General features: G+C 45.3%; 2 long non-coding RNA genes across 5 annotated transcripts; one reads left to right on the top strand and one right to left on the bottom strand.

Moving 5' to 3' along the window:
- Positions 1-15,164: 15,164 nt before the first annotated feature.
- On the bottom strand, positions 15,165-24,244 carry LOC144365628 (uncharacterized). 4 transcript variants are annotated; one of them, XR_013424302.1, is made up of 4 exons: positions 23,265-23,692; positions 21,100-21,296; positions 17,534-17,803; positions 15,165-16,497 (listed from the first exon to the last, which is right to left on the bottom strand). It is a non-coding gene; the product is annotated as an uncharacterized LOC144365628 (long non-coding RNA). The 4 variants fall into 4 exon arrangements; XR_013424303.1 differs by lacking the exon at positions 17,534-17,803 and having other exon boundaries at positions 21,077-21,296; positions 23,265-23,673; XR_013424301.1 differs by lacking the exon at positions 17,534-17,803 and having other exon boundaries at positions 23,265-23,660.
- A 1,908-nt stretch (positions 24,245-26,152) lies between these two features.
- On the top strand, positions 26,153-52,277 carry LOC120883682 (uncharacterized). The gene is made up of 2 exons (XR_013424307.1): positions 26,153-26,492; positions 50,371-52,277. It is a non-coding gene; the product is annotated as an uncharacterized LOC120883682 (long non-coding RNA).
- The last annotated feature ends 19,234 nt before the right edge of the window (positions 52,278-71,511 follow it).

Genomic DNA, 71,511 nt, shown 5'->3' with positions numbered 1-71,511 from the left:
ATTGCGGGACTTGTCAGCCTTGAGCCTGACACCAGAGCAAGATCCACCTGGTGCCAGGTAGGGGTTCTGAGTCTCCTGTGCCCCCTAGTTCCATGGCTGTGCCTCAGCACCTCCTGTGATCTTTGCTCAACTCTAAGTTGGCTTATTGAGGTAGTGAGATCACTGTGCTTGGAGTTAGGAGTGGGGGATCCCAGCTTTTAATCTCAATTTCCTCATCTGCAAAATGGGGTGGTGAAGGATCTGGCCCAGAGAATTTCCCCTCAGTCTGATGATGGGGCCAGGCTTCATTCTGGCCTGCCTCAAAGTTCCACCATCCACTGCTGTCTCTGTGGCAGACCACAGAGCCTAGGGTTGTCTGAGGATGACTACTCTCATTTTTGGGGGGATACTAAAGGCCCCAATCTGAAGGATGATTATAGCTAATACTGATGCTATGTGATTTCTAGCTATGTATGTGCTGTATAGTTATATATGACTTCCCATATTTCTTTTTTTTAAAGAGAGAGAGGAGAGAGAGAAGAGAGAGAGAGAGAATTTTTAATATTTATTTTTCAGTTTTCGGTGGACATAACATCTTTATTTTATTTTTATGTGGTGCTAAGGATCGAACCCAGTACCCCGCGTATGCCAGGCGAGTGTGCTACCGCTTGAGCCACATCCCCAACCCTTCCCATATTTCTTATTTAATGTTCACAACACACTTTCAAGGCAGGTCCTATGAATGTCATTTTCATTTTATTAGATTAAGAGTACAAAGGTGCAGAGAGGGAGAGAGAGGAGGACAGTCTGTCCAGCTCTTAGCTGCAGAACCCACGTGTATGACTGTGTGGCTCTTCTCTTCTCTTGGCCCAGAGTTTCCTAAATGTCCTGTCTGAGCCTGGGATACTTGTCATGAAACACTTTTTACCAATGTCCTGGAACACAGCTTTAGACCCCTGGACAGGAGGAGCTCTACCATTAATTAGATGCTTGTCTCAGCATGAGACAGGCCCCACTGAATTAGAGAGATGGGGGTGGAGAGAGAGGGGGAGAGAGAGACACACATACACAGAAGGAAATAGAGACAGACAGACACAGAGAGGAAGAGAGGCACTGAGAGACACTGAAAGAGACGGAGGCGGGTGGAGAAAGAAAGAGATGGAGAGACAGAGTGACTGAGAGACACATGCAGAAAGGCGAGGGCAGCCTCTTAGGAGAATTGGCTCAGTTTTTTATTAGTAAACTGGAGCTTTGGAAAGATAGATGCAGGTGTCAGTAAGGGCCACCACCTCATCGGGGGCCAGCCGCCCCCCTCTCTGCATGAGTGTTTTGAGTCACAAGCTGAGGATGGCAGTGTCCTGCCTAGAGGCAGATCTATCTGAGTGGGAGACAAATCCCTGCCTCTTGCTTGGGGACAAGCTTCAGGGCTTTTGGCCTAAGGGAAGTAGGAGGACTCAGGCCAGGTTCTGAGAAGGGAGGGGGCCCAGGCTGCCCAGTTGGCAGTCCCAGACTGAGTGTAAACACACTTATCCCTCCAGCTTATTCCCAGACCACTCAGCTGCCTGGCCCCAGCCTAGACAGACCAGCCCCGGCCCCAGTGCTGCCCCATCTTGTATGGAAGCCCTGTAGCTCAGGAGCAGCACCGTGGAGGGAGGCCTTGCAGGTGGAAATTTTCAGTACCCCCACCCCTGTCCAGAGCATTTGTCTTCAAAGGTTCTTTTATTTTCTTTTTTTCCCCTGTCCATTCCTGTTGAGTCCTAGTGAGAGCCACATGGTGAGCAAGAGGAAGCAACCTTCCCCGGCTTGGACCTAATTTGAGAGGTGCTGAAATGGGCCACCTGTCCCCAGACTTCCCTCCTACGCAGCCTGTCACAAAGCCTGACTGCTAGGAGAAGATCCGAGAATGTTAGGGATTGAAGAGACATAACAAGCCCACCTTCCAGCTGTAGCCTCCACCTCTGCTCCTCCTTGGGGCAAAGAGGACCGACCCAGGGGGCTGACCCAGTGTGATCTGCTGCCAACAAACCTAAGCACTGGAGAGTGGGGTCAGCAGTGATGGCTCTGGAACCAGGGTGCCTGACTCTGAATCCTGGCTCTGCCACTGAAAATCTGAGAAACCTGCACCTCAGTTTCCTCCTCTCTAATGATAGTACCATTCCTGGAAGGGAATCCATGCCTAAACACCACTGGTGTAAAAACAGCTGCATGGCTGGGGTTTTGCTCAGTGGTGGAGTACTTGCCTAGCATTTGACCCCCAGCATCACTGAAAACAGAAGAAAACTCCCAAACAGCATCAGCACCACCACAAACAATATGAAAACAGCACCCAGAGTTAAACTGCTTTTTCCCTCTTCCTCAATGTGGGATGCTCGAAGTCTTTAATATGCTAATGATTAATGATGAGGATAGTGGTGGTGGGGAGGGGTGTGTGTGTGTGTGTGTGTGTGTGTGTGTGTGTGTGTGTGTGTGTCTCCACAAAGGCTGGTGGAATTGTTTCCCAGGATTATTTATTCATAGAAACCTCTTTCCCTGGAGCATCTAATGGAATTCGAAGACTTCAGATCAAATTCTGGGGAAAATGCTAATTCAAGCCCCTCAATTTTGCAATGTAAAGGGAAGTAGAGGCACCCCCACCATCCGTGGGTCCTTCTGGGGCACAATATCAGGAGGCTTGTGCTCCAGTTGAGTCGGAATGGGAGCCCTAGGATTGCCGCCAGAAACCTCAGCAGCTGGGTCTTTCCAGGAATGTCAAAGGGCCCTGCCAGGCCTGGGGTGTGCTCCCCTGGTAAAGATGACTCTGTTGTGGACACGGGGGTGGGGGCGCCACGGCAGTCAAAGACGGGTTTCTGGCAGCCAGTTTAAGTGGATATTAAGGGAGAATCAGGTAGTTCAGGGTGGAAGAAGATAACCTTGAAGGTTAGCTAGTCTTCTTTTACTGCCAGAAGCTGGGAAGACTAGCAGAGTGGACATTAAGATGTCAGGGCTGGAAGCTCTATGGGCATCATTGTGTTCAGAGATTTGCATTAGTTGTATACCTTCTTTAAATGAAAACTAAAATAGAATTCCAACAGATGAATAAGGAAGCAGCAAATGTTCTAGTTGACCTACGCCCAGGGAGGCCAGAACTGGTGTCCCCTCACCCTCACTGCAGACAAGAGAGGGCAGTCTGAGCTGCGCTCAGCTGCTCCCCTTTCCACCCACCTGCTCACTGTGCTGGCTTCTGTGCTTGGGGGTGCAAGTGGGGCTGGGGCTACTGAGGCTCAAGGACTCAGCTCTGGAAGCCAAAGCAGAGGGGCTGGCTGGATCCCTGGTCCTGAGATCATCTTGGTTCCTTCCCAGCATTTATGTAGTAGAAACTTCTGTGCTTGAGGAGAGAATTGACAGCAAGCTCAGCATCATGCACCCATTCCTGGCCCCCATCTGGCATCTGGAAGCTAGACTTTGTCCCTCCCAGGTCTGTGTAGTGACCCCAATCTCTAGGGAAGATGGTGACTCTTTACCAACCAACCTCTCTTATAACCAACCCTCTTCTGCCTTCTTCAGAAAGACCCCCGTCCTCTGGCCACCATCATTCCAATTATACTTCTGAGCACTGCCAACCCCCTCTCCTGGCAACTTTGACCTGGCTAGAGTCTTGCTAAGTTCCTAAGGCCAGTGGGGAGGACCCCTTTCTCCTCCCTGTATAGCTGGCTCTCTAAGGCCACTGTGCCCTCCTTAGCTTATTTCTGGGTCACCCAAGGCTATAGTTCTGGACTGGCTTGTGCCAATGCTAACTCATGTTGTTTAATTCAGAACTCTTCTGACCCAGGAAGGTGGAACTGGTGGGGAAGATGCAGTCATCCTATGTCTGTTTCCAGCGGAAATTACATTCTGTTATTGCGGGGTCAGAGATCACTTAGGCTTCTTTGGTAGCCCTTTCTTGTCTTCATTTAACTTGCTTGTTTGTGTGTTCTCTGTGACTACCTAGGAAAGCCAACCCCTTTTGACCTGGCCTGACCTCTCCATCTACACCAGGTCCCAGGGCCCTGGAGAGGGTGGCTGGGTGTGGTACTGGTCCCAAACTGGGACTGGAAGGGACATAGGAAACATAGGAAACTTGGACTAGAAGGGACACTCTGACCAAGGTGGCAGAAAGGGCAGCTTGGCAGCAGCTAGCTGTTCAGCCAAGAGCTGGTGTCTGGATAGTTATCTGCCTTATGAGATGGGGTTTTTTTTTTTTTTTTTTAATGCCTGTGAGGGGAAAAAAGGAGGGAGGCATGCTGTCGCTGGTTGTTGCTGCCAGGGCCATGTGACCATACAAGAGGATCTGTGGTCAGGCCATACCCAAGAATATTCCCCATATGGGAAGGAGGAGCCAATGGAACATGGCACTTGTGGCATGTGGCATTTCACATTCCCCTCTTGTTGCAACCCCAGAGCCCTCAGGAGTTCTTTAGTTGTTCCATGACTCAGGGGTCCCAAAGGCCAATACCTTGGCCCAGGTTGGTTGTGCACCAAGTCCGCATGGAGACCAGAACTATGGTGCACGTGTCGGATCCACTGCTATGGAAGGGACCAAGCCTCTGCCCTGGGGAGCCTGCAGGCTTCAGGGCTCCACAGTCCTGTTTACCATCCCATATGTCCTTTCCAGAGTGCATGCCAGCCACTTGCGGAGGCTGTGGCTCTCACTGGAAAGTCAGGGGCCCGGGCCAGGAAAGTTGATTTTCATCTCCTGAGATGCTTGCATGGGCCCCAGGCCAAGCTCTGCTGAGGGCTGGCGACCAACTGGGAAATGTTCAGTTCCCCTGTCATTGTGGACTCCAGCAGCAGCCTCTGGGGAGGAGACAATCTTCATGGAGGGCAGGACAGGCTAGCCATGCTGATGAGACCAAACAAAAGGGGAGGGGTTACTGGAGAGGGGATGGATGTATGTTTTCAGCAAGTAAAAGTGCTGACTAGTGACTCTGACCTAGGAGGACGAGGAGGCAGCAAAAAGGGGGAGGAAAAGCAGTGGAGATACTGGGGGATCCCGAGGCACAGCTGTCCCTTTCCTGGATGGAGAACACAGCTGGAAAAGGAATTGAGTTTGAAAGGTGACAATAACGGGGCCGCAAAGGCTGACTCCACTTAGTGAGTGAGAGGCCTTGGGATGGGCAGAGAAAACTCTGCTTGCAATTTGGCTCCATCTTTGGTGGACTTTCCCCAGAATGCAAGCTCCTATGGGCAGAGGGTCCTGTCTGTTTTGGTTCTTGCTTTAATCCCAGTGCATGAAATAGAGGCCAGCACTCATCAAATTCTCAGGAAAAGAAAGAAAGTTTGCCTAATAATATAACAGGTATAAAAGGAATAGATTATATTTTAGGGCAACAGCTCTAAGTCCCTTCCACAGCTACTCTGGGGTTCAAAAAATGCTTGACAAGGGATATTTGGGGGGTATTTTGGGTCATTTCATGCAGGGAATAAACTGAGGGAGGCCTGTAGCTGGGAAGAAGACAAGGTGCAGACCGAGGGTAGACAGTGCTGGGGCCGTAAGGCCAGGGACAGGGAATAGAAAGTCAAGTTTAAGTTAGTGGATAGAGGACTAGGGTTGGGAATCAGGGGTCATACTAGTGGGTCTTCAGGAATACTGATGGTTCAAAGTGTCTGTCCTCTGGTAGCAGGTCCTCAGGCCAAGAGTAAGGAACAAGAATAAGAAAAGGGCTCTGGGCTTTTGGGCTGGGTCTCAAAGTGGGATACCAAGACCGAGGCTCAGGATGGGCCCAAGGCAGGGGAGACAGCCACTGGGCCTGGGCATGGGTTGGAGGCCAGAGGGCTGTGAGGGCCAAGGAAGCTGTGACCCAAGGAGAGGGGGACCAAATCCTCTCTTTGGCTTCCTGTTAGGTTTTATGCTGGAACTTGGGACAGGGAGAGGTGGAGACTGAGAGACATTAGTGGTGGGAACAGGAGAGCCTCTGACACTGGGAAGCCAACACTGTCCTAATACTGGCCCACCAGGAGGAGGCATGGAGTGGACAGGCCCAGAATAAAGACATTAGCTGTGTGGATGAGAAAGACTGAGGAGGGCAATTGTGGAGGTCATGGGCAAAGAGAGGGCCTTTGTGTAATGTCAGAAGCAAGCTCTCTTTCCTGCAGGCCGGACTTGGGTTTTTGTGCTCAGCTTGGAAACAGGGCACAGTATTTCCGGGGAGGAACAGTCCCTTCTGTGTGGCGGAGTGTCACCAGTGTCAGAGGATGGCTGGGGAAAGAGATGAAAGCAGAAACTTGAAAGAGATTGGAAAGCAGATGTGGAGTTTTGGTGCTTTCAGGAGTCACTGAGCATGGGGAGGAAGAGGCAGGAGTCGGAGCACATTCTCAGAAAGACAGTAACTCCCAAGGCCTCCAGCATGTTGGCAGAACAGCTGGTCAGAAACCTAGGAGGCATGCTTCTCATGCCACCATACACTGGCCCTCCCAGGGCCCTGGGAATATTGGGGGAGCTAAAATATCCCTGAGAGGTGACTTGAGTTGGGTGAAGAAGAAAACTATATGGAGGGTGAATGTGTTGCCTGACCCTAGTTTTGGGGAGGGCAGTTTTAGAGAAGACCATGGTTTGGGCTGCCAAGGTGCAGTATTGAGGAAGCCAGGCCAGTGTGTGCATTTCCCAGGCGTCTGAGGAGGCCATGGATGAAGTCCACTGTCCCTTTCTCATAGGTGTGGAGAGCCCCAGCCAGCCCAGATTAAGGTGGGCCTTCCCTGGTGCTTCCCTCTGAGGAGCCCAGCATCTGCTTATGCTTACACAGGTTTTGGGCAGTGATAGGTGTCCCAGCTCAGGGGTGACTGGGTGAGTCAGCACCTCCAGGAGGTCAAGAAAGGAGGGGTGGATATGGAGGATCAATTTGCAAATCCCAGATCTTGGAACCCTCACTACAAGAACCTGAGAGATAAGAGCGTTTTGTTATTCAATCCAGAAACATTTGTTGGGAACAGAGCTGTGTGGGGGCCTCTGGCTTAGGGACTGCGTGAGCAATGGTGAGCAAGACTGGGTGTGGTCTCTGCCATCATGGATCCTAGTGTCCTGTGGGAGAGAGAGGGACTAGTGAAGTAATTACAGACTGGGACATGTGTTGAAGGATATTCAGAGGTCAGGAAGGGGTTCCTTGGAAAATGACACTGAGTTGAGTTTGGAAGGATGATTAGACTTTGTGTAGGTAAGAGAAGGTGATATGAGGAAGGACTTTTCCCCCCACTGGGGGAATGGCATGGGCAGAGAGGCATGGTGGCAGACAGGAACTGGTGTGTTCAAGGAATCTCCAAGGGGCAGAGAGAGCAGAGCCTTGCCCGAGAGGAACCTGGGGATGCGAGTAGAACGTGCAAGGCCTCACAGGCAAGAGGGAGGCTTTCTTCATCTTCAGAGCAACAGGAAACTCCTGAAGGCTTTTAAGCAATGGTAGTGGCATCTGGGTGATTAATATGATCAAATGTACACCTTGCAAAGTTCTCCTTGGCTGCTCTGTAGAGATCATATTTGAGAATAAGGGTGGGTTTAAGGAGGCCAAAAAGGAGGCTATTGTAAATCATCTAGGCAAGAGGTGAAGACTGCTTAGACCTCTGCAGGTGGAGAGAGGTAAGAATGTGAGAAATGCAGTAGCAAGTGGTTCCTTAGCATTTACCATGTTCCCATCACTGTGGGCTTTACATGGGATGTTTAAACTTCACACTGTCATGGCACTGTTATTCTCATTTCAATATGGGGAAGCAGGCCCAGGGAGGCCTACAAATTGATAGAGTTGGGGTTTAGATTGGGCATCCACACTCTTCACCCTCACATCCTACTCCTTAGTGGGTAGAATGTCTGGAGATAGCAATGAGAGGACTTGGTGTCCCCTTAGATATGAGGGGGTGGTAGCATGGCCAGTCTGGTCTTGGAGAATGTAGTGGTGGCAATAATATCCAAGTCTTGGATACTCCTCTCCTTAAATGGAGGAGATTGAGACCTCTCCTCTTAGTTATGGGCTATACTTAGTAACCTACTCCTATTAAGATATGGTGACTGTGATTGTGTAGGATTCCCATGACTGGGTCATAAAAAGCATTGCAGTCAGCTTGGTTACTGCCCTTGGATGACTCATATGGGGAAGCCAGCTGACATATCATGAGAGGTCCATGTGGCCTCACCTCGTATATGCTAGTGAGGTGAGCCACACTTGAAGTGGATCTCCCGGCCCCAGTCAAGATGAACCCAGCCCTGGTTGACATCTTGACTCACCTTCATATTAGAACCTGAGCCAGGAAACACCCAGCCAAGCTGCTTCTGGATTCTGGACCCTCAAACACTGTGTGAGATGTTGGTAATGTCTATTATCCTCCAGATGCTAAAGTTTAGGGGACTTTGTCACACGGTTAATAGTTAAGTAATACACACAACCAAGGGTAGAGGTTAGGTAGGCATTTGCTGTGACTTGGAATTACATTCTGAGAGTTGACAGCATTTGGATGGTGATTGAGAGTGAGGAAAACATGAGCAAAGAGAAGAGGCCACGCCAGGTTTTGAGTTCTGTTCCTCAGTGGCCCTGGGGAATGGATGAAGTTTGGTGGTTTTCTAAATATTTTCTGCATTGTCTTTGGTCCTGTGGAAGGTGCTCAGGGGAGGGATGGACATACAATAAGCAGTTCCTGCTGCCAGGCTGCCCCTTGGATTCACTTGGAAGAGCCCTCCTGTTTTTAGGTAAAGGCTTAGTATGATTCTTTTGGGGTAAAGATCTGATTGTAAAGTTTAGAAACTACTGATCTAAGGTAGCCCCTATTTTTCCAGATAAGGAACTGGGCTCAGCCAGTCATAGTGACTTGCCCAAGGGCAAGTAGCCTTTGACACAGGTCTCTTGGGCTCTAGCTGTGTGTCCTTGTCACTTGGTCTCTGCCTTCAGCATCTTTGAGTGGTTCCTGGGGGTTGAGAGTTGGGGGACCTAGGCAGAGGTGCATTTTGCTTCTCCCAGTGAGGCATACTTAGGGGATAATGGCACTCCTCCTGGGGCCCATGTGATGTCTTTTCTGGAAAGAGGGTTGGAGGCATGGACTCATTCCTGGCTCTGCCAGGCATGTGGCTTACCAACGTAGTGGACAGTTCTCCAGAGCCTCAGTTTCCTCACGTGTACAGTGGGAATGAGGAGTCATCCTTCCTCCCTGGGCAGCTGAGTGGGTCAAATGAGGTTGTGGAGCCAGAGGACTTGTTGCCAGTAAAGTGCTGTGTGTATGGGGCAGGGCGGTCACTGCCGTGGGGGGAGCTCAGACTCTTCAGCTGCCCCGGGGAACAGTGGGGCTCTCGGGCCCTGGAGACCTGGAAACCCCCTCATGGTATGAACTTCTGCTAGAGCAAATCCGAGCCAGCTGCTCTAACTTTGGTGCTGCCAAACTTTCAATAGCCTGGGACCCCTGCCAGTCAGGATGCTCCCCCTGGGTCTGATTTGCAGTGCAAATTGACTCTTAGCTGTTCCAAATTCTCTTGACTCTCAAGTTTCTATCATTCAGGCCCCTGTTCTGCAAGTGTCCCCCCAGTTTCCATTGTCTCTCTGTCTAATTGAGAATGGTCAGGGAGGGAGGTTGGGAATCACACAGTGTACCTGTTGTGTGCCGGGGAGACTGAGTGAGCCCGGGAAGTAAAGGAATTTGTCCATGATTATGCTGCCCTTTATCCACCCTTTCTCTCTGCTGTGGTTTTTCTGGACTGATACTCTTAGTGCAGCTCTCCACTTAATTGTTTTTCCTTGGTTCCCTGGACTCTCCTGACCCTGTTGCCCCCAGCCATCTGGGCGCTGATGGTTGCCTTCATCCTTATTCTGTCTTTACTGCCATTAGTTGGCTAATTCCCACAATGCACGTGGCCTCCAACCCAGTCTGAGGCTGTGGGTTGTGGTTTCATGATTTCTGCCTCTCTAGCTGGAAGGCCCCCTTCCATGTGTGAGATCTGACTCCAAGTATGGGCAAAGAGCTCTCAGAAGAGGGGCCAGCGAACCCCAGCTGCACCTCACCCTCAGGCCCGCTCTCCTCCCTTCCCCAACCTCCCAACCCCCCCAACCCTCCCGAGCCCCCAGGCTGTTTCTGAGGTTTGGAACCAGTCAAGTTTTCCCCTGACCCTTTATTTTCTTCTCCCACTTCTCTTTACTTGAAGCCATGTGTAAGTGCAAAGCCATTTGAGGTGTTGTGTTTATTTTTTTCCTTGTTCCATGGGAAATTACTCAGAATGTATAAGTATGTGTTTTCCTTAGAAAAGAGATTCCTTTACATTTTGGCTTTGCGGTTCCCAAGGCAAGTAGGCCTGCGGAAACTGAGGCTGCCCAGAGAGTCCCCATCCAGGATTCCTCTTGGCTTCAAGATCACACCCTGTGTCCTCTTGGACCAGCCACCCCTCCAGCCCACTTTGGGCCTCTCAGCTTCTCAAGCTCCAGAAGATTTTAGCCTGGGTAGGCCAAGCAGCCCTCTGCTGGAGTCCCCCATTCCTCATCTCCAGTTCCTCCTTCTCCCTGATTAGGTTAGAAGCTGAGGCCAATTGTAGCTTGAGAACCCTCTCTTTGGCCAGGGCAGGAGGATTGGTCTTCCAGAAAGACTTGAAGGTCTAAGTCTGACCTTGGCTCTGCTTTCAGCTCTGCTTGCGGTTCTGGGTGTGTTAGCAGTGTTGTGCAGGAGACCATCTGAAGGTTAAGGGGGCTCATAAGCACGAGTGGTTAGGACAGCATCTGGCAAGAAAAAAGCATCACAGAACGTTTTCTATGATCCTGAGCATGTTCCTTGCCCCTGACATGTGCTCATTGGAGCCCTTCCTCTTAAGAGTCAGAGGAAGAGAGAGGCAAGAGGGGGGCCCGGTGTGGCTTCTTCTCCCCACCCTTCCTGGGGTGAAAGGATTCTGGGGCTCCCTTTCTTAACTTGGCCCTTTCACCTGGTGCTCCACCCCCTCTTTCTATTTGTGCATGTGTTCCTGGAAGCTTTATTCACAAGAACCGGAAGGAGGAAGCAAACCAAATATCTGCTAACAAACAAACGTGGTCTTTCCATATAAATGGAACATTGTTCAGCCTTGAAAGGTGTGGAGATTTTGACATATTTTTACAACAGAGATGAACCTTGAAATAATTTTGTGGAATGAAATAAACCAGACACAGAAGGAGAAATCCTGCCAGTTTCCCTGCATACCAAGTGTCTGTAGTACTCAGATCCAGAGACAGAACCCCGAGCAGTGGGTATCGGGGGCTTGGAGGGGGCTGTAGGAGCTTGTGGTTTCAAGGGTAGAGAGTTTCAGTTGGGGATGATGGCAGTTCTGAAGATGAGGATGGTGACAATGTTTACACAATGAGGGAATGGACTTAGGCCACCAAATTGTGCACTTAAAATGGGAATAATGGAAAACTTCACGTTCTATATATTATATATATTTAGCCATAAATATTTATATATTGACTTATGTGTTTGTGTATGTGTATATATAATATATATATTTAACCATAATATAAAAGCAGAAATAAATAAAACTATGTCAACAACAATAATAAAGACAACAATTTACATTTCGAGTTATGCTGAGGAGGTACTGAGGAGGTACTCATATGGCAGCATTCACTCCTGTGGGGACACAAAAGTGATTCATTTTCCTGGAGGAAAATGAATGGATAGGAATAGATATATATAAATAACAGTAGAATTCTGGAAAGTTTGCCCTGAGCAGGATGATGGTGTTGGAGCTGGGCTTTGAAAGATGAGTAGGAGTTTTCAGTTCAGGCCAATGGGACAGAACAAGCCAGGACCTGCAGAGTATGACCTTAAGAGACATCAATTCTCCCAGCATGGCTGGACTGTAGGAGGCTGGGCAAGGCACAGGGAGGATTCAGGAAAAGGAAATTGGGGTGTGTTGGGGAGGCCTTGGGGCCCATGCTGAGGGCCATGCTGGAGGTCTGTGGCTGTACTGTGTACCTCCCTTCTCTCTCAGATCCAAGGACCCTGCCATTCTGGTCCTAAAGAAATATATTTTATTTATTTTTTTTAATGGGACAATTCTGGGTGCCAGGCAAGCTTATGGAATGACATATCCGGGACAGCCAAGTGCTCAGTGTCCCTCATGTGGTCATGGGATGTCTGCTTACTGCTTGAAGGTCATCTCTGAGGGTCCTGAGCTTGCAATTCTGCTCCTCCCCGGGTTCCTTAGCACAGCTGCCTCTGTGTTCTCAGAGCTCCTTAGGGTCTTCCTCCTCCAGGATGCCCTCCTGGACTGAACCAACAGCAGGCAACTGAATCCATCCAACTCCCATCACGTTTAGCTCTTGTCCTTATAGGGCAGGAGAGCAGGGTAACGAGGGCTCTACACTTGGAGCTAGAACACCCAGGTGGGCCCAAATCCCAGCTCTACTTCTTAGCAGCTCTGTGAATCTGAATGTTATGACTGAACTCCTATGCCTCAGTGTTCTCATATGTAAAATGGGGAGAATGTATCTGTTAGTCGTTCTGATGACAGTCCCTGCCCGCAGTTGTGCTTCTGTCATTATTTCCTGGGCTCTGGATGGGTTGTGTGTGGAATGGACCCGAGTAAGTAAGTAAGTAAGGGAGAACTCACTGTATGAAGTATCTCTGAACTTCCCTGGGTGCAGACTCGGGATGGGGAGCCTTTTGTTCGAATCAGAGTGTGGCTGGAGGAGTTGCTGCTGGCCTCTGCTTGGCTTCTGGAACCGAGCTTGCCAGTGAACTCCTGAGTGGCCGTTCATTGTTTTCAACTCTTGAGGGAAGCTTTTCCCTGTGCAGCCTTCTTGGGTTATCTCTAAGTTCAGGGAGCAGCCCATTTGTCCCCCAGAAGCATTGTCTCTGCCACTTGCCAGAGCAGGGGTGGCTGCTGTCGAGGCATGTGTGGTCCTCCTGGGTCCCCTGCACTCTGCTTGCTCTTAAGACATTGCATTCATGGTATTAATCAGGTACCACTGAATTGCAGAGTTGCAGGCTGGGGCTCCATCTGGGTGAAGCTGCAGGCTGGACCAGGCAGGGTCCTGGGCCTCCCTCCGTGGGCCAGCTGTGCGGAAGCTCTGATGCCCTTCTCGTTCCTAATTCCACCCTCTGTTTTCACTTGCTCTGCGTCCTGATGAATTCCCTTACCAGGCTAAAAGTTTCCATCTCTGGGCTTGGCCCCAAAATGAAATTCTTTGGAAACTTTCAGCTGAGTTCACTTAGCTATTGTTGAGGGGAGAAGATGGGTGGGGGAAGAGACGGTTTGGGTCCTGCTTCTTTGTGATAACTTCAGATGCAAGCTTGGTGAGACCTGGGCTGCTTAGTTGGGGTGAGGAAGGCAAGGGGTGTCACAGAAGCAAAGGAGGGCTTGGGGAGTCGGGACCTCCTTGGACCCCAGTCCTAGCTAGGATGAGTCCTGTGGCCAAGTTGCTTTATCTCTCTGGAAACTATTTGCTAAGTTCTGAGGTTGGATCCTCTAAATAAATTATTTCTCAGATGTTTGATACACAACCCTGGTGCTTGCTGATTGATGCCTTAATCTCAGGATATGGCTTTTTGTTTGAAATAAGCTCTGCTTCCCTCTGTGTGTGTGGGTAGCCACTGGAAGGTTCTAGCTTCTACAGATGCCTGTTCATCTCTATCAGCCTCCAAATCATAATCAACCACGTGGCCGGACCACAGGAGTCTCAGGCCTGGCCTGATGGAAATTAGGCTGTTGGCCCGGAAGACATGAGCTTTGCTCAGCCCGCCCTTCCTCTCCCGTCTGTTGGTCTGACTTTGTTCTGCGTCAGGGATGAGCTGGTCAGGAGAGGATACAGAATTTAGAGCCTAGATCTGCACATGTTGTTTGGTTTGGGAAATAAAAACAAATTACTTTGTTGATTTTAGTCCAACAAAGTAAGTTTCTAGAAAGTCAGGTTATTGGTCTGGATTTAGTTGATTCTTTCTTTTCTTTTCTTTTTTTTTTAACTCTAATATAAAAAAGTTTAAAAAAATATCCAGCAATTAGAAAAAAAAAGTTTGTAAAATGGTCTGTGAATTAGTTTCTTCTAAGAGTGTCTTCCTGGAGCTCTAAGGTGCAAGTTAGATGGGTTGAATGGCAGGACAGCAAGGGCAGAGGCCAATGCAGGATTTTAGATCACCAGAAAGTTCCATGTCTTTGACATAATTTCTGAGACGTACTTGTGAACTGCATAAAGTGTGCAAGGAGAGGGGAAGATTTCTGACCTTTAAGCAAGAAGATCCCCTAGTATCTCTGGGGTTTCTTATCAGTCCTGCCTGGAGGTAGAGGAATGCATGGAATGACCTTGGAAGGGCATATTAAAGCCAAGGGGAAAATGACCAACCCACTTGGCCTAGTGCAGGGGACCACAGACCCCCAGCAGCAGGAGTGGAGACTTCTGCAGCTTGGCTCTCCCTGGATGGTGGCCATCTCTTGCTCCTATTCCCTCTTCCTCTCCAGCCCTGGATGAGGAATCTGCTGTCCAGATTATTCCAGAGGCCCTTGCCTGGTGCTTTTTATGCCTCCTGGCTGCTGAGCAGATGGGTGCTTTGAGGGTCTGCCTAAATTCTGCTCTTACGCCACATTCCCTGTGTTCGCTGTCTTATTTGGCCCTTAATGAACAAGTTTGGAGGGAAGATTTGAAGATGTGAGGGACAGATCAGGAAGAGAGATGTTCTGGGATGGGAAGTGCCTATGGGGACCTTCCTTTTGGCTGCTCCTGAAACCTTCTGTATTGATGGTCACTGTTAACTGAGCAGCTATTGCTGGTGCGGCCGCTTGCAGCCCTCTGAGGGTGTTATCCACATTCACCAGGTAGGGAGAGGGAAGTTCTTGCCACATATCACACTTTCAGTGATATGTGAAGCAGGGACTGGAATCCAGATTCCTCTGACCTCAAAGACTGTGCTCTTGTCCCGCAGACTAAAATAATTCTTGGTGTCTAGTAGATATGACGAGTCTTTAGTAATTTCCCATAAGTATATAGGCCTACTGTGCACTGAACTGATAGCACTTAGCAAGTGCTTTAACTGCATCCCTGAGTTTGCTCTGCTGTTGCTTTTTATACTTGGGTGCCCAATGCTGAGGATGCCCTAAGATCTGAGGTCCATCTCCCCATGGGGCTGTGGCCTTCAGGGCCTATGCTGCCAGAGCCACAGGTTGACTTCTGCAGGCCTGAGGCATTTTGCCTTAGTGGATCCTTCATAGAAAAATGATATTTTATGACTATGTTGTTATAAAGACAAAATACAGTATTATTAATTTTTATTGTTCTTTTTCTTTTGATTTTGAAAGACTAAAATAGAAACAGTTTTGAGGTCATGTGGGCCCTGGACAATGTGTCTTGTGGAGGACTGGCCCTGTCTGCAGTAAGTGATGGGCAGCTCTGAGCCTGGTTCTGAGAACCCCCTGAACAGCTTCTTCAGTTGGCTGACTTAACGACAAACTCCACTCCTCAGCCTGTAGCTCCAAGGTTTGGGAAAACCAGACATACCCCTTCCCCCTTTTCCAGTCTCTTTACCATCTCTCAAATCCTTCGAAGCCCTGTAGGGAATTGATGTGCCAAAGAAGTACCTTCTGGAGAGGCCCTTCTGAAGTCCCTTTGGTGCCCTCCTCCACCCCTACTCCCAAGCTCTGATCTCATCCTCTTCCCTTCCTCTTTTGGGAATGGCCCACTCCACAGTGCAGTGACCTTGGCTACTCACTTTGCCTCCCAGGAAAGCCTCTTTCTACTCTTAGAAGGAGGGTGGAGGATGCTCTTGGGCTTGGCTCTCCAACTCCTCCTCCTTCCCCATGGGCTTTGTGGGTCCTGGGCCTTGATGGGGAGGGATGCCTTGCCCTCCAAACAGAGCTCTGACATTGTAGGGCCTAGGGTGCCTGTAGAAATGCTGATTCCTTTAATGTATGGCTAAAGACTTCAGAGTTACAAACTCTGAGTTACAAATGTGCACATTTTTTTTTCTGCAGCAAAATAGCCTTTATAACAAGAGGAAGAATACCTTCTAGTTTAGCACTGCAGATTATTACAGAGTTTTGATGCTGGAACATATGGAGCTGGGAGAGCTGTCCCTGGGCTCTGGCCACCCCGCTGCTCCTCCAACCCCACTCCACTGGGAACCTGGAGCTCTTGTGTGTGTATGGGTGGGTGCCCTGGCTGCAGAAGCCCAGTGAGGCTGCCCCTGCAGTCTGGGTGTGCACATGCTCCAGGGATAGTTTTCTCCAGTCTGGTGCAGGGAGGCTGATACCTCTGGGCAGAGGTACGCCCAGGTGCCTGGGGTGTTCAGAAGGAAGCACTGAGCATTGGGCTGGAATATTCTTGTGGTTCAGGAACTCCTCAAGCTGCAGAGAGCCCAGAGTTCAGAGGAAGGCCCCAGTGGGGCCTTTGGAGAATGGCCCAGGGCAGGGACTTCCGTTGTGTGACTTGGAGGGTGATCCTGTCCTCCACTTCCACAGGGATGCTTGCTGTCTGGTTACAAATTTAGATTTGCTGTCTCAGCTTATGCAGGGTTTGCTTATGTCTTAAAAGAAGTGAACTATAAGAAATGTAGCAGTGGTAGCCTTGTAGCTCATGATCGACTCTCCTGTTGAAAAGGAATAGAACATGTTATTGAAACCATTTATGAGTAAATTCAAGTTATACAAGCACACTGAAGAAGAGGCAAATCCCTAAGTGCAATAAGGTAGCTTTCTCCCTAATATTTGACAGCAGTTGGAAAATGTTGGTAATTTCATAACCAAAACCTCGTTGGGACATTTCTTGTGACATACCCACTTAAGTCAAACCTTACAAGGGTATGAATAACTCAACGGGTTTTGCACCAACTCTTTTAACTCTCTAAATGGAGAAAAAAGCTGTGAGTGCTGAGTGGTGAAAGCTGTTGCTTTTTAATCCGGAGAGTGAAATTATTCAAATCAGAGAAACCCCTTTGTTAGTCCTTCCAACACTGCCATCCTCAGTTTAAAGTTTAAGCCTTTCTGCATCTTCCTTCCAGATGGATGCAGGGAGGACGGGAGCACACCATACATCAGGCTCAGCTCCTTGATTCCAGAGGAATTGCTTTCCAGTCTCCTGAACAATTAATCCAGTTGTAATTACTGTGTACCTGCCACATGCCAGACACCTGCTTGGCCCTGAAGTGTGTCGGTCAGTCAGACAAGTGTGGTCCTCACCTTCAGGATGTTTACACAGACTATTTTTTTTTAAGGGTAGGAAAATTCTAAGTCTATTGAAAACCACTTTATTGCTTTAAATCTGAATATAATAAAAACTTCTTTTAGTAGCCATTTCCCATTAATAATTCAGGTCTGTAAGTTTCTCAGAATCTGCTTTCAAAAATGGGTCAATGTCCCTAGAATTAAATGCTTTAAGTGGTCAAGGGGCTGAGACTACCTACAACTCACAGGCATTGGAGCAGACTTGGCCACCAATTCTCCGTGGCCCTTGGAAAGAAGTCCTTTCTGTTCTCTGAGACGCAGTTTCCTAACATGCACAGCAGGAGAGCTGACCTAGATGATTCCTGATCTCCCCTCCCACCCTGACACTCCATGACAAATGTTTTAAAAATAGAAAACAAACAGTATTTTAAGCACAGACCCTGTGTGACTCGTTGGGCTCACCTTGAAGTGTCCTGCCCTAGTGGTAGTCTGGTCTCTTTGGTGGCTGTCTTTGACAGATCAAAGTCTCCTCTCATCCTTGAACTGCTTTGGAAACTGCGGGCAGGATGGGTCCCATCTGTTGGTGGTCTCTGGGACTTTCCAGACCCCTCTGGCTGGAGAACCAAACCTGGGACTCTAGTTCTTACATCTGTTTCAGCACTGGGTGTCCTGGGGGCCAATCCATTCACTAAGGGAATATTTCCCGAGAGTTTGGCAGTGCCAGGCATGGTTCTAGTATCAGCAGGGAAGATAACAGAGTCCCTTATTGCATGGAGTTTACATTCAAATGGGGGGGGGGACATACACACACACACACACACACACGTGCATTTTGATGTTGGTGAATAGTGAGTGGTGTGAGGACTAGTGAGACAGGTTAAGGGGAGGAGCATGAAGCAGAAATACCATTTAAGCTTGCGTGACCAGGGAGGCCTCTCCAAGGATGTTACTGTAATCACAGAACTGAAAGAAGCAGGGGCGTGGGCCAAGATGATATCTGGAGGAAGAAAGGATCATGTAGAGGGCAAAGAAAGAGCAAAGTCCCTGCGGTAGGAGGTGCTGGCTGGGATCCAGGAACAGCAAAGCGGCCAGTGCTTCTGGGAGGAGAGAATGGTGGGAAGAAGGCCAGGGGCCCAGAAGTGAGGTCAGGTGGGGGCACAATGAGCTTGGGTTTTAATTTTGATGGAAAGTCTTGGAGGATTTTAAAGAAGGAGGCAACTATGATGTGACATGAGTTTTAAAAGGATCTTCTGGCTGCTGTGCCTAGAAGACATGAAAGGGAAGCAGAGATAGCAAAGCATGGGCCGGTTAGGCATGGTCCCTACAGAGCATCGGAGATGCCGACGGCTTAGTCCAGGTGCAGGAAGTGAGAAGTGCTTGGATTTGGGATACATGGGTGTAGTACAGACCACGTATTGGTTACCGGAAATGGTCCCTGGCACAGGGCAGATATTCAGAAGAGGAGAGACAGAGGGTGGAGAGCTGTGGGCAAGGGGAAGACATTATCTGGCCCTGTGCCCCCTGCCAGCCCTGCGTCTCCTGCACTGGTTCCGCTTGTCCTGGCTGTGAACATCAGGTACACATCCTGCCCGGGTCCAACTTTGTGTTGTTCAACTGGGGGGCTTCTGTGCCTAAATCCATGATCCTTTCCTCCTTGTAGCAGTGCTCTTCTTTGGGGACCTGCCTCTCCCACCCTGTCCCCTTAATGTCTGCAAGCTTTTCCTCTCTCTTACAACCTCACACCTGCTCAAGATGCTCCCCAGTCATAGTCGGTGGCCACTCCCCCAGGATGAGTGCTGGGCTCCAGCATCTTCCCCAGGATGAGTTCTGGGCTCCTCTGCTCCTGGCACGGTGGGCCTGGCCTTGCCTGATCCTCCTCCCCTCCCCTTCCCTCCAGGCTGCTCTTTGGAGACGCTCCATGGGGCATGCCTCGAATTTTTCATGCCTTTGCAGGGGCTGCTTCAAGAGGAAAAGTGATGCAATACCCAGGCATTGTCGGGGCGTGGCCACCTTTGACCTGCAAGAGTCAGGAGATGGAGACTCCACAGACAAAATCCTCCCCCTTCCTCTATATGATGGAATATTATCAGGAACAAAATTTACAAGTAGGATGTGTGAAGACGTCCTAATTGAACAGGAACCTGGCTGTGCCCCTGAGAGGCTGTGGACAGCTTGACAGTGCTTCCCTGGGCCACATCCCTTGTTCTGCATGTAGGCACTGCTTTCCTTTCCTGTCCCTCGCTCTCTTTGCCTTGAGATTGCACCTCCCAATAAGCCTTAGCACTTAGTGGGTGCCCATTTTCTTAGAAGCTTTCCTGACCACGTGTTTCCTGTAGGCTGTATCCACCAGGCCCTCGTCTTTTGGCCACAGAGGTGGGCATGTGTTCTAAGCCAGGCCATTAGAAGCCCTTGCCTGGTGTCTTTTAAATTCAAACTGAGGGGAAAACAGATATTCCCTCTGTCATTGAACCTGAAGATGTGAGTCTGAGAGCTGCTGGGGGCCATTTCCTAAGGAATGTGGAGGAATCCTATCTGGCGGAAGGGACTGGCCCACGGAGATGAGCAACGGAGGTGGAGATGATCAACGCAGGGGGTTCTGCATCCAGCTGCTCTCGACACCCAGCTGCACCCTGGCCTTCCCAGAGTTTCCTTCTGTGAGGCAATAAATTCCTCCTCTTTCCTGGCTGGTTTGAATTGGATTTCTGTCATTTGCTGTATGAGTCAGGGCCAGCCAGAAAATAGGAGTCACTCTGGGTATGTTACATGGAGAGTTGAGCACAGAGATAGGGGAGCTAAGAAACCAGACGGGAGTGAATGACACAGAAGCTTCTAATGCCCCTACCTAGGACAGGAGGGGCAAAGGAGGCAGTGACATTACTGGCATCCAGGATGGGGCCACCTGGCAGAAGCTGAAACTGTGACTAGCCTGTGTGGTGGGAGCCAGAGGCACGGGGTAGAGGCTCTCATTGAGTTACTTCCTAAAGTGGAAAGGGGCAGAAATAGTTGTCCTTTCCCTCTTCTTGTAGCCTCTCCCTTGCTGCCCATTGTGCAAAGCTGCTCCAAGTCCAGCAGACAAGGGAGCCTGGGAAATGTAGTCTTCTGCAAGGCGGAGCAGGCAGCAAGGAGCTAGAGAGTGGGGAGCAAACAGCAAATGACTGGCACACTGGCCATCTAAGAGTGTTCTTGCCACTGTGTCTGTTTTTGACTGTGAAACCAGGGAGCCAAGCCTGTCAGCTGGAACCCCTGTGTGCCCCTCAATCCCTGTGCTGTAGCTCGAAAGTTCTCCACAGTCCTATTGATCGTTACCGAGAGTCCTGCTTCTTTCTAGCTATGCATTGATTTCCTAGTATGTCTTTTCACGCCTTTGTGCCCACATGGGAAATCCACAGGAAGCTCAGTTCATTAGCTAAGGATTCAGTTGGATCCCGGAGAGAACCAGGTTCAATTTCAGAACCTGAATTTGAATTTCCCCAGCCAATAACCTCCTTCCAGATGACTCTGACAAGGTGCCCTCTGAATTCCAGCTTGGAGGTTGATTGGAGTTATGTGGCCAGGGCAGAGGTGCTAAGCCATGCTGGGTGAATTGGGATTTCTCTCAAGTATTCAAAGGAAATTCAAGTTCTCAGGCCAGCCTTGGGAGACCGAGGACAGGATTTCCCTGTTACCTAAAAGTTAATGCAACACTTTGAAACAAAGGAAAAGCATATTTTTGAATTTAAACTGAGTATGGGCCTAGTTTTGATGCTGTGGCAAAGAAGGGGTGGGGATGGGGGTCATGTGAGGGATTTTTAGACTCCAGAGTGACCGGAATGGCTTATTGGAGGCCATCCAGGCAGTGGGGTTTGAGGTCCAGTAGAGCTCAGCAAAGAAGTTCCTGGGAACCTAGTGGGGACAATTTGGGGTTTTGCAGATCTTCTGAACAGAGGCTGTTTCACATATGTTGGAGGGCAGGCGGCTCTCTATACATCTATATTTTAAAATAAATAAAAGGTTCTCCGAACAAACCACACGGTATTGGACGGACTCACTCTCCCGTTACGAAGCCTGTGCTTTCTGGCTTTGCAGGAGGCTGTGGTGACTGCTCCAGGCTGGGAGTCCAGGTTGCTGGGTCAGCTTCTGGCTCCTGGCTTCAGCTTCACTGAAGCTCCAGCGGACAGGCCGCCTGCAGTGCTGGGCCTCAGTTGTGCCTTTCTGAGGAACCGGCAGAGGGCTGGGGCTATTTATTCTGTGAGAACAGAATAAATTTTCCTTGGGGTTATTATGTTGTATCGTCCACTCTCTCCTTATTTACATGTTGCAGTCCTAACCCCCAGTACTGCAAAATCACATTACAGTGGGGTCATTAGGGATTGGCCCTAATCCAGTATTACTGGTGTCCTTATTAAATGAGGAAATTTGGACACAGAGACACACATAGAAGGAAGACCATGGGAAGACTGTATTTATATGCCAAGGAGAGAGACTAGAACAGAGTCTTGCTTTGTGGCTCTTGGAAGGAACCAGCTTGCCAACACCTTGAGTTTTAGACTTCTAGCCTCAAGAATTGTGAGACAATACATCTCCGTTTTGGAGCCTCTCTGCATGTGGTACTTTGATATAGAAGTCTGAGAAGACAAGCACACTTGGTCTCCTGTCATTTTTCTCCCTGTGGAGGTGTCAGGAGAATCCCTGTTTCCCTTTTCCTCCCGCCCCTTCTTTCCCCACACCCATTCCTGCCTCATCTTAACAAGCTCACGTCAAAGCTCTGTGTTATCTTCATCACCACTCTGGAAGCTCCCATTCCCCTTGGGTATAGAGGAAAATGTTCTTGGTGTCAAGATTCAGTAGAGTGGAGGGATGGCAAGCTTCACGGGTGGGATGGAGGTGAGCCATTGTGAGATGCCACCCCTCAGTAGGGAGGGGTTGAGAGCCCCATTGAGGAGGGAGTCCTTGCTACTCCTTCCTCAGAAATCTGGGAGGAAAATAGGCTTTGCAGGAAGGGCAGTTCTACTTGAAGACAGAGCTGACTCCTGAGATGATTCCCAGGGCCTGGAGGATGGGCTCCCAAATCTGGCTAATCTGATTACCTGGAGAGCTTAATGATTTTTCTACCCCCTTTCATGTTAATGTGCTCTGCAAAATACTCTAGTGAACACCCTTGTATTTATAGGCATTGCTTAAGCAAAATAGGACCAATAAAATTAGAAGCCCCTCAGTACTCCTCTCATTTCATCTTGGGAACTTTAATAATTATACAGATTTCTTAGCCTGGTCACAGAATCTACTAAACTAGAATTTCCAAATGTTGGGCCAGGAAAATGTATTCCCCAAGTTCTCCAGGTGATTCTGAGCAGCCAGAGGGACCGGCACAACTGTGGATAGGGCCAATGGGGCTGCTGAGATTACAGAGTCCCACCCTCTCCCTCAGGACTCAGATCTACCTATCGGGCTACCTGGCCAGTGGCCTGCCCTTTAGGAGAGTGTTGTGTTGCTGTGGGCCTACTGGTGCTGGCCTTGGAGATGAGGTGGGGCCAGAGGGAAATTGGGACTGAGGAAGAAGCTCAGGAGTCAGGGACTTTTAGTGAATAGGAGTGAGTGGGCATTTGCACCAAAAGAAGCCAAAGCGGGGGAGGTCCGAGGCAGTGACCCACTGTGGGAATGGCATGGAGGACAGCCTTGCCCATACCAATTCTCAGACAAACTCCTGATAACTAGACAGTAGCTAGCTCTTTACCTCTTTTCCCATCAGTTGGGTTCAGTCCTATGCTTCCTTCATTAGTTACCATCTTGAACCTTTCTACCTTTAGAAAATGCAGCTGATGCCATCTTTTTAATTTTATTTGATAACATGCTTAGTAGAATTAAGTTCATTGATGTGCTTTGAAACTGCAAAGTGTCTAATACTACCAGTCTGGTCTTCAATGTCAAGATTGAATGTCACCTCTTATCACAACACACGGGACCCCACACCCTTCCCTGAAATCATCTTAGCATACTTCTGCCACCTCTCCAGGATCACAACAATTGGGACCTTTAAGTCATGATTATTTGCTTCTAGGCTGTTAGCCCCATAAGGACAGGATAAATGTTTTACTCAGGGCTGTATCTCCAATGTCTACACTGTGATTCACAAGTGCGTTTTGCATTAATGAATGAAGACTTTGGGCAGAGGTGGCATCGTTCAGTCCCCAGTACCCAGGCTGAAGAGTCTTACCTGGAGTGGGTCTGGGCACAGATCGAGACAGCACAAGAAGGTTCTTTGTGTGGCATCCTGATCTGTAGGAAGCTCTGATTCCGGTTTGTTTCTCCAGACAGCCTGGCTTCCCCCACTTTACCAACTCCTTGCCAGTACCTCCTACATCCCAAGGCCTTTGTGACTTGCAGGCAGCAGGCTTGACTTGCGTGTTCATTTCAGGAGGCAAACGTATAATTCAGGTCATGTCCGGTGCCATTTGGAAGGAAGCTCAGGTTTCCCTAAGTGGAAACAACATGCTCTGAAAGCAATTATGGGTCGGGAAGCATGTTCTGGAGTGAGACCCAGCATTTATAAACAAAGGTTACACTTCCTGCCTGGTGACAGGAAAACACAGCAAGGACAGATCAGCCCTATTTGACCTCAATATTGTCCTAGGCAGGCTTGCATCATCCAGGGGGCAGCGGGCAGCGGGCAGGATTGGCACTGGGATCTGGCAGCATTCTATATGTTAGTTTGGACCTTGGTTTCCAATGGACTCCCCAGAGTTACTCTTTTTGATGCTAGGACCTCAGAAATAGAACATGATGGGACCCTGGTTAGAAGTGATTGAAACAGTGGACAATTATTTCCCTTTCCATTTCTGTATCATGGAGAAGTTGAGCTGCATGACCTGTCAATAGTTGTATGCTAGTTTGAACACCAACTCTTGGGGAGGGTCAGGAAGCCTGATTTGTAGTGTCTGCTGATTTCCATGGCACAAGTACTTCCATTACAGCCACCAGTCTACAACATGATGTCCCTGAATGAAGACTTGGGAAGAAATATACATGCTCACCTGTTGACAGCTGGTCTGATCGCTGCTAGACTCTGCCAAACTTCTTTCACTGTTATCTTATTGTTAATCCTTACCAATATTCCCCTGCCATGTTTCTGGGATAGCATCTCTTTTACATAAATAGACATTCATCTGTACTTGTGTGGATGCATCCATGGCTGGCCAAATGATTGGCTGGTCCCAGTGCAAATTGAAAATGTGGGCCCCTGTTCAGTGGGGAAAAGTGCCATTAAAGGTAATTAAAATAAAGCTCTTTCCTCTCCTCCATGGTTTCTCATGGTGTTTTTACTTTGCCATTTAATGCATTTCCAAGGAAATGAGCATTTAAAAATGAAGTTATTATTATTGGGTTTACTCTTCTTTATATTAGCAATGTCAGTTTTAGTTGCATATAAAAGTGTTTAGCTATGAAATCACCAAAATTACACACTCACATTTCATTTGCTATTTCATGAAAATTGCACAGTTGTCTTTCATACATGACATAGTAGAGATCCTCACAAAACCAAGTCCACTATTTGTATTTCACTTTTTGAGATGCATGTGTTCTACCAACTGCACCTCTGCTTATTGATGACAGGGGGAGGGAAGAAGGGCAAAGCATCCACCCCACTGTCCTCTCTTTCTCTTTTCTTCTGTGTCATCATTTGTTGTGTAAATAAATGGTTGGCTCATGTAGAGAACCCACATAAGGAAGAAAGGATTTGGTAGGCCTCCTTGATTGTTCATAATTTTCAGAAGCCATTTCTTTCCTTCTGTGTTCAAAGGCAGTTCCAGTTTGAGTGAAAATGTAGCCTTTTGGGGTTGTTGGTGCCTATGGTATTCAGTCATGGCTGCACCCCACTCTGTGCTATCTTTGCATCTTGCTAAACTGCCATGCATTGTAGGGGGCATTGCAAGTGCTCTATGCCAATGGAGAGCAAGGATTGGTGGGAGGCATTTTCTCCTCTCTCACACCCACATGTATGCCCATGTACCATTGAATTTTGTTAAAAAAAAACTCAAGGATAGAATTAAGAATTTCAAGATGGCGACAGAAAATATCAGATGCAGGATAGGGCCTGGTGAACTTGAGGCCTCAAGGTCATGGGACCAGGGAGTTTGATTTGGAAAAAACATTTTTTTTTTTCCTGGGCTCCCTTTGGTTGTCCATTGCCTGTGTGCTATTACTCCTTAAATATTTTCCATATACAGCTTGCCTAGGAATTTTTCTTTTTAGGGACCTAGAATCTGAATGCATTCTCATTCCTTTCTCAGTTTCTATCAGGGAAAATGTGCCCCGTTCAGTATAAATTACTGCTATGGCCTGAATGTTGTGTCCCCCTAAGATTGACAGGTTGAAATCCTAACTGCCAAGGTGATGGTATTAAGAGATGGGGCATTTGGGATGTGAAATGGGCTTTTACCAGACACTAAATCTGCTGATATTTTAATCTTGAATTTCCAGTCTCTAGAACCAGGTGCAAAAAAATTTCTGTGATTTATAACTACCCCGTCTATGGTATTTATCATAGAAGCCTCCAAAAGGATTGAGAGAGTAAACTTGGGGAAGAAGACAAATGAGATCCTGCCCTGCAGAAATAAAAAGTTTAGCTGGATCAATCTGGCTGTGTGAACATGAGAAGCAGCATGGATATGGTGGATAACACTATCCACCATAGTGTTAGAAGAATAGAATGTACATTTTAAAAGGAGGGGGAGCTTGGCAAAGTGGGGGCTTAGCCAATGTTTGTTAAGTAAAGGGCTGAAAGAAAGTTACACAAGGAAAGAAGACCTGGGGATTCTGTCTTTGGGAGAGGTCCCAGGAAGTGGTGTAGTTTGAGTTTCACATCCAGGGCTGGGGAGCAGAGGGACTCCTTCCTGCTTGTTGAATGACTGAGGAACAAGGGATGCCTCTGCCGCCTCTAAGCCCAAGGACTCAGGTGAGAACAGAGGAGCTGAGTCCTTTGATTCCCAATCCCCCATCATGGGATCAGAACTGTCTTCTGATCACACCTGCAGGGCCTCTGGGAGACTCCTTCTGCATGAAAGTCCAGTCAGGCTGAGCCTGGGAGCTCTCAGGAGTGGGGAGGGCAGAGTGTGGAACCTCAGAGCTGAGGAGGCAGCAGGCTTGAGGGTGAGGACAGCTCACTGTCAGCCCTGGCTTCCCTTCAAGGTCCCCAGGGCACAAGCTCCCAGCAGTCTCCATCACCACCTGTTCCTGCATCTCACCAGGGAAAGGCAGGAGCTAAATCTCCATGGATTTGGCCGTCTGGGGCACAGAAATGCCACCTGGGTCAAATGCCTGCTCCTTTCCTCCAGCTGGAAGGCTCAACTCCCTTCCTGGAACTCCTGGAGCCTTTTCTCTGTGTCCCTGCCTCTACGACACATGAAGCTGCCAACCTTGTGACTGGGTGGCTTGTTTTCTCCTGGTGAGTAGGGCCTGGGTGATTTATCTCCACGGACCTTCCTCCACTCCCAGCCTTGTACTTATTTAGCCTCGGGCTGCTGGTGCAGGTGTTGCAACATCCCACGGCTAGAAGGTCTATGTCTTGAGCTTCTGACTCAGGTGGTGGGTGGGCCACTGGGCTCTGTGGGGCTCTCCCTGTGGCGGGGTTTCTTTCATTCATCAGGGTGCAGGCGCCAGCATATATCCACAGGTGCAGAGAGGGGAAGCCGGGTGTGAGCTGAACAGGTCAGCTATGTGCTGAGCTGGGCTGGAAGGGGGGTGTTGGAAGGCACATCCTGTCCCCAGCAGATCTCCAGATGGGAAGAGATCCAGTCCTGACAAAGGGGTGGAGGAGAGAGTGCAGGAATAGGAGCCATGCAGAAACCAGAACTGCTATGGGATCCTGCCGTGCAGCCCGCTGAGTTCCCTTTTGGTCATCTGTCAAAGGAGAACAATAATTAGAAAAGAGAGGAGGGAAGCAGAGGACTCGGTGGCCTCCTCTGCTTTCAGCATCTACCTGCTCCTTCCCCGTCCTCTGGACCTGGGTCTCCTCTGTACTCATCCTACCCTCTTCCTCCTTAGGACCCCTAGGAAGCCCTTCAAACCCAGGCGCTCTCCTTTTCTTGCTTCTCTCTGCAGTGAGAACTACAATAACAATTCCCATTTAGCAAGCACTTGCTGTGCCCTGTGCCTTTCTAGGCTCTTTCTATGCATTAGCCTATGGAATTCTCATGTGACCCAAGGAGGGGGCATTTCTATCATCCCCATCCACTCCATGAGGAAATAGAGGCTCAGAGAGATCAAGTCACTTGTCTGGGGTTGCAAATCAGGAGACTGAAGAGCTGGGTCTAAAGGCAGGTTTTCTTATACCAAGGTTGTGGGCTGTTGGCCATCACACTCACTAGTTTCCTGAATACCTTGCTCCTCCATCTCGAATTCTGGACCTGTGGATCCCTGTTGGTGTCTGGCTGGTTAATTTCAAAGCTGTTTAGAGAGAAGGGTCTGGCACTGTTCAATGCTAGCTTTTAGCATTTCAACTGACCTCTTGGACTCGTGGCCTTGCTATAGGGAACTGGTAATGTTGGAATGCTAAACTGGGTGCGAGGCTCCCAGGGCCTGCAGAGATCAGCCCTCTGCAGAACGGCCCTGCCCCTCTTTGCCTGTCATCTGAGTCCATTCCCAAGCAGTGGCTCTGGTGGTGGATGGAGAAGGTGTACAGCTTGCTCTGACCTTGGGGGCCCCAGCACAGATGGAGCTTATTTAACTGGCTCGTTGGATTTGGGGATGGAGCTGAGTGGGACAAAGGGCACCCCTTTGGCTTCCAGACCCATGGGGTCTTGTAGTTCCTTCAGCCATCAGCTTTGGGCCTCCTCTCAGCAAAGTGAGTAAGATTTGGGCTGCTTGTGTCACAGGCTTCCATAGCCAACCCTACAGAATAGACTCCTCCAGCCCGAGAGAGCCAGTGAAGGTCATGACCTCCATGAGATGCTGGCTGGAGACAGTGTTTTTCCACTCACTGGCCATGGGGCAGCAAGGCCATCGACCCACAGCTCTGTCACATGACTGAGGACTTTGTTTTCTCATCTGGGGGACTAGCACTGTAAGATCAGGCATATCTCTCCTCTCCACCATTCCTGGGTTTTCTCATCTGTAATGAGGAGATAATGTATCTGCTCTCTGACTCCCAGAGGGCTGCTGGGAAAATACTTGTGAGAAAAGAAACACATGTTGACAAGTGGAAACTGCTTAAGACATAATGAGCTTCAATGAGGTAGTCCTTGGATATAGAGGCATGAATTAGACTCTGGAATGGCCATTTGAGGGTTTCTACCTAGGCAAGAAAGTTTAATAGAAATGTATAAAAAATTCATAATTGGATTATTATAAACACAGGTAATATCATGACACAGCCAGTAAGAACAATCAGCTCACTCGGATGCCATATTTGATCTACAATACATTTATGTCTCTGTGGTGAAGAATAACCACTATTTTTAAGCCTAAGTAAGGTATTATACCTTGATAAAAGGCAGACTTCTACGTAGATTATAGGAAATAAAGAGTTGGTGCAGCTCTGATCCTGTTGGAAGTTCACAGGTATGTACCACTGTGCCCGGTTAATCCTTTCTTTAAAAAAAGTTCCAACAAATATTTCTTGGATGCTTTCTACTGTCTACCAGACACAAATAAATAAAACAGCATTACTAAGGTAAAACTGGCACGCAGCAAACTGTACATATTTAATGTTTGATGAATTTTGACACATGTACCTACTTATGAAACCATCATCACGATTACGATAATGAACATATCCATCCTATTAAAAAGGTTTCTTTGTGGCCCTTTGTGATCTTTCTTTCTTGCTTCTCTCCTTCACATAACCACTGATCTATCTGCCTGTCTCTCAAGGTTAGTTTGAATTTTCTAGAATTTTATATAAATGGGATAATGCCTCATGTACATTCTTTGGTCTGGCTTCTTCCATTTATATTGTAGAGAGTATCAATAGTTTATTCCTTTTGGTTTCTGAGTATTTTTCCATTAGATGGACCCATCAAAATTGTTTATTTATTCCTCTGCTGAAGGATCTTGGGTTATCTCAAGTTTTTGGCTTTTACAATTAAAGCTGTTTTGAAATTTCTTGCACAAGTCTTTGTGTGGCCATGTGATTTATTTTACTTGGGGGAATACTTCAGCGTGGCATGGTTGAATCACATGGCAGATATAGCGTTCACTTTTTAAGAAACTCCAAACTGCTTTGCCAGTTGTCCTGCTCTCTAATCACACTGGGAGTGTTCCCGTACCTCCACGTCTCTCCAGCACTCAGTAGAGTCAGTCCTTGAAACTTTAGCCATTTTGATAGGTGTTCCATGGTATGTCATTGTGGTTTTGATTTGTCCCTCCCTCCCTAATGATGTTGAATATCTTCTTGTGTACTTTTTAGTCATCCATGTATCTTCTATGGAAAAGTGTGTTTTAGTCAGCTTTTCTTGCTGCTATGACTAAAGGACCCTAGTAGAACAATTGTAGAGGAGGAAAAGTTTATTTGAGGACTCACAGTTTTAGAGGTCTTAGTCTGTAAGTGGCTGGCGGCATTCCTTGGGGCTCAAGGTGAGGCAGGCTCATAGTGGAAGAGTGTGGCAGAGGGAAGCAGCTCACATGATGATCAGGAGGGAGGGAGAGAGAGAGGGAAGGAGAGAGGGAGAGGGAGAGGGAGAGGGAGAGAGAAGGAGAGGGAGAGGGGAGAGGGGAGAAGGGAGAGGGAAGAGGTCTTACTTATCAGATACAAATATATACCCCCAAGCCATGCCCCAATTACCACCTCCTCCAGCCACACCCCACCACTTCATGACCACTCAATTAATCCCTATCAGGGGATTAATTCGAGGATTGGATTAATACTCTCTCAACCCAATCATTTCTCCTCTGAACCTTCTTACATTGTCTCACACATGAGCTTTTGGGGGACACCTCACATTCAAATCATAACAAAGTATCTGTATAAATCTTCCTGTTCTCTTTATTGGGTTATTTTCTTATTATTGCATTTGAGAATTCTCTTTATAAATCTGAATACAAGTCCTTTGTTATGCACATGATTTGCAAATATTGTCTCTTAGTCTGTGCCATGTCTTTTTATTCAGAGTTTAAAGAGCAGACATTTTTAACTTTAATGAATTGTTTGTTCTGTCATGTACTTTTGGTATTTTATTTGCAAAATCTCAAGACATTACAAAGATTTATTTCTACATTGTCTACATGTATAGTTTTATATTTTACATTTAGGCTTATGATTCATTTCAAATTAATTTTTAATATGGTATGAGCTACTATTTCTGGTGTTTTTTATTCCTTGTATAGATTGGTATTTACATTTGGTTTTAGTTTTCTTTAAAGAACTTCGACTTTTTTGTTTTTAGTATGGGCCTGCCATTGAGAGACTCTCCTAGTTTTTGTGTTTGGAAACTCTATTTAACTCTTTTGGGGGAAAGATATTTTGCTAGGTATAAAGTCCAAGCTGGCAGTGTATCCATTCCATACTTTGAAGATGTTGCCCCACTGCCTTTTCCTTGAGTGGTTTCTGATGAGACATCGGCTACATCTTCACATTGGCTCCTGTGTGCGAAACATGTCTTCCTCTTGCTGTTTTTAAGAGTCTATGTTGCTGGTTTTGAGCAGTTTGATTATATGGCACGATTTTCCTCATACTTTATTTGGCTTGGCGTTCTCTGGGCTTCCTGGATTTGTGGGTGTACAATAGTTTTCATTACATTTGAAACATTGTAGTCAATATTACTTTAAATGTTTATTTTTTGTCCTAGCCTGCTGGCCCAAAGTTGATGACTCCAATTACATATATTAGGCTGCCTGAAATTGACCCTCAGCTCAGTGATTCTCTGTTATTTTCCCCCATTTTTTGAATTCCTTTTTCTCTCTATGTGGCATCAAATCATCCCTATTGCTATGTCTTCATGTTTGATTTGAATGTTTAAAATATCAGATTTATTTTCACTTAACTTCTTGAACATATAGAATGCAGTTATATAATAACTTTAATTTTTGTGTCTGTTCAGCTATATGAGTTCTTAGTTGGTTTTGATTGACTGATTTATCTTCTCCTTGTAGGTCATATTTTCCTGCTCTTTTAAATGCTTGGTAGGTTTTGATTGAATGCCATCTTGGCTGGACACAAAAGTTGCTTCTATTCATTTCTTCACTGGAATCTTTGGACCAAAGGTTCAAAGGTTGGAATCTAGTAGTCAGAGTACTGTATTCAAGTTGTGGATATGTTTTGCTTGGCCTGTGCAGTGTCTTAAAAGATTTCAGATGTTTTTCACACCTAAAAATCTTGAGATCTCATGCAAAATGGTGGGTTCTCTTAGTGCTTTTAAAAAGTCATGGTTATCTTGCCTGATATGGTTGCCATTCCCAGTGGGAAAAATCATCTAGAGAGTGGTTATCTCTGTAGATGGTGTGAGGTTCCTTCCCCACCCACATATTTACATCTTCCGACAGGTTCCTGTAGGCATTTTAGTTTGAGTATCTTGTTGTCTAAGATCAATTTTCCAGAAGCAGAGCTCTAGAGGGAATTATTAGTATACAAGTGACTTATTAATGAAGTAGCCCTGGGAGGAATTTAAAAGGGGCATGCGGAGAATAGAGGGACAGAAGCAAGTGTGGGATTTCAGGTAAAGAGCTGTGGAAGAGAAGGTTACCTGGATCTTGCATAGCAATGACAGAACACAAGTTCTATGTCAGAGTTTGTCTCAAATAGTGATAAGGGATCTGGGTTTCGTACTCCCACAGCGTCTAGGTCACATGGTGTCCCCATACCTGGAAGGGCAGAAAACCAGGAAGGGCAGTAGCAGTGGCCTTTGGCATTACTGGTTCCCTGCCCTTCCAACTGTACTCAGGTAGGCTGTGCAGGTGCCCGGGGACCCTGTGCAGTCCTGGCTGGGATGAAAGACCATGGAGGTGTGGTACCCATGAGATGATGCCTGAGGACCTGAAACATGCCACTGCTCTTCCCTCCCAGGACTGTGTTAATGGAGGATTATTATGGATACTTATTTTACAGGCAAGAAAACTTGGATGTGGCAAAGGAAGGGGACTTACCATGTGACTGCCATGTCCTCCTGATGGAGAGTCCTGCAGATGTCCCCCCATGCATGCCTCACTTTGAGGAGAAATCACCCAGACCTAGTAGCATTTTCATCCCTTCCATTCGCCTCTGTTTCTGCTCGCTCACTCACTTGTCACTCACTCACCCCTCAACAATTATTGAGTCACGCAACATCCTCTGACAAGCTTCCTGAATGAGGACCTTTAGGCCATTTGTAAAGCAGAGACTTGCCAGGTTCCTGGCCTACTCCTCCCGATTTCAGGAGGGGATCAGATGGTCTGCTGTAGTTTCTCCAAATGTCTTCAAATGCCGCAGCTGGAGGACTGGAACCTAGGTCCTTCCAAACTGTGCAATCTTCTAATCTCCTCTGGGTAATAGCACTTCTGTGCCTATAGCTCTGGGGCAGTCCTGAGGCTGGGCACCTGCCTATAACTTACTGGGTCTCTCTGAGTCTCCTCTTAGACCTTCTGTTTCTTCCATGTGAACTGAAGTCATCAAGGCAGAAGATAAGGGAATGTGCACTAGTTATCATGAGGACTAGGAGAGGAAAAACCTAGGGAAATCAAGACACCAAAATGTCCTATGCTAGACCACTCCAGCCTCTCCAGAGCCTTGGAAATAAGTGCAAATAGCAGGTCTCACTTTGGGGACTAGGGTTCTAAGGAATGGGCTGGATAGGGAGCAGAGGGAGAGACTGGGCTGGGCTGGGGCCTGGAGCAAAAGGAGAGGTAGCTGGCAGTGGTGGGTGGGTGGTGTCTGGTCACTGTCCTGCTTTAAGTCTCCAGAGGGGAACGAAGAGGCTGAAGGAGAAGAGAGAAGAGGGGAAGGAGGTAGAAAGAAGTGGGGGTGGAGGGAAGAGAAGAAAAAGAGAAGAAGGAGAGGGAGAAAAGGTGAACCAAGGAAATCAGCAGGAAGAAAAAGGAGTGGAAAGAGGATAAAGGAGGCAGAAGAGAAAGAGGAAGCGTGCATTGGTATAAAGGGACTGGGAGGGTTGGGGAGGACTGTCCCCCAAGGGTGCCCTGGTTTGGAAATTCTAGGGGCGTTGCAATTCTGGAGTGTGGTGAAATGGCCTCAGGGGCTCAAGAAGCTAAGGACAGGCTTGTGCCAGGCCATAATGACAGTCTCTTGGTGGCTCTATCCCACTTTGGCCTCTCAACTCCCAGGAACACTAAATTCACACAGGCGCAAAATGTAGCCCTGCTCAGGCCTTGCAGCCTAATAGCTACCGTCGTGTTTGCCCGGTACCCGCAAGCATCACGGGCAATTAAGAAAGTCGTCCATTGCAATCGTGGGCTGCCATTTACTGTTGGAGGCTGGAGCCACTCCAGGCCAGTCAGCTCTCTGAGGAGACACAAATGAGTAGGGGAGGAGTGTTGTTTCCCAGGAGGGAGACCCCTGCCATTAGCTGGCACATCCCAAAGGGAAGCAGACAAAGGCTGCTTTGGGTTCATGGAAAGGGAGGAAGAGATGGGGGCAGGCCAGGGGTCCTGCTTGCATGGACAGACACATGCACACCCAGGCACACCTTGTCACAGACTAGTGCGCACACACGGAGTCAAGTTGGAGTAAAGTGTGGAGTGTGCAACACTTGCATGTGTGCACACAATCACAATTTTTTCGTGCACACGTGGGCTGACGTGCACATCTGTGGGTTCCCAAGGCATTTGCACCAGATTGATGTGCTGTGGATATATTTACTTATGTAAACCCAGGCTCACTGGGGCAGGCACTCCCACAGTGTAAATGTTAGTGCATTCACATGGATAAAATCTTGGGTAAATGTAGGCTTAGACACATGGGTCCGCATGCAGGGACATAGCCTCATCTTTCAATCCAAAACCTAAAATCAGGATGGCTGCAGAGAACTCTAAAGCACGTATGCTCCAGACTTCGAGCTTCTTTCATGACCATGAATGAGAATGAATTTGGGGAACAAAATTGACCAAATTATATTGTTATACTGTGCATATATGAATATGTAACAATGAATCCCACCATTATGTGTAATTATAATGCATCAGTAAAAAAAAAATTGAATTTGGGGACTAGGCCTGATGAATTTTTTCAGTAGAAGACAGAAAAGTGTTGGAAGAGAGCTGCCCTTTCTTTGTTCTGCTTTGAACCCTGGCCAAGGCCATTTATGTGGTTGAAAAATAATTGCTGGTGGACGGCGTCATTCCAGGCCTGTGCCACCAGCCACTTGACCCTGTCACTGTCCCATGCCAATGGCTTTTAGGCTCTCAGAGAGGGAATTTCAAAATACCCTTGATCCCATGTCAGCAGAACACACACTCCTTACTTCTGTGAAGTTTCTCCTCTTCGATGGCTGCCCAGCGGTGGGAGACTGGGCTGAGCCAGTAGAGGGTTGTGTACTATGACTTGGTGATTTTAATTTTCTCATTTAAAACATTGAGCTTAGAAGTGTTTTCATCCTTTTCTGAGGTTTGGGGTTTTTCCTGTCTCTCTGTCTCCCTCACCCCTATTTCCTGCACTGTTATTAGGGAAAGAAAATTGGAGACCATATCCATTTTGAGAACATCTTCCAGAATAACTGTGCTGTGACACTTAGGCAGAGCACAGGAAAAACAGGAAGCCAAGCTGCAAGGGCTCGTTGGAAACTGGCAAACTTTGTAGCAAAGTCTTCAGCCAGAAAATCCACAGATGGCAGCCATTTCCCACAACGCCACTTCCCTCCGCTTCGGGTTCCGAAAGGAGGCAGGGGTTGGCATGATCTGTCTCCTGTGGCCAGGTTGGTGAACCTTCCCCATCAGACCCTAAGACCAAGGTCAGTGCCTTTGCTGTTTGCTCCACGTGGCAAAAGCTGGAAGCCAGCAGCCTCTGACCACCCTCCTGCTGCTGTGGCCCGCAGAGCCAGGGCTCCATCTGAAGTCTGCCAACGACATTTGTTTTGGAGACTTTTTTGGCAGTTTAGATTTGGGTCAGAAGTGGCTTCAAGAAGCCAAATTGATTTAAGTATTTTCATTGTGCTTTTAGCGCCCTCCTTACCTCAATCTTTTAATTTCTCTTAATTTTCAATAAAACTTGCTGAAAGGATTGGACTGTTGGAGTGCCCAGGCTGTCACAGTGCCCTGGTGAGTGGACAAGATGCTACTGAAGGGTACTGACACTGACTTGAGGCCTTGGGGGCTGCTGTGACAAAGGCTGCCTCGGGTGGGCTTTCCTCTAAGGTAGGGGCTCATCTGCATGGCCTCCTATGAGCTATTCTGGTGCTCAGAGGCAATGAGACTTATTTCAGTATTGAAAGGGCTATCCCCAGGGACAAAGAATCAGGATCATTCAGTATATCTCTACAGGGCTATTATGGAGTACATCGATGTATTATTTATTTATTTATTTTTGCATAAGAAAATACCCCAGAACTTAGTAACTTTAAACTACAATCATTTATTTATCTCGTAATTCTGGGAGCCAGCAATTTGTTTTGGGCTCAGCCGGGCAGCTCTGCAGATCTGGGATGGGGCTTGTACTTGCACCTGTAGTCAGCTGCAGGTGGGCTGTAGCTCTTCTGGTCTCCTCTGGGACAACTCAGCAATTCTTTATGTGTTTGTTCATCCTCCAGCAGGCTGTCCTGACCTTCTTGTGCCAGAGACAGGGATCAAAGAGAAAGAAACTTGCAAGATCCCTTGAGGCCTAGGCTCAGTAATAGCATAACTTCACATTTGGTCTTAGTAAGTCATAAGATAGGTCCTGCAGATCATGTGCAAAGGACTTAGATACAATGGAGGGTGGAGAAGGGTGGCCATTCTTACAGTCTGACACACAAAGGGTAGATTTCCATCTGACATTTGAAGTGCTTCCTAATGAGTTGAGTTGGTTGGCCATGAGACAGACTGACTAGCCTGCCATAGACCTTCTGAAGAAAGGACCACCTGGCCTCCAGAATTCCGTCTATTTCCCAGTGTTTATTTACTAGGAACTTATTCTCAACAATCCAGAGTTGAAGATTCTCATAATTAGAGAATTGGGAGAACTGGAGTCATTTCCCCAGCCCTAGATTGCCCCAGCCTTGGCTGTGTTCCCTTATTCTGCTTCCCTGAAAAGCTAACCAGGTTCTGCCCCTTCCCTTTCACCTCTAACACCACCAGCACTACCACCCCTGCCCAGTCCTGGCCTTACCCACTCCTACCCTGATCATATCTATCTGCTCATGCTGTTTGGTTGGGGGTGGAGAATAGAAGAGAAAGGATAAAGCATGTCCTAAAGTCAAAGTTAGCTGGGTGGATTTGTCTTATGGTCTCTAAAGAATCATGCACATGGGAGAAGAAACAAGAAATAGCACGTGCATATTTTTCAAAGAAATGCATACTGTCAGAGAATGGAAAAGCCAACAACCAAAACCAAAGTTGGCTCAAAGGGAGGGAGATGTAAACTTGAGCTCCAGCGCTGGGGCCAGAGCAGGAAGTGGGCCTGGCCTGCACAAGGTCTGTATGCTGTATGGAAAACCACCCTTTGCATGGCTCCCTGTCTTCCTCATTCCCCTCAGCTTCCAGCCCCTCCTGACCCTGGGAACAATGCAGCTCTGTGCTGAGACTGTGCCTTTTGTGATGGTCTGGGAGAGGAAGAAAGGGGAAGCTGGTTGGGGCATCTGCGTGTGTGGTCACATGGCCAGGCTGGCTGCAGCAGCTCCCTGGGCCTGCACAAGGGCACACAGGGAGCATGGCCTGAGCCCACGCCTGGAGGCTGGTCAGCCAGCTGCGGGGTGCCCTGCTCTGAACCACACAGCTACAGAAAGGATGGAGAGTGGGAATGGGATGGGGGAGAGTCTGACTCATTAAAGGCCTGTGAGGACACTCTCCTGGCTTTGGGGAAGGCTCTGGGTCCCAAATGTTGTCTCCCTCCTACTTTCAGGTCAGTTGTGGAGTCGGTTCTGATGCTCTTGAAAGTCGCAGAATTTCTGGTTCATCCCTGAGATCTGCGGGACCCTGGTTTATTCCTTGATTCAGGCAAGGCCCATCTCCCTCATGGTGGGGACTTTCTCCAAGGATTGGAACATGTCCCAGAGTTTGGAGAAATCACCTTGTTCTGGAGCAGAGAGGTATAGCAAGTTAGGCAGGATCCAGGGTGGATCTGTTTTGTGGAATCTTCTAAATCCTGTTTTCTGAGTAAGCAATGAGTTGCTAAGGCAGGCTCCTCAGAGGGCAGACTTCAGGAAGAAGAATCAGGCCATGCACTGAGTGGGGCCTGTGCTGTTTGAAGACAGGACATATGGTGAGGGTGGGGGCAGTCCCTCTTTCAACCTGGAGAGGAGGGCTTGTACTGTGTGGCAGTAGGGAATGGATCCTGGGACCCTGGGCGGTCCACTTAGCCTTCACCAGGCTCGGTTCCTTCCCCCAGGTTCTCTGCAGAGGGCAGTGTGGTACCACGGCTGGACTTTGCTGTCTCATCAGCTTTTCTTTCCACTCCACTGCCCTCCTAATCTTTTAAAACCAAAGCTGCTTAGACACAGCCCAAGCCCTGCTCGGATGCCGTGGATTTGCCCAGTGCCCTGGGCCCCCTTTGTTGGGAGAAGCCCCCCAGGCTTGGATCTGCTCAGAGAGCTTGTCTGACTCTCTCTGCCGGTTCCCTGGTCCCTAGGCCTCCTCAAAACCTTGGGGACATGGGCTAAAGGTGGTTGCACACAGGCAGAGCTTATCAAGGCCCATCCTCATCTGCTTCTTGAAACCATCCCGAGAGTGGCTGATGTGCTCCCTTTTATAAGAGAAGAGAAGGTGATGTGCCAGTCCACAGTGGCTCTGTGGATTCAGGGCAGAGTCAGGGACTCTGTCTTCTAAACCTGACTCTGGCACTCATTCTGCCCCTTTGTGGTGCCCCTGAAACCAACCACTTCCACCTCCACCTCCACAATTCTCCCTCTACTTTGTGGTTCTGTTTTTTCCCAAATGAGAGGTGGGAGTTGCCTGCGCTGCCCTGGATTTCTGTGCTGCTCACAGGCCACCTACAGCATCTTGGAGAAGGACTTCCCCTCTCGGAGATTTGCTTCCCTCATTGGGAAAATGAGGGTATCAGATCAGATGGTCAGAAGGTGGCTTGGCATCTTGACTGTTCATGTTTTTATGCCTGGGCGGTGTCTAGCTGATTGAATTGAAGAATAAACCCTCGAAGGGTGCTGGCGGGTGGCATTGCAGATGTTTAACCATGGCAGTTTTTAAGCAAATAAATAAAACTATAGAGGAGGAAAAGATATCTGAAGCATAAAACAAATCTCTAAAACTCACATTTAAGCTTCAGACTCCAAAAGAGCTCCCTTTACACCATCCAGATGAGGTGGAATGGTTTCTTAGAAATCTAAGCCACTCTATGTGTATTTTGTATGAAATCCTTCACAAATGCCACTAAGCTCTCACTCAAGGCTCCAGGCGATGGACCTTGCTGTTTCCAGAATGCCCCTCAGAATAGCAGGGCTGTAGTGATGACTTGGTGGGGAGCTGTGGTTTGCAGCCCAAGACTTCGCCCTCTAGCTGGGCTGAGCCTTGACTCGGTGTGTGGCTGTAATGTAAAACTTCAATGATTTACCTTGACATTAAGACTATCTAGGGCTGGGGATGTGGCTCAAGCAGTAGCGCGCTCGCCTGGCATGCGTGCGGCCTGGGTTCGATCCTCAGCACCACATACCAACAAAGATGTTGTGTCCGCCCAGAACTAAAAAAAATAAATAAATATTAAAAAAAAAGATATCTAGCTCATCTTTGCTACTCTCTCCCTCTGACCTGTTCTTTTTCTTATTTCTGATTTTCTAACCCCATTGTACAACTCTGTAGCAGCACAATACAGGCTGTACTTGCTGGAGTGTGGCTTTTTAACAGCTGAGTTTGACTCTCAATCGGCAGGTTCTTGCCAGATGTGTGAACTTGGGTACTTCTGTGTTCAAAACTTCAGTTCTTTAATTTATTCCTCTGTAAAATGGAGAAAATTAAATCTGACTTAATTAGATGTATGGGAACCCAATGAGAACTAAAAGTTCTTAGAACAGGAAAGGGTCTCAGAATCTGCTGGAAGGAGGTAGTTGGATTAGTGAGGAAGAGAGAAGTCACTGAATGCTGCTACAGTGAGATTTCTGAGCTTTATTTGTCACAGAACAGTTGAGTTCCTGGAGTAATCTGTGACTTAGCTTGTGTGACTTCTGACATTTGTGAGCAATGCCTGTTGGAGCATGTGAGTTAGGGTGCACGGTGATTAGGGCTCCCCAGGGTTGGGGATTGGGTGTGAGTGCAGCAGCACCCTAGGCAGCCAGCTGGCCAGCTGGTCTAGGGAGGTGGGATGGTTTGGGAGAGGCTGGCAAACGAAGTTGGGTGGCATTTGTCTCTGTGGGAGTGGAAGTGGCACTTTATGACATTTTAAAACAAATTCAGGTGGGTGGGTGGGGGTGTTCAGGATGGAGAACTTTGAATCCTCATCAGCAGAAGCTTCCACTTTACCTAAAAGACGCTCTGGCTAAAGGCAGAGCATGGGGAAGTGCACAGGAAGAGAATTCTACCAGCTTTGTTTTTGAGGGCTCACCCACCGCCCAGTCCATCTCAAAATGGCTTGTTTGTTTATTTTTCATTGCTTTGATGTTTCAGGCAACAGCTCTCAAACCAGCATACCAGACTTCAGTCAGCATCACAGACAGCACCAGATGATCTGTGTCTGTCCCCCAGCCCTGCTGCCCAGGCAGATGGGCCACTGGAAGCACTGGATATGGCACTATGGGGTCATAGGAGAGAGCACTGCGGGGGCGGCATGGGTATGGCAGGCCCCTGGCAAAGCCCAGGCACCAGTCTCTTGCCCTCAGCAACATCTGGTGGCCATGACCTTCTGCTCGCCTTCTGGTGGAAAGCTGCTATGCAAAGGAGAAAAAATGATGGGTGTCTTGCATTTGCATCCTGTGTCCCTGCATGATCCTTAGGGTTTCCATGCAACTTGCCACAACCCTTACAGGCCGGGGTGGGTTTCCAGGGAGAAGCTGATTAGGTGTTATTCATTTAGATTTAAGGGTTTGGTTTCTCAGCATTTCTCGGAAGTCTTGTAAGTGTTGGAATCTGTTCCCCCATGATGGGAAGAACGTGGAACCTTCTTTTTGTGAGGATGTTGTCTCCTCACTACGTTGCCTTTGGAGTTTGGTGCAACAGGAAGAAGGTTGGCCATTTCTGGGGTCTTGTTTGAGCCTTTGCTCAAACTGCCAGAAGTGAGTCGCATCTCTGCAAATCCCACCAGGTAGTGGCTGCGTGAAGGCCATGAGATTGGAGCTGGAGGATGCAGATTCAAGTGTCATGCTTTGCCTCATTGGTCTGAGCTTTAGCTATTCATCTGTAGGGCTGGAGAAAATAAAAAAAATCTACTTCAAAAGTTTGTTGGGAGAATTATAAGATATTCCACATGCGGAACATAAAAGAAAGGAAATCAGAAGCCCAGGAGGAGTACTTTAAACACGTCATCATTTATTTTACCTGGGCCTGAGTGTTTTGGGCTGGGGCTCCAGTGTGATGTTAACTGTGTCACTGATCTACGGAATGACTGGGGGTCTCATTAGGTAGTGAGGGCCCAGCACATTTCCATCCTTCTGACCATCTACAATACTTTTCTTGGATGACTTTCTGTAGGAACGCCAAGATAGCTCTGTTCAAACATGCTTCTGTAAGTTGCATCACCTGAACTGCAAATGTCCAGCTTTAAAATGATTAACCAGTGGCACAGGTCCTTATAACCCTTTGAATGGCACCGAAACAGTCCTCTGTCCAAAGGTGCAGGAAATTGTCTGGTTTAAATTCAGCTTCTAATGCCTCCTTCACTTCCCCTGGTGGAAGGTTTGGCTTTTCCATGCTCCTTCTGAGTCTGCTTATTTACTCCATGGACTCCACTCTGTCTCCCTCCCACTGTCCCTTTTCTGTTAACTGACTGCTATTAAGGTTGATCTTATCACATAGAAGCAATCAAAAGAGAAGGAATTCTCATGAAACTTTTATCAAAGCAAATGCTACCAGTTATCAAGTAAACATAGATCAAGTTAAGAAGCAAAGAAAGACAAGACCCATATTAGTGAGTGTGTAGGGAACAGGTATTCACAGGTTCATGAAATCTAGATGGACCTAGATTTGGTCCATGTAGAGAAGGCAATTTGACATAGCAGAATTCACTCGGTATTCTGGGACCTGGTCCTTGGATCCCCTATGGATAGCAAAATTCATGGATGCTGAAGTCCCTTATATACCTTATATAAAATGGCATAGTATTTACATATAACTTATATCCTCCCACATACCTTAAATCATCTTAGACTTATAATATCTAATCATCTTATGCTTACATAAGTGCTTTATAGTGTTATATTGTGTTGTTTAGGGATTAGTGACAAGAAAAAAAAAAGACGCGCCTGTTTATTACAGATACAACCATTGTAAATCTAACAAAATTTTTGATCTGTGATTGGTTGAGTCCATAGACAGGGACTCCATGGATATGGCAGGTTGACTCTACATAGAAAATTAATGATTATTGCATGCTAGTTTCACATCTATAAATACATCCTAAAGAAATGACCAAATTAACATAGTTATGCATGCAAGATAGAGAGCTTATTTTATAGTGTCATTTAACAATAATACTAAAAATTGAAAACATGGCAAATATTTAATAATAGTGCTTTGTTGAATAGATGATGGGGTGTCCATATGACAATACACTGTATGACCACTTAAAATAATAACCTAGATTAGGTATTATTGATACAATTCAGAGGAAAAAATTGCAAAATATATATGATTACATTTTTTATAAAACAAAGCATTAATAAGTGCATAAAAAACTTATGTATACCTTATGGGAGGGGGAACTTTTAAAGAGCTTTCCTTGTAAGTGGGTTTTGATCTTTCCTGGCGATAAACAAATATTGCTTTTTTTCCACAAAGAAATTGCACACAGTATTTTAAAAAATATTTATTTATTTTTTTAGTTTTAGGTGGACACAATAACTTTATTATTTTTATGTGATGCTAAGGATTGAACCCAGTACCTCATACTTACGAGGCACATGCTCTACTACTGAGCCACAACCCCAGCTCCACACATACAGTATTTTAAATAGAATCAAGACCACTAACTTAGAGTTAAAAATACCCGTATGACATTTCCATCGAAATCTCAATGCTTCTATTTTCCTCTCTTTTTAAACTAGACTTGCTTCCCAGGATTCCAGAAATGTAAAAATCAAAGAAATAATTATTTCTCAAATAATGATATTGATTATCCCTGTGTTGAAATACTATTATTTTCAACAATATTATTTCCTACTGTTTTTTGCTGACTGCATTTCTATTTCACTTGGGCTGAATCAAAGCCCAAGAGGGATTCTCAGTCCTCTCTTCATTTCTGCTTGACCGTCCTTTCCAGCTGCAGCTTTGGAGAGGAAACAAATGTTGAAACCCCATCAGGGAGGCAGCTGTGTGCGTCCCATCCCGTCTGGCTGGAAGGAATCTCTCCTGGAAACTAACCCAAGGGCAGAAGCTCATTTCCTGTCTTCTGGCTCTCTCCCAGCCCTGCCACCCCATCGCCACTTCCCCTGGCTCCCTCTGAGCCCTGTTCCTGGAGGGCTTTTGGAATTGGGTTTGGGGCACCTGTAGCTTGGCTCTCTCTCCCAAAGGGGGTTTAATTTGTCCATGAGAAATGAGTCAGCACCCAGATCCCAGAGCTATGAGAAACTTTCATTCTGGATCTGGAATCTTCTGGAAAGCCCAGAAAGACTTGTTTTGGTGTGTAAAGGCGCAAGGCCAAGGATGGGGCACTTTGGTTTTGGGTTTGGTTAGGCCTGTTGGCCAGAGCAAGCAGAGCTATCTTGTTAAAAACAGGAAGATGAATCGGTGTGGAATTTCCATGCTGGAATGAGAGTGCAGTCTGCTCTCCGGCTCTCTTGTCCCACAAGAACCCACTACCAGGGCACTCCTTAAAATTCTAGGTTCTATTGAGCCCAGGCTCCGGGGGAGAAGAGCAGGATGGAGCATCAAGCTGAGAGATTAGCATGAAGGAATGTGAAGGATTAGGGCAAGTGAACAGCATAAGGTAAAGCTGGAGGCAGGGTAGGGTGAACCGGGCTGAGTCAGTCCTCCAAACCATCAAAGAAGGCTGCACAGGACTCAGGAGAAAGGCTCAGTGGTGTTAGTGAGGGAAGTTCCTAACTCTCAGTATACATCCACTGAAGAGAACAGAATCAAACACCAGGAAAAAACCCTGTTTCTAAAACTCAATGGAATTTTCTCTCACCTATACATATATGTATACACACACACACACACACACACACACGCACACATATATAAAATACATGTATATGTGTGTATACATATTTAACATTTTAATTTAATTTTATTATTATTATTTTTTTTAAAGAGAGAGTGAGAGGAGAGAGAGAGAGAGAGAGAATTTTTAATATTTATTTATTTATTTATTTATTTTTTAGTTCTCGGCGGACACAACATCTTTGTTGGTATGTGGTGCTGAGGATTGAACCCGGGTCGCACGCATGCCAGGCGAGCGCGCTACCGCTTGAGCCACATCCCCAGCCCTATTATTATTTTTTAAGACGGAAAAATTACCTCCTGGCAGGGCTGGCTTGATTATAGCTCTGCAGAGAGGTATATGGTTAATAAAAAGACACAAGGCAGGGGGTAATGGTTGCCATGTTGGTTCTCTGTCATTTCAACCTCTTTGATGCTAGGAGAATTCATCACTTTGTGAGTGGGTGGGCAGCAGGGCTCTGCTCCCCACAGAGAAAGCTCTGAGGTCAGTCCCTGTTCTGGAATCTTGGCGGTTAGGTCATAGCTACATGACTTCATATGTGTCTGTCAGATGTTCCCATTGGAGGGCTTTGAGTCTCAAAAAGTTTGATGGGAAGATCAGAAATGGTGTAGGAATCACCTTGTGTTAGTGACACCCAGAATCCAGGGTCAAATGTGAGGACAAATGATGGCATTGGTCAACTGGCAGTGGGAATGGTATTTGAGCAGATGGTTTCTTGGACATGAATTTGGCTTTTCTCCCTTAAGTGTGAGATTCTCTCTCCTTCCTGTTGATACTGTGACCTACCTGATGTTCCATTTTATTCCTTTTTTTAAAGCAAGAAATGAGCAGAATGACTATTAGTTCATTTCTATTATTTGCAAATATAACCCTACAACCATAACTGCTGTACCCTGAAGGTTTTTTTTTTTTTTTTTTTTTTTTTTTTGTACCTGGGATTGAACCCAAGGGCACTTAACCACTAAATCACATCCCCAGTCCTTTTAATGTATTTTTTTATTTAGAGACAGGGTTTTGCTAAGTTGCTTAGAGCCTTGCTAAGTTGTTGAGGCTGGCTTTGAACTTGAAATCTTTCTATCTCAGCCTCCTGAGCTTTTGGGACTACAGGTGTGTACCACCATGCCTGGGTATTCCTGAAGATCTTCATCTTTTTGGTACACAAACTTGAATTCTTAAGTGAGAATATATCTTTACTCCTTTCTTCTTTCCAGGGAGAACTTGTCATTGGAGGCTCTGATTTCCTCTTATTTCCCAGTCATAGGTGAACATGTTGGTTTTTCTAGTGGTGGATGGTGTCTTTATGTAATGGAAATGGGCTCACCTGACCATGTCACCATTACTGAACTCTCATCAAACAAGAATTTATAGAAGTCGACTACATGTTATTCAGACTCCACCTGAAGTGCAGCAAAAAGGCGATTCAACCAAAGAAATACCTCAGCTTCTGCATGTCACGTGTGCACACCTTTTTAGACCTCCATTTTTTAGACCTCCGTTTTGTCTGCTCCCTCATCGGATCTGGGAGAAGGGAAACTTGGAGTGGTAGTTGCTATTCCTCTGAACCTCAGTTGTCTTTCTTCGCAGCAGGACTAAATGTGCGAAGCAGGTTTTATATTTAAGTTCTGTCCTTTGTCCTGCAAAACTCACACACATGATATCTGCCAAGTTAGAGTTCTGCAGAAAATTATACTTTGAAGAAATTAAACAGAGGCATTCACCTGTGTGGGCACTGCAGGGGAGAGGACAATCCCAAGCTGATGCCACAGAGCATGGCTGTGGCTCCTATTTTCTTCACCTTTCCCCCTCCTTCTTCAATCCAGTCTGTTAACAAACCCGCTCCCCACTCAGCTGTGTCTTTGCTAGTTCTTTACCACTGTAGTCCAATTCCTGGAACAAAACAATTCTTGGCCCATTTTATATTGAATAAAGTGCTTAATTTGCTTTCCTCTTACCTCTTATGAAGTTGCTGATGAACTTGTCCTTGGGAAAGAGGGACAGAGAGAGCTACATGGAGAAGGATAAATGCATGCCTTTGGATCAGGTAGGCCTCAACTAACAGCCTAGATATGCTTATCACTTACAGTGTGACCCTGGGAAAATGACTTAGCTTTTGTGGTTACAGGTGACAGAATCCTGACTCCAAGTCACATAAGCACCAAAAGGAATTTGTTGGATCAACTGTGAGGTAGAGTATGCATTGGCCATGTCTGATTTGGGAGATCAGTGCTCTCATTAACTGGTTTCTTTCAATTATCTTTTTTCTTTTGTTAATGGTTTAGTCTAAAAGGTCATTTTCAGTGACTGCCATATCTGAGTCTTCTCTCAAGTGTCCTCCTGCACTCTGTCATCTTAGTTCCATCTTGAGGCTATCAGGATATCTTGGTGGATCTGGGTCTCTGTGAACCTATTCCTGAAACCAGGAGCAAAGAGATGGCATTCCCTGACATCCATCTAAACTCTTCCTATCATCTTCTTTATTCCCTTTTTCTTGCACTAAAGGCATACTATTCTACCTGGGTCAATTCCAAGTAAGCTGAATAATCAAGCTAAGCTTGATTTCTGATGTGATGACTAGAAACAGAGATGGAGTGGAGTGTTAGGGAAGAGGGAGGTGGCTGGCTGGGAAGAAGCAGCCCATGCTGCTGGACCAGCTTGCTGGCTGCGATGATATCTAAGGTTGGGATCTGGAGACAACTCTGTCTTCCATCCAGATTCCCACAGCAGGAACAAAGTGACCTGAGCCTTTTCTCTCCAAGCTCCCCACACAAGTGGTTTCCATCAAGTTTTGTAATGTGAGAGCCTCTCTGGAAGCCAAGGCCTTCATGCTTAGCTGAAAGTTGTTGAGATGTTGTTTCCAATTTTTTGGCAAATGGATTGGCCTCCAGATTGACAGCTTTGGAAATTGTACTCTTCTGTTTGTTCCACAACAGGTATCACCTGTGAACTGTAAGAAGAGGCAGAACATGGTGTTCAAGGCCAACTCCTGATTTTCCACGGTCTCGGTTGGGTGTGGGAGGGTGAGGGAACATTTGGAGAGTTCAAAGAAGTAATGTCTATGACCAAAAATTAACAATGATTATGCTAAACCAACCATCTGCATTAACTTCTGATTTAGTAACAGATTTCTAAAGTTAATTGCTGAAAAGTAATATTCAATTGGTTTCAGTTCTAACTCATCCATAATTCTGAGGCTGTATTCCAAGAAGGGAGCTGATGAAAAGCAGCTATTTTGTGTCCTATTTAGACTGTAAGGAATAGGATCAGGAGAGTCCATGCTCATGAGCTCAAGCGTCCTTACCTTTACCTAATAGTCATACATCCAAGAAACTGGTGAAATTGGTGATAGGAGTCTAGTGGACTATCTCATAATCTTATAGCAAGAAGGAAGATAAGAATAATAAAGTAGCTATGGTTTATTAAGTACCTAGAATGTACTGGATGTTCTCTTTATATAATTTCTAATTCCCAAAATAGTCTTGCAGGTGAGTGTTACTACCTTATTTTACAGAAGATAGACACTGGATTTTATAGAGTTTAGACACTGGATCTTGGAAAAACCATCACTTGCCCATGTTTATATAAGGCCTATATGATGTGTCTGGGATCCAATTTAAGTGTGAGCTCTACATGGTGCTCTGGGCAAACATCACTCTCCCATCCACCCTGAGATCCAGGACAGGTCAGGGCCAAGAAAGAGATGTCCACTGCTCACTCAGCTCTTAGGTTGGAACCCACTGTTATGGTCTACTTTATTTCTGGGAGAAGAAATGAATTAATTTGACTCCCAAACCTAGGGAAAGTGAGAGTGGTTGAGAAGAGGGATGAGGTAGAATGGTCCAGCACAGAGAATAGGAGGTAGGAAATTAGGCATGATGGTTTAGAGAATTGTTTATAGACTTTCCTCAAGGTAAAAGCATATTCACTATATCATTTCCATGTTCTCAGAGATATTCACTTTATCATTTCCACATTCTCAGAGATGATGAAGTCCTGGTCTAAGGAAATCTTACTTTGAAAGAAAAACAAATCCATGGGTATTAAAAGTCACTAATTTCTCTGGTAGAGACCAATCATATTCATCTACTATCTCTGGTTATAAGAGAAAACTACATCTAAACCACTCTTTTGTCCTTCTGCCCAATATCTATAGTCTTGATGGCCCTATAGAATTTTGGGAAAATCTCAATATGACTGTGAAAAGTCAAGAAGCTCTGGGAGAAGTAGATATGTGATATCTTTGGCCAGAAAGATGTCTTCAGAAATGGCATTGGAAATAGTTCCAAGTCTGGAGTCTGAGGCCAGCTTTACCACAGAGGCAATTTCCTCAGTGATTGCTGCTCTATCACTTCCCCTGGGTCACCATATCCTCCCTGACTTAGATCTTGGTTTCTGCTCTATTATCTAGTGCCACCCCCCAGGACAATCTGAGATGGCTATCATCCCCATAAGTAGTGAATATGAGAGTATATTCAGTGCCAGTAAAAATAAAAATAATATTCCCTAAGTGGTACACTGTGTCTCAGTCACTGTGCAAGGCACTTTACCTAAAATAAATCTTCATGGAGAAATCCCACGTTACAGAGTTAACTATCTTGCTGAAAATTACACAGCTAGTAAAAGAGTCAGAATCCAAATTCAGACTTGCCAAACTCTGGAATCCAGGGCAAGGAGGACAGAGTCAAAGTCATCTTTCTAGTTGCTATTACCAGCATCAGTGCTCAGTAATTCCTATTCTTGGGGTGCTCTGCAGAATTCCCAGTACTGGGTACTGTTATCCCCAGAAAGGAAGCTCAGGTAGAAAGCAACTGAGTAAAATTGAGTGAAATAGTTATAGCCCTAAAGAGGTCAATAGGTGAACCTAAAACTGAAGGTGGGTGGTCCATTAACTTACTACCCCTTTGTAAAAACTGCTAAGATATCCAATTGATTGCATGAAAAATATAGATTTAGGGAAACACATCAGTCACACTGATAAAGATGTCAAATACTGAGACACATTTGTCTAGTGAGCCGGGTGGTAAGAAATGTGGGAGGGTGGGGTTAGGAATGCTGGACAGGGTGACGTTCATGCTCAGTATCACAGAAACCAGAGCAGGAGGAGATTTGGAAGCCAAGTCATCCACCCCTTTATCATACCCCTGATTAGCAGTGCCCATCCCCACCTCAGATACCACAGAGACAAGAAGCTCACTATTTCCATACCTTCAAATACCACCTCTGGATATTTCCAACTTTCTGAATGTTGGATCAATAGAAGTAGAACATCAGTATTTTCAGATTGAGCTTCTGGGAGTGCAAATGAGGATATTGCAATAGTCAGACACATGTGGATGTCCAGTGGTTCAACCATTTTGGAAAGGCACTTGAGGGGTTCCTTATAAAGTTAAGCAGATACTTGGCCATATGGTCTAGCCATTCCATGTCTAGATATTTACCCAGTGACAACACATGTCTATGCTAAAACCTGTATGCAACCATCAAAAACTAGAAACAATATAGATGTTCATCAATTGGTGAATGCATAAAAGAAATGTGGTGTATTTATACCATGTAATAGTACCAGTAAAGCAAGACAAAGAACAGATTACCACTATAAGGACATCATGGATAAATCTAAAATGCTTTATCTAAGTGAAAGAAACCAGATCAAAAAGTCAAGGCTACATATGTTATGATTTCATTTATATGACATTCTGGAAAAGGCAATAAATAGAATACAGGCGCACACACACACACACACACACACACTCACACACACACACACACACACACACACACATACCTGATTGGTGGTTTCCAATAGCTAATGATGAAGAGAGGTGTTTGTTGACTACAAAGAGGTATGAAGGGGTGTTTTGGAGGAAGGAAAAAGTTCTACATTTTGATTATGGAAATGATTTTACAATTATATGCACATATGAGATTTCATTAAACTGTATACCTAAGAAGGATAAATTTTGCAGTGTGCAAATTATACCTTGATACATCTGACTCTGGAAAAATATTAACAATTATGTAGTCACAACATTTGATACTTTGATGATTTCTGTGTGGCTGCAGAATTTCCGTGCTCATGGTAATAATGATAATGAGAGGACCGTCTCCTTTCTCCCTGTAAGGATGGCTTCATATGGATGCCTGAGTCTGACCACTGCTGGAGCTTGGGCCATTATTTTCTTCTGAAACAATAATTCTAGTAGTTGGTCCAGGTTATGTCTCTGAATTTGCTCTTGGTCTGTGGCCTTGTGCCCTGGAGCCTGATGTGCTTCCTGCTCTTCTGAGCGACTTGATGCTAATTTTTTTTTTTTTCTGGCCAGGACAGAAATGATTTCCTTTTCTTAGTTTTTTGCTCTTCTGTGGTTCTTTCCGAGAATTGCTTGGGCCCTTTGAGTTCATTGTTCATCTATTGTTTGCACAAGGTCTTTTCTTTTTTTGGTTCACACCACCAGAGTGCCTGGGACTGGAGAAGACTAAAGCAAGGCCACCTCCTTGCTAGTCCCAGAACCTCTGCTTTCACTGTGGACCTCAAGGACCTGGCTGATCTATACCCTTTGCAGCATTTCTCCTTTAAATTGTGTTTCTAGTAGCATGTTCTACCTGCACATCCCAAATTCATCATGCTTGTTTCTACATCCCAACCCTAAGTTTGGACATGGTTCGAGCACCTTTCTTAGGGCATTCCTACCTCATGCATATTATCACTATACATTGACTTAGGGGGTGGGGAAGCTGGGAAGAGATCAAATTTCTGATGTTCAGACTACTCAATTTTAGTTTTGGTCTAAACCCGTCTTTTACATAATGAAGGTGCTTTTGTCTTCCAGCATCTTCTGTTGTTTTTCTCACTCTCCTTTGGAACCATGCTGAGTAAGTCTAATGTCTCTTTTAGGTGACAGGCCTTCAGCTATTTGAGGACAATGACTATATCTTTCTGGATTCTTCCGTTTAGGCTGCCTCAGCAAGAATTCTGCGTCTGCTGGGGACGCTGCGTTTGGAGTGCTGAATTGAGATCCAGACCCTGCATGTAAGAAGGATGGAAAAAATAGAGGAAGTGCTGGTCCTCAGTGGGGAACAAGCAGAGACTCCCACACTACTCCATAGGGAGAATCCGCCTTGTGCTCTGGATCTGCCTCCTCTCCTGTGCAGGAACATCTACAGCAATAACCTGGCATTACCATGTCCCTATTGACCAGAAATCTCCTTGCCATCAGGGAATCTCGAGTGAAATGCTACTGCCTATTACAGTTCTCTGTGAAATTATTGGCGCTTCTTTGGAGCAAACAAATATTTTTTTTCTAGTGTTTTTTTTTTGGCAGGGGCGGGGGCGGACAGCACTCAGAATGGACTAAGCATCTCCTAGGAGTATCAGCTTGGGCTAGATTCTGTGTGGAGGTCCAGAGGGAGGAAAAGTCCTGGTTATAATGGAGAAAACATCCTAGACGCATGGGAGAAAAGACCCAAAAACAAAAATAGGGAAGTGTAGTGTACCCAGCTCTGCTCACAGCACACGGGAGTTGGCACTGTGTTCAGGTCTGGTGCTCAATCAAGGTCGAAACATAACCCAAACATTGGCAGGCCCGTGGGCCAACTCCCTACATTTCTGAAATGGTCTTACTGAGAATAAGAAATACATTTCATCCCTTAGAATTTTCTTTATTCTTTACCACCCAGGCTGCCTCTGCTCTCTTGTGCTGGACAAGACCCATCTCATTCCAAGCACACGCGGCCATGTTTTCTGAGCACGGGTGGAAACCTCTTGTCACCCCCTCCAGAACTCTTTTTTGAGGAGATTCCCATATTTATTTAGAAGAAATATTTGAGTCACTATGGGTGGAGGGTGACACTTAAGAGAACTGCTTTGTACGGGACAAGAAGGGGAATATGTGTCACTTCTGAGAGAGGGGAGTGGGGAGAAGAAAAAGAAAGAGAAAGAAAGAAAAGAAGGAAGAAAGAAAGAAAAGGAAAAAGAAGTGAGGGGCATTTAGAGATAGAAATGACCTTGGAGGTTATCCTGGCTCTGGAGAGGCTTAAAATGAATTACTAAAATTACCAAGTGACTGATGGGAATGAGAGTGCTAGGGCAGGGGCTGTGTATTGTGCTTACACCTGAATGGGAGAGGCCAGAGACCATGGCCAGGCTGCAGGAACTGAAAGAAGATTTGAGCCTGAGTAGCAGTTGTCTCCTTGTTTGTTTTTCCCACTGGATCTCCTCCTCCGTGGGCTCTGTCTTACTTGTCTATTTCCAGTGTCCAGTACACTGCCCCGAACATAGAGGGCCCTCATTCAATGTTTTTTAAAGGAAAGAATGATGGAAAACTAGACCTTTGCAGAGAAATCCTCTTATTTTGCAAGTAACAAAGGGTAAAATGTAAATGAGAATGTTGTAGAAACTGCAAAGTCCCTATATTGATGTCTTCTTAAGTTTTCTGATTCATTCGAAGGAAGACAGAGCCAGATAAACCTTATATAAATGTTGTCCCCTTAATCTGGATGAGTCTAGCTCAGATGGATTGGTCTATCTCAGATACACCTCTGCCACAAAGACTCTAATTGTGTGGCATCATGGGAATATGATCTGGAATCATAGAAAATTAGAATGGAGAGGGGACATTAGAAATCTCTTAGACATAATCCAAACTCTGCCCCTTATGTCACTCACCACTTTCTGTTTTTGTTTCCTTGCTTTATAAAATGTCTTTTATTTTGAAACAAGGCCTTTCAGCCTGTCAACATAAGTGTGTGTTCCACTCAGGAATAAACTTTAATTAAAAGCATGAAACATGATTGGCATAAAATCAGTGCTGAAAAGTGCTTTGCAAATGTTTTACAAGAAATAAATAGTACTTCAAACTCCAATGGCTTCCTGATAAATCAACAGCTTGATAGGATGTTTAGTTGGGCACTCTGATGGGATGGGCAAAGTGGACTTAGAACTCAGTGGGACTTGGAGAAAGCCGACTAGGGGTTACAGTGGAAGGGGTGAAGGATGATATGGGTGGAGGTAGAAGAGATGAGGTGGGAGATGTTGCAGAAAGGATTGGTGAAATGGAAGGAGGTTAGGTGAGGGGTTATGTGCCCAGGAAAATTGTGCCATGACAGAGTCTAAGAGTCCATATGGAGGTTGTTCATATTCATATGATGTAACCCTGCCCTATTTCCATCTTCTGCAAATCTTGAGCTGAATTTTGGAACCTGGCCAGTTTTCCCAGGAATTTGTAAAAATCTCGTGCAGGGAATTGAATCTTCAGTAGAGTGTAGAATGGTCTGATGAATCTTTAGTGAGAGTATAAGGAGCAGGGAAAGCCCAGAGTATATCTGAGTTATGCAAATCTTTAATGTCCTGGAAATGTATATACACACAAACACCAGCATCTTGAAATTTGTGTTTTAAAACAGAATGGGGAAAGAGATAAAAGTCATACATAAACTGTCATTTCAGCTATAAATGATAAACATCAACTGAGTGCCTTTTGTTTAGATTTTGTCTATCTGTGGAATTTTGATGATGTCATTATTGCTCAAGAGATCTTGTAGCTGGTGTTAGAGGATGCAGAACATCACCCATGCAAAGTTGGGAAGATTTGAAAAAGAAGATGGCAGTAGCAATATGTTATCCCAACAGCTTTTATGGTAAACTCTGGTGAAAAGTTTTCATATCATTTTGCATCCAAATAAGAGTGGCATGTGACATACCCTGGAACCAATCCCTGGGCCAAGAATGCAGTGAAATTTAGAGCTGTTGTACTCCTGAGTCCATGAAAGCATGAGACAGTCTCTACCCAGATGGCTTTTTTAAAAATAAATTAATGAACTTATTTATTTTAATTAGTTATATATGACAACAGAATGCATTTTGATTCATTGTATACAACTGTAGCACAACTTTTTAATTCTCTAGTTGTACACAATGTAGCATTGCACCATATGTGCAGTCATACATGTACCTAGGGTAGTGATATCCATCTCATTCCACCATCTTTTCTGCCCCCATACCCCCTCCTCATCCTTCCCTCCTTTTGCCCAATCACACACAGTTCCTCCATTTTCCTCATGCCTCCCAATTATGGATCAACATCCACTTATCAGAGAGAACATTTGGCCTTTGTCTTTTTGAGATTGGCTTACTTTGCTTAGCATGATATTTTCCAACTCCATCCATTTACCTGCAAATGCCATAATTTTATTCTCTTTTAATGTTGAGTAATATTCTGTTGTGTATAGTACCCACTGTTTCTTTATCCATTCATCTATTGAAGGATATCTAGGTTTGGTTCCACAGTTTAACTATCGTGAATTAAGCTGCTATAAACCCAGATGGCTTTATTTCTGAAGAGATCTCTCGAAAAGGTAAAACCTCTCGGATTTCCCAGGTGATGAGCTATGCCATTTGCTGGATTGTACTGTCAACAAAGGTGCTGTGTAGCTTGTGAATCCTAGCCTTCTCTTCTGGCACTTCATTCACCCTTATCATAGCTTTCTCCACAGTCAACACAGAGATGAATGAGAGTGCTGAGTCTGAACCTTTCCTGTGAAATTAGTGATGATGCAAAAAACAAAAGGCTCCCAGGGCTTGCATGAAGTTTGTGCACAGACAGGGGTACATGGCAAGTTGTTTGGTTTACTAGCCTGTCCATAATGTCACTTTCAGCTTTCTCATTGGGTAAGGAAATGAAGGATTTGTGTCCATACTCAAGTTGATGAACAAGATGCTAGCAGTGTCACTGGCAGGGTGGGTCTACTGTTGATGTAGAACAAAAAAGGACAAACGCAGCAGTGTTCTCCAGCAGAGTATAAGTAATAATCTTTAGATTATCAAAGATCAGGTGGCCTTCCTCCACCTTGTGACTACGGATGCAGAGTTATCACATTGTCAGTAAGTAAGACAATGGCCTACATTTTCAGCCATATCAAAGCCTTCTGTCCCAAGACCTGCCTTCTTTGAAGCACTGATCTCCATCCTCCATCACAGCACAGTTGCATTCTCCTCCCCCTGCCCTCTAATGATCAGCTTCCATGTTTGAGCAAAGATGATTTCTGAATGGATGTTAAGAACTCATCTAGCTGTTCCTGGGTTATGTCTCTCAGTCCCATGCTAGTCATGTCCCATTTGTTAACTTGCTCCATAGCAAGAGTGAGGCATTTTGCAACGTCTTCCACCACCTCACTGTTGGCTACCTATACTATTGGCAATATCTTTGGCTGTGAAGGGACAGTCAGCAGAAAGTAAAATAACTGTGATCTCAGCACTCTCATGTTTGGTACCTGCATAGTGGCCTTAAGAAGGACCAACCGTTGACAAGAGATCGCAAAGCAGAAGTTGGAGGTGGGAAAGGTCATGGTATTTGTGTGAAGGTAGAAGATGATTCAAATGCAGAACATGCTCCCCTGGCCCACAGACACTGTGGAAGTTCTTTTCCAGTGGCTGCTCCAGGCCACTGGTGATGATGGTACTGTGCTTCCCTAAGATCATTGCCATGATGAAGTGTTTGTAAAAGATCATCTGCCTCATGTATGGGGAGCTGAAATTTGTTGATGGAGTTAAAAGAGATTTCAGCCTGGTTATTTTGCAGTCACATTTGCTTATTTTCATCACATCACCCAAAATGACCTGAGAATTTCCATGGGCAGTTTCTGAGGCATCTCCAACCCATCTCTTGATTATGGGAGGACTTTCCTGTCCCAATTTAAATTTAGCTTAGTGACACAGTGTTATTATCATGAATAAGGATGTCCATATTTCAGAGATGTGGGTAAAGACTTGATTTCACTGTTGTTCATGTGTGACAGCCACATAGATCTGATTGTCAAACCACAGACGGGTCCCTTTAAGTGTCAGGCTGCCAGGTCTTGTCAGTGCAGATGATGAAGTGGAATGGAGGGTCTGTGCTGCTTCCAGGTTCTTCACCAGGCAGTTCTGTCTGTTTTTCTGCTTTCCATCAGTAGGAGTGACAGTGACAATGACCAGAAGATCCTTAGGTACACTGGCCACGTGATATCTGTGAAGAAGATGGAAGAGTCTAGGGCATGATACCTGGAGGACACCGTGAAGATGGAAAGAAGGCCAATGACAATGGCCACTCCTGTCACAGTATAAGAAAAGCACTCGAATGCAATACTAGTGGGTGTGTTCTCACTTCTAACACCTGAAGCCGGTGAGGCCATCTGTCCGTGACTGTGCCCAAACTGGTGTTTGTGACCATGCCAGTTGCTGTGTCTTTCAGATAGCTTGTGGAAGTAAAGCCAGGTTCTTTGTTTCCAGGGGACTGTCATGAGCAAAGCCACAAAAGCAGAATTGGGGCTTAGGCCTCTTAGTGAGAGATAATATTTTCCCCCAACCTGATGTCCGTAGGAGCTTAAGCTTCTCCTTTAATTACTCTACCATGCCTGACCTCCAGCTGTCTTGCAAGGTGCATTCTTCTCTGCATTTCAGATGATAAGAGCTTGCTGAGGAATACTTTTACTGAAGCTGATCTTGATGTTGTTGATTTTTTGTTTTTTTTTAAACCTCATTATATTCAAGGATCCCCATAAACAGAGGAAGCACAGAGTCTACATACACATTGCCTAGAGATGCAGGCTTAGCATCTGAGTACTGAGTCACAAATGCTACCCAGCACAGAAAAGCTGGAAAGCCACAGAAAAGAGAAGCACTGCACCATCTGTTAAGGAACTTGATAATCTTTGATGTTTCTCTGAGAGGCTTGAGGGTATTGGGGCTGTCCCAAAAAGGAATTTTGTAGCTCTAGTGTTACATGGAATATTTGAACCACATTTTCTCCCAGTTCATTATTGCTGAATTTGTGTTCATCTAGGTTAAGTTCTTTCTGGTAACTCTTTTTGAGAACCAAGCAGTTGTTTTTATGGCCCCTATACTTTTTCTTGCTGTCCCTTTTTTCTCTATATCTGTAGTTCTGCTGAGCTACACATTGAGTAAATTTTTGTTATGGTCTTGGCCATGATGTGAATGATATGGGTGCTGGTGGACTGGGGTTGGACAAAGGGATCTGGGTCTCAGGAGGGTACAGCTTCAGTTGTGAGACATATTAATGCCTGGAACTCAGTGGCCCAGCTGCAGGAGCTTGAGGCAGGGCCACTGAGGGGCCATTGTCAGTCTGGACACTGTGCTGGCATCCTGTACCTCATTGGATTCTGTATTTACTCCCTATTTTCTATCTTATTTCTGTTCATTTCTTCTCTACTAAGTTGAAGGACTCCTGAGGGTAGAAACTGTGTTATTTTCATCATTATATTCTCATTACATGGGAATTCAAAATGGATATTTGTTGAAAGACTAAGTGACCTCAAACTTTAGGGTCTGTGGGCTTGTATCTGCCAGTTGGCAGATAAATATAGCCACTGACTAGAAGACATAAAGCCTGAATGAACCGGCCTCATGAAGTGGGGAACTTAAAGCAGGTCAGCAGTTCTCAGCTGGAGCCCCTGGAAGTCCTTGCAAAGAATAAAGTACATAAGTCAACCTAAGCCTCAGTTCTGCATCTGTGAGGTCAGGTAGAAGTATTGTTGTTGTTATGATTAAGTGAGAGAATGCATGTAGCACATTTAGAACTATTTCTGGTAACTAGTAAGCACTCACACTTAGTTATTAAAATTAATATTACAATAAGTTATCATAATTAAAAAGCAGTAAGTCCACAGCATCCTCAACACAACACTGTAGGTCAAAGTACTTAGTACGGCTTAGGGTGACATTTTTGGTAGGCCTTGATTTTGGAAGGTTCACATAGGCGTATTTCAGCTCTGTTTTCCCAAGAGAAATAAATCTTTGCATCACCCTTCACAGGGCTCTTTCCAGGCAGATAATATAGCATATTTATCCCATTATCCTTTATATCTAGCATGATACAGTACATGACAGAGTGCTAAATATACATTTTGAATGAATGAATCCAATAAGTATAAGGCACTGACATGGGATGTTGGTCCAAAACTCATCCAGAATCAGTGGTGACTTAATTGTGGTGAAACTGAACCCAAAGCTGCCCTGGAGACCTTTCCATACCCAGAAGATCCCATTAGGTCGCAGTCCATCCTGCCATCAGCAACACTCCCTTCCCTGAAGTCTAATCTTGCTTTGGATCTGGTGGCTGCCTCTGTAGTGAGAGGAGCATTAACCATCAGAACTTCCTTAATGAGCAGTTGATGAGTCTGGGCTTTGGAGGGATGTCTGATGTAACTCTCTTCAGCTCCATCAGCAGTGCCATGGTCAATTTTAAGAGTTGAGTTGATGCAGCTTATCAAGGGACTTTAGCTGCTCTGACTCTGTAGCCTGGCTCAGTGCCCTTGGCTAAAGCCAAGTGTTGGGTGGGTAGCTTGGCTCTCTCCAGAGCCTGCCTGGCCCACTCCCGTGGTATGTGTTAGGACAGCAAGAATGCATTGCCTAAGCTGGGAATGTGGATGTCTCTGAGGGCAAGCAGAGTGGGGGACGGAGGGAGGGACCTCGGATTCTGATGGCAGAACAAGAGAACAGGTTGTGCAGAAGGAGGTGTAAACAGTCCTGGGCTCCAGCACTCCTCCCGCTATCCACGGTTACTCCCAGTCAGTACATCTTGGGCATTATTCCGGAGCAGAGAAAGGGTGGAGCCAAACGAGGGCAGGGCACTTTCCAGATCCAGTATGCACAGGAGCAAACTTGACCCTAGAATAAGGAGAGCATGGCTGGGGATACCATGACATTAAGAGAAGCCTCTGCCCTTAGTCATGGAAAGAGGATTATTCACCCCAGGGATACCGCTGAAGCCCATCTTCTCAAGAGACAAATCCTGATTCAATAATTGGAAAGACACGAGAAGTCCTGTGTCCTCCCCATCCTAATCTTTCCCCATCCAGGCAACAAAAGGACCATCACCAATCTCATTATTGTTCTTTTGCTAGTTGGTATTTAACTTTAGCACATGGAACATTTTTTATTTGAACAGGTTCACCTCACTGAGTTGGAATTTGAGCTTGGAAGGCAGGGCTTCAGGGCTTTGAAATGTTCTGTCATTTCAAGAAAGGGCAATACTGTATGAAGCTCCTCTGTTCCAAGCACCCTTCCTGCTGGAGGGAACAAAACCATCTCACCAGAGTGACTCACTCTAGAAGTGACAAAGTGGCTGTCTATAGGTCTCTGGCACACTGGAATTGCCAGTATGAACAGGAGTGTACTGTTTTCCCTCTTTGCTCAGCCATGCAAAACTTCTGATACTCGGCACATGGTAGCTTTATCCTTGGTCTTAGGTTTTCATTCTTCAGGCTCTTGCTCAGTGTCAGTTTCTCAGGCCCTTCCCTGACCACAGTATGCTGAAGGAGGTGTTCTGACTTCTCCTCCATGTGCTCTTCATCAGCCCTCTGGCTCTTTCGTTTATGGTTCTTCTCACAACTTTAATTACCTTTATGTGTCATACACTTGTTTATTATCTTTAGAGTATGACTCTGTGAGGATAGCTTACCTTGTTCCCAGAAGGGTTCTCAGAGAACAGGACAGACCTAGAATACTTGAAATGTTTGTGTCTCTTTATGTCTACTTCAGTACCATGGTAATTTCTGAGGATATGTGCTAGGCATAACCTTTTAAAACTTAAAGCTAGTTGGGAAGGTAGGAAATGGGCCACCAGCACTTGTGAAAAGGTTTTGAGAGAAGGTCCTGCTGAGGAACCCTGATTAGGCCTGCAGAAGTTGGAGGAGACTGTATCCTGCAAATTCCAAAAACTGAGACCCACAGAAGGTGGAAATTCATAGAGAAAAATGGAAATTGTTCTAGGCAGAGGGGATCATATGTGTAAAGGCTGGGAGGTGGAAAAGAGGAGGGCCCCTCTAAGGATCTGAGGGCTGTGTAGCAGGCTCTAAGAGGACAAGTGGTACTTGATGTGGATGGGAAACTGGGGTACATGTGTAGAACACAGCGTGCGAAGTCACACAAATTTGGATTGTATTCTGTAGGAGATGCAGAGATGCTGTAGTTCTAAACATATACAGGTGTGATCAAAGTCTTAATTTGAAGGATTCTTCTTCTTTGTGGGGAGCAAGGCGTTGGAGGGATTTTATAGTAAAGGCTAAGTAGCCACATGACAGCCACGGGATGCTGAGTATTTAGGGTGGGATCTAAAGGCACATGACTGATTTAATGGAAAAGGAGTAGGGTAAGGGAGTGCTGGGTGGGTGGGTGGAGGTGAGGACAAGACTCATTTGCCTTGGGCACTTGATTTTACCCACCAAGGATATCATTGCCTTCAGGGCACTCTCCTGTCCTCTTCCCCTAGGGGAAATACCAGCTGAACTAGAGACCCAGGCGAAGTGCCACCCCCTCCTTGAAATTTCCTCTGAACCTCATCCAAATTAGTCTTGTTTTTTCAAATGAGTTATGTGCTCCTTGATGACAGAATCATTTGTCCCAGTCATCAGTGCAGGGCTGGATACATGGCAGGTGGTCAGTCCTTGGAGACTGTACTAATGTTCCCTGGAGAAACAGAATGGACAGTGTGTGTGTGTGTGTGTGTGTGTGTGTGTGTGTGTGTGTGTGTACACCCAAGTTATAATCATGCTTTTAGGTTAAGTGGGAAAGTCAGGTTGTAAATTGATGACTTTTTGGATTTCATAGGCACAAATATTGAAACAGAAAGAGAAAACTCAAGCTCAGAGAGGTGAAGATGTTTTCCTGAAGTCACCTAGTAAGATTGTGTTAGATCCAGGAGTGGAACTTCTATAGGTTTGTTGACTCCAATGTTTGTGTTTTTCCCACTATATCTCACAATGGACAACTTGAATGTGTGTGTTTCCTGGCTAAGAGTCGAAGACACTGTCTTGGGGCTGTGACTTCTAGCTGTGACTCAGTGATCATGCAACACAAAGGAGATATTTTTCTTCATTTGCATATTCTTTGTTAGTGGGCTTCCGAAAATGGCAGCTTGGGTTGGATACGATTAAGGTATGATGCAGCTAATGTTTTCATCAAATACAGTTGGTTCTGGATTACTGAATGGAGATAACTTTGGGTCCAGAAACGCAGACACCTGCATTTGAATTGACAACATGAGCCTTGAGAGCAAGGTGTAATCCTGTCAAGCTGTAGTACAGACAGGAAAAATGTAGGGTCTAAACTGGAAGGACAGGGGTCCCTCAAAGTCAAAGGTCCACACCAGCCACCAGGGCTCACAGAGGTCCTATTCAGCATACAAAGCTCTGTCTTAGGATAAGTGGGGATTTAAGCATCAGGAGATTATGGAGGTCATGGGATTTAGATCAAGATACTTGGAACACATTCTGGATCTAAGAATGGCATGTTAAACTCTGCTCTGGGTAACTGGAGTGTGGAAATTCAGCCCAGAGTCTGAGTGCCTTGGGTTAATCTCTGTAGATCTCTGGTTTTCATCTCTATCTGCTATTGCTAAGTCAGTCTCTCTGTCTCTCTGTCTCTCTGTCTCTCTGTCTCTGTCTCTCTCTCTCTCTCTCTCTTTCACTTTCTTGTGGGTTGCAAAGAGCTGGCTGGTACCTGCTGCTCCTCTGTCGGTATCAGAGTTCTGCACATGAGGGTAAATGGCAGCTGGATCTAGTTTCTCAAGGGATCTTCACTACTATTGCATAAACTCAATAGGTAACAACTAGAACTCTAAGCATTTTCCTAAACATTTAAGGCAGCAAAATTCAGCAAGATATCTATGGGCAATGCCTTAGAGGACAATGTAATGGGATTTTTGCTGCATGGATTTCCATATTTGTCAAGGCAGTAGAATGAGACCAGTTATATCTACACTCAGATGGAAAAGAACAATTCATTTGTTCTTTTGACCTACTGGCACTCTACGGAGCAGAACTTCCTCAACTTTCAGAATTGATGATAGGGTAGTGACTAGGTTCATGGTTCTTTCTTTCCTCTAACACTGCTATATGACTTGATCTCATGTTTTTAGCGTAAGAGACTTTGGATTTATCTTAGTGCAAAAGAAACTGGGACCTCCTGGGTGTCATAAGTGAGGGCCAGGGAGTCAGTTTAGCTGCATCCACCTTTACCCAGACCCCAAACCCATACGACATAACCTGAGTGCCACATTTCAGAGAGAGAGAGAGAGAGAGAGAGAGAGAGAGAGAGAGAGAGAGAGAGAGCGAGCGCCAGTCAAATGGATAAATCATTTGATCCCAAGACCACGCATGTGGCAAGCATGGAAACCTGTAGGTGTCATTAATTTTTGAGTCTGGCAAATATTTGGAGCCTGAATCCAAACATGACCTCTTCTCTAGATGTGTCAGAGCACCCATGGCAAACAAAATTGGAATACCCTGGGGAAGGGGCAAAAGCCTGAGCAGGGAGCAAGGCAGGGCTGGCCAACTCGCCAGTGCTGCAGGCAAACAAAACAGACAGCATTGAACCTTAATGGGTGGGTGGAGGATGGGATGGTCTTCTTTTCCACTGTTTTTTTTCCATTCACAGTATTACTCAATAACTGGATGAAAGGAGTTCCATAGATGTTATAGATTTGGAATTTTAGGAAAAAAAATGTGATAGGACTTCTTATTAATTTCAACTGGAGATGTCCACAGATTATTTTGGGAGGTACTGTGGCTTCTCTGACAGGGAACTGGCAAGTAGGTCCCAGGGAGGGGTGGTAACAGCCCCTAATGTTGGTGGCCAATATTGGAGCATACTGTTGGGTGGGATGACTGGATATTTGCCCTGCCTAATCTTCTCTTTAAGCCATTCATGGATTCTGGAATAGGAGGTACAGCAAAGAATTCAGGGCAGAACTTTCCACACTTAGAGATCCTTTCCTGGTGGGAAGTCACAGGAACTTAACAAAGTCCAGCCTAAAGTTGCACAAATACATCTGTGAGACAGGAATTCCAAATACAAATATCTGGGCAGTAGGGAGAAAGCTGGAAAAAATTATCACTTAGAGAGACCTGGGGCAGGAAAGGCAACTGTCAATTTGTTTTGTATTTGCCCTGTGACTCACCACAGACTGATGTGGGGCTAAGGGGTAGAGGGTGGGAAGTGGGGTGGAGAGGAGATTGTTAAAAGGAAAAGTCAGTACTATTTAGGGCTGCAGACAAGTACAGCTGCAGGTCATGGGGAAAGGGGGGTTCAGTGAACATCTCATAGACGCTGATGAGACCATAGCTATAAAGAACTTAGAGACTTATGAACTTAGGTTCCTGGCATGGAAGACTCTGGAGAAAATGTCAAAAAGAGGTTCTGAGAGCCACCTTGAATTTAGATAATCACTACTGATTAAACTAAATTCACAAGCCTTTTCTGCCTTGCAAAGGGGTTAGCCTTTAGGTTTTGGTGGAGGTCTGCTCTGCATTAAAAGGGAAAGCTGCATGAAGAAGCAAGGCAGAGAAAAAGAGACCAAAGTTGCCAGAGTGGAAGATGAAGAGGGGAGAATTCAGATTCTCAGAACCCAGGTCATCTGTGTTCACAAGTAGAGTGATATGGAGTGAGACTGTGAAGACTCTGAAGGGGTGATTTTTGGCTTCTATCATTTTCTTGGGTTTTATTACAAAGAATGAAAGAAAAGAGGAAGTTTATATTAGTTTCAAGGTTGTCCTCATTGCTGATAGCATGAGCTTCACCGACACCTGTTTAGGGTATGGAGCAAAGATGCCAAGGAAGAGCCTGAATAGATGTCAAGTTGGAGCAAACCTCGGAAGGTGTAATTTTGGAACATTCTTGGGCAGAACTCCGGAGAAATCCTGAGTGATCTTTTCAGATTCTACTTTTCCCTACTGTCCATAGGAAGGTTCCCGGTAGAAGAGCAGTTTGGGGAAAGATGGCTAGAAAGAGGTCGATGCTATGGAAAGGAGCAGATGGAATGAATTCCACCGTCAATATCTTTTGAGGTCTTGCATCAAGAAATGCCTTCTTTGAGATCTTTTCCACTCCTTGGCACGTGGGGTCTCCCTTCCTTAGCTCTCCTAGGTCCTGTGGGGAGTGTTAGCTTTGAGAGACTCAGAGGCAGGCAAATGTGGCTCCATCTGGAAGATCCTGATAACAACACCAGCTTCTAGACTGTGAGTCCTGGATCTAGCTCCTGTGCCAGAGCTAAGCTGACTGCTGATGTGGTCAAAAGCAAAAATTATAAGGACTCCCCACACCTGATATCTTGATTCAGAAATTCATGGGTGAGATCTGAAATTAAAAAAGCTTTCCTGATGAATTTGATGTGCAGTTGGAGTTGGAAAACCTTTGTGGCTGGGAGCACTGCTCAAAGTCAGAGTCTTACCTTCTAGATGTTTTTGATGTAAAAGCATTGACTTAACTAACATCTGTAGTATTCTCAGACCATCATAAATATTGGCAGTAAATGCTGAACAAGTATGTAAGATTTATATGCACATGGAATAGAACTCAAATAAAAATATGCTTGTTATTGAACTGTCACATTCTAGATGGTGACAAATATATAGTATTTAATTGAAACAAGCCTTCTTTTTTAGGTTACAGAGGTGACCCCTTTTTCCACCGCTGTCTTCTTGGTTTGCTTCGTTTTCAATGAAGATTTTTTCAAAGAAATATCTATAGCAAGGAGACATAAGCTCTGTACAGTGGGTAAGGGCCTCTAAGGGGAATTAGGACTTCAGAAACCTGTGTGAATGAGTTCTTGCAGGGTGTGTGTGTGTGTGTGTGTGTGTGTGTGTGTGTGTGTATACATCTATGCAATGTAGGATGAGTTTCTGGGAGTTTAACTGACATGCCCTTATACCTAGCATGTGATATAATAAATACAACCATTTGTGGACAAGTGGTTGCCTTTGTAGACAAAGCTTCCAGGACCAACTATGGAATTAAGTTGACAACACAGATGTTATTGGTAGGGAGGCCAATAAAAGAAATGGGAAAGGGGTCTCTTCAGTCTTGTCCTTTATTTGCCATTCAAGATGGCAAGAAGTGGATTCCTACAGGGGAAGTTGATTTTGTCAGCTCCTCCAACAGGTTAGCTGGTCCCAGAGCAGTTTCCTCAAAGCTAGAGACAGTCTTGACAGGTTGTTTGCTTGATAAACAGAACAGGCCCCTGGAGGGTGTTGAAAGAGATGGGTGTGACCAAGGCCTCTGGCTAACAACACACTCAGAAGAGCTAACAAAACAAGGGCATAAACTCTCAAAATCTTTAAGTTTCCTTTAGTTTACTCAGGCAAAAAGGAGCCGAGACTACAGGCCTTAACTGAGTCTGATGAGTAGATACAGCTGATCTGGCAAAATCTGGCCTGCAGCACCTCTTTCAGTAGGTTACTTGGTCAAGCCATTACCTTCCTTCCTAAGCCCACCCTGCCATCTCTTGCTTTCCCTCTCGTACTCTACTTCTTCCCTGTGAAGATGTAATTTTACTTTCCTCATCCAATTTGTCATCCAGCTCAGGGAGCAATATATTGGTTCCGTTGTTCCCCTATTATTTTACGCAAGAAAAATCTTAGATTACTGAAGAAGCAGTCCTGTGTGTTACGCTGCTGCTTCTTTTACTCCTTTTTTTCTTTCCTCTTTTCTCTTCCCTCTCTCCTTCTATTGCTCATTTGCTTCCTTCTTTTCTTCCTCCCTCTCTCCCTCTCTCCATCTTCCCTCTTTCTATCCCAAAGTCTGCCTCACTAAGTGCTGGGTCTCTGGTGGCCTTGTTCATGGTTTCATTCATTTGCTAAGCCATTCACCAAACACTTAACCATGAGCAAGTTCCCGGGATGAGCTCTGGAGACACACCACGGAAGCCATACTCTCCCTCCTCAGGTTGTTCATTGTCTAGCAGAAAAGATCTTAGTTCTAGACAACCAAATGGTATAAACATAATTTGTGGAATGCCAAGGTATCTCCTATGTTGGGATTGACAACTTTGGAGACAGGTCAATTGGAAAGAGGTTTGAAAGAAGATCTAAAACCTAAAACCGTCAAAAGGAGCCAGTCAAATATGACCAAGAGGGCAGCTCTCTGAAATATTCCTAGAAGGCACCCAGCTCTCAGAGGGACTGGTTTCCAAAGAGGCTGGGAGACGTTGTTTACACTCATCTGATGGCTCGGACAGGGAAACCAGAGTGAAGGCAAGTAGAGCAAGCCTGGCGTCTCAGTTCTAGCCACACACAGTTCTAGTCCTACTCTGGTGAAACTTCTTTGTAGCTCTCCTTGGATGCACCTTCCTTATCAAGAGAACTTGTCTAGTTTTCCTGATCTGGAAAATAATTTTCTTCTTCATGGTTTAGAAAAGTGGATTGAAGAGAAAAGATCAAAGAAAACAGGAGAAATAAAAGGTCAGTTTCGCAACCACTTGACAGAAAGAATGAACACAATCATCAGGGGAAATAAATATGAGCAAGAGTAGGGTCTGGGCATGTGGAAAGAGGTTTTCCCATGGAGCAGTCCTTGCTTAGTAAGAGAAGCTCAGCTGAGCCTCAGTATGAGTGAAAGTAGATTGCTGTGGAAGAAATTGTTTAATTTGATCTGGGAATGGAATGTACCTTGTATACCTCCTTTTCAAGGAACTGACATATTTACAGCTTGTAACTCATTTACTTAAGATGAAGACAAAACAGATCTTGGCATTTCCAGAAAGCTAAGGATGACAAAATTTCCCCACTCACCCTCCCCACTGTTTTTCCTCCTCCTTCTCTCTCTCTCTCTCTCTCTCTCTCTCTCTCTCTCTCGTTTCTCACCCCACCCCCAACACCATACACCCTATCATCATTGCAAATGTGCTCCATATGAGTGGGTTGAAATGGTTGGATTCTTGTCTGAAAGAATGTCAAATGTTCAAGTGCACAGTGCTTACACTGGGTGGACAGCGACTTCTGTCCTTCCTGGGTAGGAACACATGTATAGTGGAGCTGCTTTGTAGGTCCCTCATGGTAGAGGAAGAGAACTTTATGTCAGTGAGTGAGGTTTTGAGACCTCAGAAACACATTGGACATAGCTGTGAGTATTAAAAAAGACTAGTAGTAGGGGGGACTTATCTCTCAAAATATGGGAAATAAAAGAAGTTTTAAAAGATTGGACCTAAAGAGGTTTTGCAGGTTATGGGCAATATAGTCTAAGTATTCTCTACATCTTTTCAGGCTATGAATTATTTTTATGCCAGAGATTTAAGTGTTCTCTATTTACTAGGGAGAGCTCTACCCTCTTGCAAAAGGAGGAAGTGTGCTTAAATGATCCTCCAGAAGAAGGAAAAATGCTCTGGCTCTATCCTTAAGGAAGGGAAAATGCACTAGATGAATGCTAGAAATCTATTCTTGACTTGGTTGCCTTTATATCTGTTTTATGCTGGTTAAATTGCATTTAGGTCTTGATGTCTTCTGAAATGTCATTGCTTTGGTTTTTAATAAATTGATTATCACCTTGAACTTGAAAATCCATTCCACACACATTTGTCTGCCTATATTGTGCTGAGCATGGAAGTATATAGATGAAACTTTAGGTCATTTTAGGTAAATTGAATTGATGACCTGCCTCTGGGTCCCAAAATATGGACCTACCCTTCCCTGTGTGGTAACCAACATGAGGCAGTGGGCTGGATTTAGAGAAAAAAAACAGGAATGTATTCAAGGGTGATAGTGTGTCTAGAAAGAGTGTTTATTCTGAAACTCTGGATTAAGTTGATCATCATATCAGTCATGGTCACTATCACTGTGTTTCATTTGAATTTCAACTTCAGCTTTCCAAGATGGTGGCATGCTTTCCTCTGGGAAGGGAAATTCAGGAATCCTCACCATTTATAGGGATTTCACCTGAGCTAGACAGTATTACTATTTTTCATAAGCCTGATAGAGGCTACGAAGTCACCTGGGCAGCCTAGATAATATGAGATTCCAAAATGGGCCAGAGAAAACACTCTGAGGAACAGATCGTGGTAAGCTTCTTCCCCAGCTTCTAGTGGAGCATCTTCTTGGGCTTTGTTATTGTGGTAGGGCATGATGTTGACTGTGTGTGTGTGTGTGTGTGTGTGTGTGTGTGTGTGTGTATGGGGGGGGGAGGGATTCTAGTGCCATTTTTTTCCTCTCAAAGATAACTGTCCTTCTTGTAAAATTTTTAGAAATTTACAAGGAGTGGGATTGGGGGTTTTACCCCAAATATTCTAGTTTTTTTTTTTTTTTTTTTTTTTTTTGCATGGGCTTGCCATTCCAAAATCGTCCTGTGCATTTTTAGGTTGTAAGATGAAATACACTTTTTATTACTGGCTTCCTGGATATAGTATACAGTGCTTTCCTTAGCTTTGCTTAACTTTCTCTCTTCCTAGAGCAGAAGGGACCTTGGTGAACAAGTCTTCACATTTCATTATCCCAGATGAGGAGATGACCATACGTGGTGGGATTGAAGGTTAGCTGGGACCCTCCAGTGCTTCCAAGGCCTCTGCTAGTTGAGCCTAGAGAGGGCTTGCTGCTGGGTAGAATTGAGGCCTGGCTTTCTTCTTTCTTCTTCCCAGCTCCATGCCCCTGAGCCCATTTGAGGATTCTTCCCCACCCCCCAATTCTGAGAAGCACAATTGGATATAGGAAAAGTGGATGAAGCTTTGTCGGCAAAGAATTATTTTAGTGCCTCCAGTGGTCCTCCTGCTCTCTATTTAAAACTTGATGAACCAGAAAACACCCTTGAACATTCAAGGGAGCTCATGGATCATGACTATAATATTTTGACAAGTGTAAATCGAGGTCCAAGGAATGAAAATTGTTTATCTAGGCCACTGTCAGGGTCATAGTGGCTTTTCCTTCTGCACCATGAGGCTGTACCCTTTGGAGTGTCCTCTCTGGAGAATTTGGGGTGGGATCATTCTGGTTCCTGGTCTCCGTCCTGACCCAGAGAACTTTCTTCCCTGAGAGTTTGTTCTCAGCAAGATCTTTGGACTCACCCTCATCAAACGCCCTCGACACCTGCTCATGCACTTTCAACTCAGAAAGGAAAAAAGAAATCTGAGTGACCCATGGACAGTTTCACTGAGGACAAAACATGTCCCAACTTCTCCTTGCTTTGTTCCCTCAGCTATCTTGGAACCAGTTTTCTTTGGTCTGTCATTGGTAGGATTTTTGGCAACTTTAGAGGTGCCTTGATATAGTCTTGCTGGGTCACCGTGCCTCAGTCAGGTTTTGGAACTTGCTACTGTTCCTTAAAACATTTTCCCAGGAGTTTATCATATCAGCTGGCTTTATCTTGTGCTCAGTTAGTTTTCAGTTCTGATTATTTTTCATATTAGAGTTTGAATTGGCTACGAGATCTATTGGTTTAATCTATCACCAACTTGATAAAAACTGGTCTTGCGTCGTAAGCAGGGTCCAGGTAAATTGTGAAATTGTTGAAGTGTGTCTCTGGCATCCATCCACCTCCCCTCCCAGTCCTCCTCTCCTTCTCATGCCTGTTTTTGCCCTGTGTTTGCCCTGTTCTAGCTGTTTCTCTTGGACAGAATTTTACAAATATAATAACTTTATCTGGTTAATCAAATCACATTTGTATCATAACAGCATTTCTAAGAAAAATTTAGGTCTCTTCCCACCCCATTCCTCTTCAGTTTATGGTGGAAGTTAGTGGTCTCTAAACTTAGCAGATTATATAATATCTGGAGATTTTTGCTCCAATATCTAGAATCTTGGGCCTTACTTTAGAACAAAAAACAGAATTCTGGGATGAGGACTGTAAATTGGTAATTTTAAATAAGAGCTCCAGGAAATTCTGATAGTTGGCCACTGATCTGGTGATTATATCACATCCCTGGAAGGAATCATCATCATTATAATAGTTGCCCATTAAGCACCCTAGATATCAAATTTAGAGTTAAGCACTTTATGTGAATTAACTCAGCAGTGAGGCCATTCTTAATCTTTCTTTGACAAGAAGAAATTTAAGGCTCATATTGATTAAGATCACTTGATATAGAACTGACAAGAATGTCTTAAAATTCTTAGAAGTACAGAGGGGGAAAACATTTATCAAATTCTTCACTCTGCATTCCAGGGTTCTTTGTAGGGTTTGGAGTTTGGGTCAGGAAGGTGGTTTCAGATCATTATACTTGCATCCAGCTGTGAATTCCTCAAGTGTAGGGGACGTGTCTTAATCTCTGCCTCCTCTCCTCACTTCACACCCTAGCCTAGTGGCCCACAAAAGAAGGCCCTAAGAGAATCTTCATTGAATTAGAGTAATCTATAACCCAGGTCTTCTGACTTTTAGCCCAGAACATTTCTGTTATCTGAGACTAATGTACTCTAGGACCCAAAGGTATAAATTGAGAACAGGGCTTAATTTGTTATGTGGTAGATGGATAGATATTTGGCAATTTAAAGAATAAAATGCAATTATAGGAACAATTATCACTAAAAATGAATATAATTGGTCATTTGTATTTATTCTTTTGAGAAGTTACCAGAGTCCTAGGCCTGGGGCCTGACTCTGGGAATTCAAAAAATCAGATGCAGTCACTTGGCCAAAAAACCAAACAGAAAAGGTAAGGATGAAAAGCATGAAAGGGACTTTGATTAGTGAAGGCATTGGGAAGGCAAGGGGACCCATGTCCCTAACCCTGTCTTCCAAAAGCTGACAATGGCTTTGATGTTTTATAGAAAGGCAAATAAGGGCAATGTTGGGGAGGGGGTCTCTTGAGCAGAGGGACTGCACAGCTGCCAAAGTAGGTGACCTTGAACACGTGTTCATCATTATCTCAGGATTGGCCAGGTAGGGACTTTCCCTCATAAGAAAGTACCTCTTCACTATAGCATACTGATTTTGGTTATTTTAGATAAACACCTAGGAGTGGGATAACTGGGCATATGGTGGTTCCATTCTTAATCTTCTCAGGAATCTCCATACTGCTTTCCAGTGTGGCTCTGCTAATTTGCAATCCAACCAACAATGTGTGAGTGTATCTTTTCCCCCACATCTTTGTTAGCATTTATTATTATTTGTATTCTTGATGATTGCTATTCTAATTGGAGATAAAATCTTAATGTAGTTTTGATTGACATTTCTCTGATTGCTAACGTTCAAATGCTGAACATTTTTTCATATATTTTCATATATTTGTTGACCATTTGTATTTCTCCTTTTTTCCATATTTGTATTTGTGCATTGTAGTTGTACATAGTGGTAGAATTTGTTGTTGCATAATTTTATACATACCCAATATAACAATATAATTGGTCATTTGTATTTATTCTTTTGAAAAGTTCTCTTTAGTTCTTTTGCCCATATATTAATTCTGGGTTGGATGAGTAGCTGGAAAATATTTTCTCCCATTCTGTAGGCTCTCTCTTCATATTGTTTTCTGTTTCTTTTTCTGTGTAGAGCCTTTTAATTTGATGCCATCATACTTATTAATTATTGTTTTTATTTTTTGAGCTGTAGGGGTCTTGTTAAGGAAATAACATTAACTTGGGCCAGTATGTTAGACTATTGAGCCAAAGTTTTCTTCAAGGTGTTGCAAAGTTTCTGGTCTAATTCCTAGGTCGTTGAAACACTTTGAGTTGACTTTTGTGCAGGGTGAGAGACAGGGATGTATTTTCATTCTTCTATGTATGGATAACCAGTTTTCCTAGTACCATTTGTTTTAAAAAAAAGCTATCTTTTCTCCAATATGTGTTTTTGGTGTCTTTGCCAATTATAAGATGATGGTCTCTGAATGTTTTGACGCCAACACCATGCTCTTTTTGTTATTACTACAGCTCTGTGAGACAATTTCAGATTAGATACTGTGATACCTCCAGCATTGCTCTTCTTGCTCAGGATTGCTTTGGTTTTTCTGGGTCTCTTATTCTTCTGTGAATATTAAGACAGTTTTTTCCCCCTAATTTTGTACATAATGTCATTGGTATATTGATGGGGATTGCATTAAATCTGTATAATGCTTTTGGATGGCTATTTTGATTGTGTTAATTCTGCCTATCCAAGAACATGGGTGGTCTTTCCAACTTCTAAGGTCTTTTTCAATTTTTTTCTTCTATACTATAGTATTACAGGCACATCTATGTTTATAGAAGTACAATTCACAATAAACAAATTATAGAACCAGTCTAGGTGCCCATCAACAGACAAATGGATAAAAAAATGTGGTATATATATATGTCATGGAGTTTTACTAAGCCATAAAGAAGAGTGAAATTATGGCATGTGCTAGTAAATAATGGATTGATTGTAGAATATTGT

The sequence above is a fragment of the Ictidomys tridecemlineatus genome, chromosome 7 (assembly GCF_052094955.1).
Source record: "Ictidomys tridecemlineatus isolate mIctTri1 chromosome 7, mIctTri1.hap1, whole genome shotgun sequence".
Lineage (NCBI taxonomy): Eukaryota > Metazoa > Chordata > Mammalia > Rodentia > Sciuridae > Ictidomys > Ictidomys tridecemlineatus.
Note: the sequence above shows the minus strand (reverse complement) of the source record. Positions and strands in the feature narration are given on the sequence as shown.